General features: G+C 40.4%; 8 protein-coding genes across 9 annotated transcripts; 5 read left to right on the forward strand and 3 right to left on the reverse strand.

Annotated features, from left to right (window-relative positions):
* Positions 1 to 1233: 1233 nt before the first annotated feature.
* Positions 1234 to 4487, forward strand: LOC149400653 (putative protein phosphatase 2C 53). The gene is made up of 5 exons (XM_089610473.1): positions 1234 to 1683; positions 2107 to 2289; positions 3620 to 3790; positions 3902 to 4084; positions 4212 to 4487. The coding sequence occupies exons 1-5, from the start codon at positions 1234 to 1236 to the stop codon at positions 4365 to 4367; spliced, it is 1143 nt and encodes a 380-aa protein (XP_089466599.1). The 3' UTR covers positions 4368 to 4487.
* Positions 4488 to 9734: 5247 nt separating this feature from the next.
* LOC149400654 (Class II aaRS and biotin synthetases superfamily protein) lies at positions 9735 to 14291 on the forward strand. Its single transcript, XM_089611903.1, has 7 exons — positions 9735 to 11186; positions 11347 to 11526; positions 11716 to 11973; positions 12280 to 12414; positions 12600 to 12881; positions 13393 to 13533; positions 13798 to 14291. Exons 1-7 carry the CDS (start codon positions 9825 to 9827, stop codon positions 14098 to 14100), a joined length of 2661 nt encoding a protein of 886 aa, XP_089468029.1. The 5' UTR covers positions 9735 to 9824; the 3' UTR covers positions 14101 to 14291.
* Positions 14292 to 15286: 995 nt separating this feature from the next.
* LOC149400655 (uncharacterized) lies at positions 15287 to 16835 on the forward strand. Its single transcript, XM_089611704.1, has 2 exons — positions 15287 to 16135; positions 16288 to 16835. The coding sequence occupies exons 1-2, from the start codon at positions 15419 to 15421 to the stop codon at positions 16420 to 16422; spliced, it is 852 nt and encodes a 283-aa protein (XP_089467830.1). The 5' UTR covers positions 15287 to 15418; the 3' UTR covers positions 16423 to 16835.
* Positions 16836 to 17135: 300 nt separating this feature from the next.
* CNX7 (co-factor for nitrate, reductase and xanthine dehydrogenase 7) lies at positions 17136 to 18452 on the reverse strand. Of its 2 annotated transcripts, none has more exons than XM_089611705.1 (3): positions 18302 to 18452; positions 18153 to 18211; positions 17136 to 17592 (listed from the first exon to the last, which is right to left on the reverse strand). In XM_089611705.1, exon 3 carries the CDS (start codon positions 17578 to 17580, stop codon positions 17275 to 17277), a length of 306 nt encoding a protein of 101 aa, XP_089467831.1. In that variant the 5' UTR covers positions 17581 to 17592; positions 18153 to 18211; positions 18302 to 18452; the 3' UTR covers positions 17136 to 17274. The 2 variants fall into 2 exon arrangements, with proteins under 2 accessions (XP_089467831.1, XP_089467832.1); XM_089611706.1 differs by having other exon boundaries at positions 18341 to 18449.
* A 5369-nt stretch (positions 18453 to 23821) lies between these two features.
* LOC149400657 (uncharacterized) lies at positions 23822 to 27681 on the forward strand. The gene is made up of 4 exons (XM_089610474.1): positions 23822 to 25247; positions 26035 to 26931; positions 27090 to 27202; positions 27484 to 27681. The coding sequence occupies exons 1-4, from the start codon at positions 23822 to 23824 to the stop codon at positions 27679 to 27681; spliced, it is 2634 nt and encodes an 877-aa protein (XP_089466600.1).
* A 1087-nt stretch (positions 27682 to 28768) lies between these two features.
* LOC149400658 (uncharacterized) lies at positions 28769 to 30432 on the reverse strand. The gene has a single exon (XM_089613196.1). The coding sequence runs from the start codon at positions 30372 to 30374 to the stop codon at positions 28917 to 28919; it is 1458 nt and encodes a 485-aa protein (XP_089469322.1). The 5' UTR covers positions 30375 to 30432; the 3' UTR covers positions 28769 to 28916.
* An 11994-nt stretch (positions 30433 to 42426) lies between these two features.
* On the forward strand, positions 42427 to 44097 carry LOC149400659 (uncharacterized). The gene has a single exon (XM_089610908.1). It carries the CDS (start codon positions 42489 to 42491, stop codon positions 43923 to 43925), a length of 1437 nt encoding a protein of 478 aa, XP_089467034.1. The 5' UTR covers positions 42427 to 42488; the 3' UTR covers positions 43926 to 44097.
* A 22630-nt stretch (positions 44098 to 66727) lies between these two features.
* Positions 66728 to 68646, reverse strand: LOC149400660 (uncharacterized). Its single transcript, XM_089610909.1, has one exon. It carries the CDS (start codon positions 68420 to 68422, stop codon positions 66986 to 66988), a length of 1437 nt encoding a protein of 478 aa, XP_089467035.1. The 5' UTR covers positions 68423 to 68646; the 3' UTR covers positions 66728 to 66985.
* Positions 68647 to 70540: the final 1894 nt, after the last annotated feature.

Genomic DNA, 70540 nt, shown 5'->3' on the forward strand with positions numbered 1-70540 from the left:
ACACCAATCCTTAATATATATTATAAATGTTTCCATTTAAATATATGAAATTATATGTATATATATTTATATATGAAATTAATATTTATAAGATCTATTACTGTAAGAGGAGGAGGCCCTCCCCGATTTTAAAATAATATATTGTCGAGCATTAGGCGTGGATGCTAAATATGTACAAAGAAAAGACGCCCGAATCATTAGTTATAATATTTTAGACTTGGTGATAACTGAAAAAGGGAGAGAAGAGAGATTAAGGAAGTAAGAGAATTCTTGTATGTTAAAAATCATTATAAAAAAAATAATGATGAATAAATTATTAAATTTAAATGGATCAAATATTAATTATTTTGCTGAACAAGAAATTTGAAATGAACATTTTTTTTATAATTTCTCTAGCTGTCAGTCTACTGGCAAATGATATAAATTATATGCCAATGTTAAAAGGAATAAAGAAAAAAAAAAATCTTCATGAACCAGAAAGATTAAGTTGGTACATAAATATATATATATATATATATATATATATATATATATATATATATATTAAGTTGCTATAGGCCACTATTTTTCCTTAAAAAATGCCATTATTTCATACAACAACTCCTTTTCATTTGGTTGTAATCAATTCACCCGGAAACGGTAAAGCGTCGATCTAGATAACACCCGGTTTGGGTCATGAACCAAGTCAAACTAAAACTTGCCCATATTTTGAGCAAGTAAAACTGACCACCTAATAATAATAAAAAATTTAATGAATTCACATTTATTCTTGGATGCCATTTATACTTAACCGTCCAACTTTTGCAATTTCCTGACCACTTCCTTGGTTTGAAATATTCAAAAACCAGATAATCTCTCATGAGACGCACATTGTTGTTTAAAACCATAACGTAAGCAAAAGAGTCTATTATTTTCCTACGCCGCTATTTAGATACAGTCTTCCCATTAATTATATATTATTTCGCATCAATATCCCTGTCATTCACATATACCATTTCTCTTGCCGTCCTTTTAAATTTAATGCATTTCATTATTTTCCTACACGAAATACCATATAAAAGTCACGCACACACACATAACTGAAATAATTCTCCGCACACACACAAACAAACAAACAAAAAAATTGTATTTTGTTTCTACTTAAATAGATTCTCTTCAGAAAGGACTACACACCCCTTCCACATCTATTTAATTATCCAATGCCATAATATATATCACATTAATATTATTAGCATGGCTTTGAGTTTCGCCTTCAATTCTTCTTCGTCAGTCCCTTCGAACCTATCACCGATCGGTCGGTTCTTTGAGCGACCATGCGGAACCGTAGGATCAACAACGACCGATCGCGATCGAACGGACGATAATACGATTGACAGTGACGACGATTCTCATCAGCGGGTAGTGTCGAAAGTACTTTGCGAAGCTGATCATAATAAAGAGTCGTCCAATAAAGATGATAAGATCAAGGGTTTGGCGAAGATGAGAAGTAAGAGGCCGGCGAGGCTAGTTGTGCCGGAGATATTGGGCGACGAGTTCTGCGAGAAGAGTCGGAAGGTGGAGATATCAGAGGAGTTCGAGATTCGAGGCCGGGGATTTTCTATGGCTTCGAAGAAAGGAAGAAGGAGAGAGTTCATGGAGGATAATTATGGAGTCTTGCTTGACATCATGGGAGATCCCAAACAAGTACGTACAAAAAGCATTATATATTTATATAGATGAACTGAGCTTGAAGAAAATATTATTATCACTGATCATTTTGTATGCGAAGAGCTAGCTGGGTTCATTTTATGCTTCTGGTAGAATTATTATAAACTTCATGCAAAAAATATGGAACGTTTTTGTTTTTGTTTTTGTTTTCATTTTTATTTTATTTTAATAGCATTTCAGTTGTTCTACTATACATACGTTTTTGTTACTTTAGGCTTACAAATTACAACTATTGTTCACGTCAGTATAAAGGATATATTGATCAAGAGTATAGTTAGTGTTAGGGTTTGTAAGAAATAAATTTTGATTTTATTCATAATCTTGATCTAGAAAGTTAATTACATCATGCAAAAAAAAAAATTCAAAACTAAATAAATAACTTCTTGGATGTTTTTGCAGGCATTTTTTACGGTAATCGACGGTCACGGAGGACATGCCGCGGCTGATTATGTTGCCGAAAATTTAGGGAAGAACATAGCGAAGAAATTCGAGGACGCTACGGAGGAAAATGGTTTTTCTTGTGAAGTGGAAGAAGCTGTTCGCGAGGGATATTTGAATACAGATAAGGGGTTTCTAAGTCAGGTAATAATCGTATAATTAAATTTTTCGGAAAATAACACATTTATACCTGTGTTTTAGTGAAATATCGAGTTTAACCCTCGGTTTTCAAAAATGTCGAGTTCATACCCTCTGTTTAACTAAAATGACGAAATTATACCATCTGTTTAACTAAAATGACGAAATTATACCCTGAAATGAATAACAGCGTCACAAATCTCCTTTTCATTGATATTAACTCTTATATAAGAAAAACCGAATCAAATCTAAATCAATACCCTAACTTCCAAATTCTCAATTTTGAAATAAAAATAGCCTTAAATTGAAATTAAATAATAAAACTCATACCTTCTAGGAGATGACTTCATTCCGTGTTCGAATTGCAACTCTAAATCCTTGATTCTCTATTCGAATATGCGATTTTGATGGTTATCAACTATCGATGTTTACCCATTTGCCTCTTTCTGTGTTCTTCACGATTAAGAGATTGTTGTTTATTTTTTAGTTTTTAAATAAATTACATATATGGCGCGAATGAATAAAGATAATTGGTGTTTATATATAAATATTATAGTCAACGTCAATGAAAAATCAATAAAAAGAATATTTGTGACACTGTTGTCTATTTCAGGGTATAATTTCGTCATTTTAGTTAAACAGAAGGTATAATTTCGTCATTTTAGTTAAACAGAGGGTATGAACTCGACATTTTTGAAAACCGAGGGTTAAACTCGACATTTCACTAAAACACATGTATACATGTGTTATTTTCCCTTAAATTAACTGATCTTTTTATTTTGTTTCGAAATATTTTATGATTAAATAATATATATAAATATAAGGTTTGACTTGGTCTCTCTTAGATTTAGATTCCTACAACATGCATGTTATTGCTCTCTTGGACAAGTTCAAGTCATGATGTAACCAATGGATGATGTGATCTCGTTATTAATTCAATAGTACTCCTTGAAATTCCCGTTGACTTTTTGTTCATTATTGGTTTTTATTATATAGTATCTTTAATTGCTTTTTACTTACCGACGTAAAATTCATTCTTGACTACTTTGTCAACTTCCTTTAAAAATACTCTTATCTAATTTAGTGAACGGTGGTCTGTTTGTTTATTTATTTGTTAAGCAATACAAACAATGTTTTCTTTAAAGACAATTTAGTGAAGAATGCATTGGATTAATTATTGGAGTTGAAATCTGAAATCAATCAAATCAATTTAGCTATAAATGATAATTATATCATAAAATCATGCCTTGCCTTTGTTAAATTTATAACCTAAAACAAACTGTTTTAAATGTTATAAAAAAGATTAACCTAAAACGACCCTTCTCACTATTTGCAGGGTGTAAATAGTGGAGCTTGCGTGGCTAGTGTGATCGTGAAATCGGGGAGTTTATGCGTCGCAAACGTAGGAGATTGTAGGGTTGTTATTTGTAGAAACGGTGTAGCTCATTCGCTAACCAACGATCACCGTCTCACTAGAGAGGACGAGCGCTTTCGAATTGAAAATTCGGTGAGTACATTAATACTAATTTTGTTTCCATTGTTTTGTGTTATTGAAAAGATCAAGATCATAATTAGTATTTATTGGGTTATAATATATTCATATGTGTGAATTATGTAGGGTGGTTTTGTGCATTGTAACACAAATGGAGTTTGGAGAGTCCAAGGATCACTTGCAGTGTCAAGAGCAATGGGAGATCAACACCTTAAGCAATGGGTGATTTCCGAACCAGAAATCAAAACCCTTCCATTAACTCCGGACTGCAAATTCTTGATAATCGCTTCCGATGGACTTTGGGACAAGGTATGCATGTAATATATATTCATTTAATTAACTTAGTTATAATATAAGCTTGTGATTTGCTTTCACTGACACGATATTTAATTAATTTTTGGTATTACTTAAAATTAATTATTAATTAATTTTACAGGTATCTGAACAAGAAGCAGTGGACGTGGTTGCGAGAGAAATAGAAAGAAATTCAGAGGTGAGTAAGGCTTGTAAAAAGCTTGTGGAAATATCTTCAAGCAGAGGGAATACGGATGACATTACCGTTATGGTCGTGAACCTTGAAAGCTTTTCATGATAGTGACTGGAGGACGTAATTTTAATTTTTCATTGTTTCAGATTTTATTAGTTACTGTGATGCGGGAACAATTTTGTAGGAATTAGATCATCAGCAAAATGCCTTTGCTTTAAGGCTCAATAACTGTAAAATATTATATTCGAAGTTCAATTTCTGGGTTGTACAGTTGCTGCTCCATAAATTCCAATTATTTTAGAAGTCATGTACTTTTTTTTTTTTGTAATCAACATACGATTATAATTTGAAATATTTATTTATTTATTATATTGCATCTTCACTTCATTTTAATTCTTAATTTATTGTCATTTGCTATTTTTTAATTACTATGACTAAATGAAAGGTTTTTTCCTATTATCCCTTAGCAAAAAAATTTCCCCCCATTTTTATGCCACATGAACAATTGTGTTTGATGACAAATATGTCATGAAAAAACTGTATTTAATGATAATTATAGTCAAAATGAAATACGGGTTACAAATGGATATAATTGTTAAAAAAACTTCCATTTAGTCATATGTTTGGAATAATCAATTTTTTAGTCAATTATACTTATGTTTGAAATATTTATAACAATTATTCGATGAGAACTTAGGTGGTTTAATTTTATGGAGCTGCTAATTGTCGCCGTGGAAATTCAGAATATACCGTTACCGATCTATAGAAATATCAATTAGTGACATAAATTTCAGAAAATAATAAAGTTAAAATAGCTATGTGTGTATATAAAGATAAGTTAACGCAAATTGATGGAGATTTTCCGGATCCCGGTTGCACTTTGCCGTGAAATGGAGTCGATTATGGCACGGTTTTGGTGGGGAGGAGATCATTCACAACGCAAATTGCATTGGAGATCGTGGGAGAAGCTGTGCAGGCCGAATGAGCAAGGTGGGCTTGGTTTCAAAGATCTCCGGACTTTTAATAAAGCGATGTTGGCGAAACAGGCTTAGCGGATCCTATCTCGCCCTTTCTCTCTTGCGGCCCGGGTTTTGAAAGCTAAGTATTTCCCTAATGTTCCTTTTCTGGAAGCTAAGGTTTCTAACTCAGCCTCCCATTTGTGGCGGTCACTAGTGTGGGGCCGGGAAATCATCGAAGAGGGGCATCGGTGGATGGTTGGGGAAGGTCACACGATCCAGATCTTCAAGGATAAGTGGGTTCCGCTGCCCCCGAAGTTCAGACCAATCACGATACCGACGACTTTAAACGAGGATATGACAGTTAACTCACTCATCGGCGGAGAGGGATCTGCTTGGGATGACTTAACGATGATATGACAGTTAACTCGCCCTCCTCCACCTACACGCTACTTTGGAACAAGATTTGGAAGCTTCGGACCCTGCCGAAGGTGAGGGTTTTTATGTGGAGGGCCTTAAATGAGTGATTTCCGACTTATGAAGCGCTACAGCGACGGGGGGTTAATTGTCCGAATATCTGCCTATTGTGTGGGAAGGAGGAGACGGTGGCGCATGTGTTGATTGAGTGTAGACAGACAAGAAAGGGTTGGAAAGATTCGGTCTTTCGAGACCATATTCCGTCGCGCGACGGGGCAAGCTTCCGGGACTACGTGGAGCCGATCCTGAATGCAACTACGGGCGAAGATGGCGCGATATTCAGCACGATCTGCTTTTTACTGGGGAACTCTCGCAACAATCTCGTCCATGGGTCGGAGAGCCCTCAGCCGGCGAACGTCCACACTGCAGCCAGCGAGTGGCTCATGGCTTTCAACGAAGCTCATGATCGATGCAGACAAAAGGAAGGAAGAGCGGGCGAGGAAATGAGATGGCGAGATGGCTTCCACCGAGAGCGGGCGAGGAAAGGAGATGGCGAGATGGCTTCCACGGCGAGCTGAAACTCAATAGTGACGCCGCCATTCCTAGTTCGGGGGCAGGGACTGGGTTCGGAGGGGTTGTACAGGGCAACGATGGAAGGGTTGTGGCGGCTTTCAGCAGGAAGGTCTCCAATGTTTACGACCCTCAGGTGGCAGAACTGATAGCCTTGAGGGAAGGCCTATCCTTTGCCCGAAGCCGCGGGCTCCGGATCAGTGTGGCGGAAAGCGACAGCCAACTCGCTATCAAGGCTGTCAGCAACGATGGCCTCTGTCATGCGGTTGCTGAAGCGGTGGTGGCGGAGATTCACCGGCTCATTCCCGAAGTCGGTGTCACAGCGTGCTCCTTCACTCCCCGGGATGGAAATAAAGTAGCTCATGTTTTGGCTACTAAATCCTTTTATTTTCAATCAAATGTTGAATGGTTGAACGAGTTCCCTTCTTGTATTAACGGTGTTGTCGAGGCTGATTTAGTCCCGGCTTATTAATGAGAATGTCACTCCAGTTTAAAAAAATAAAAATAAATAAAGATAATTTAACGCATCAATATATACACAAAAAATACCGATGTTTCAAATATCACATCCGCATCAATATATACACAAAAAATACCAATGTTTCAAATATCACATCCGCATCAATATATACAAAAAAAAATACCGATGTTTCAAATATCACATGAATATGTAAAAAAAAAAAAAAAAAAAAAAATTCCCAACCCTTTTAATGAACTAAAAATTACAATAAGAATGAAGGTCTAGAATGTCATCACCTATAAGAGACCTTCCTAGAGCTCGTTGACAACATTTCTGTAGTAGGTTGATTGAATCTTTTGAGTTTGATTTAAGCTCACATTTAGCCAAAGCCTAGTAGCCAAAAGGACCTAAATATAACATTGAACCAGCTGTATAGGCCATTCCTTGAGCTCATTGGAAAGATGTTCGAACTTGACCTCTATTTTCATTTTTTACTAAAAATATTTTTTTTCGAAAAATTTCTAGATTGTTTCTTTCAACCCACTCACCACCTTCCTTCGAAATAGGGTTTGCTTTTGTAGAAATCTAATTACGGTAAAGTTTCTATATGAATGATTTCACCTTAGGGCAGTGTGTAGGTTCACCAAAGACACTTCCATTAGGCCGTAGTCTTCGAACTATCCAACGAGCGTGCAAACTCATTTTCTGCTCGGGAGACATAGTATTAAGAGAAATTACCTCAACTACCACCATTTGATAAGTTTTTTTTTTCAATTTTTCACCAAAAGTTTAATTTGGTCAAAAATACTAGTAAGCGACTTGTACAAATACAATTTTACCTTCAACATGATGTTCACAATTGACATTTATTGTTCACATCTGTGAGTTTTGGGTTATCTGTTTGTTGAGATAGATATCAACAATCGACATCTATTGTTGACATATATATCAACAATTGACATAAACTGTTGACATCAATTGTTGAAGGTAAAATTGTATTTGTACAAGTGATTTAGTAGTATTTTTGGTCAAATTAAGTTTTTGGTGGAAAATTGAATTTTTTTTTTCATCAAATAAGTAGTTGAGATAATTTCTCTAGTATTAATAGCCATTTTTCACACTACATTCTCCGTTAGTGTCAAATATGAACATTGAGAGAATTTAACGAGCTACATACATATGAGATCGTCAAAATCGCGGTAGCATCTTCTTCCACAAAAAAAGCCTTCACTAATTGCTCATATTCCATTCCCCATTCGATATTCCACTTAGCAACCCTCATTTCGATATTTCACTTAGCAACCCTCATTCTTTTAGACAAAAGAATGAGCGTTTATTGCAATTTGAAGTTTTTAGCTTTAGGGATCCCCTTGTTTTGTATAATATATACTTGATTTTCTCAACCTACGAGCGCCTGTCTCTTGACAGTAAGTAAAAAAGTCTAAAAATGCATTGATACTTTGGGGGGAATTCTAAGTGGTCATAAAAATATATTTCAATGTCATTTATAGGGTTCCATGGTTAATAAACTCTTTTTCCATCCATCCAAATGTGAGATCCATATAATCCAATTTTTTATTAGAGGTAATGATGGCAAAAATACATCATTTTGATCTAAAATGATACTTATATATACTTATTCTTTTTTACGCCGACAATAATATCTAATGTTACGTCTTAGTTGCATCGTAAGTACTTCATTCATTAAATTAAATGGAAAAACTCGTTGCAACTTCTGATTTAATAAAAAATTAATATATATTTTTTTTTAAAATTAGTTCAACATTAGATATATAGTTTTATAATACAAAAAACTAACCATTTTTATTAGGGCAGTATATCGAAATAGCCAAAATGAAACTATAAAATTTGTTTTTAGCCTATGTTTCACAATTTTTAGGAAAATAGCCAACAGGTTTACGTGGCAATAATTAAAGTTTAATTTGTCCTTATTTATTAACAAATTCGTAATTTTCTCTCTCCTACTTTTTTCCTACATTTTTTTTACATAAAAACTTCAAAAAACCATATCTATCTCATATGAACTCGAAATTGAGTGATTCCAAATCCTACGGATTCGTGACGTCGAGATCTTCAAAAATAGATCCATTGCGTTTGATGAAAAATCATGTTTAATACCATAGATGTAAAAAAATCATGTTACTACCTTAAATATGGAAATAACTGGAAATTTTTGAAATTATCACAAAAATAAAGGGAAACGTAACTATGATGCATTAAACATAATTTATCATCAAACACAATGGGTCTATTTTTGAACATCTCGACGCCACGAATTTGTAGGATCTGAAATCACTCAATTTCGAGTTCGTATGAGAAAGATACGAATTTTTGAAGTTTTGATGCAAAAAAAAAATATTTGAAAAAAAATAAGAGAGAGAAAGTGACGAATTTGTTTATAAATAAGGGCAAATCAGACCTTAATTATTGCCACATAAGTCATTTGGCTATATCCCTAAAAATTGTCAAACATAGGCTAGATCCAAAATCACATGTTTAAAGTGGCCTAGTTACTTACAAATCTCTTTTTATTATAGAAAACATTAATTTTTAATGTTCTATCTCAAATTTATTTTCAAATCAATTTCTTATTTAAGTATTAAATTATATGTAAATTTGATGTATATAGTCAGGAGAGAAACATGAAAGAAACAGCATACAAAAAGATTTTTTTTTTGTTGCAACTAGCCAATTTCCTACCTTCTTTTAAGATTATAGCTAAAATTTTATTTCATTAAGAAAATAGCTCATCAGACCGAAGTAAAATAAATTAATTACAACAGTTAATTGAATTTATTTCGGCTTGATGAACTATTTTTTGTTAAAATAAAATTTTGGTTATTTGTTGAAAAGAGACGAACTATTAGGCTACTCGTATAATTGTCCAATAAAAAAAAATCAACATTTTTTAGAAAAGGAATTTTTTTTTTTTTTACAAAATCTTATTTTAGTAATTTCCTCTCCCCATCAATTCGGTAAACGACGTGTCGTTTTTAAGTAGAGATGCATAAAACTGTCCTTTTTCTTATCAAACACAATTCTATTAGTGTCCATCAGACAATAAACCCTAAATCAGAGTTTTGGTAAGTTGAAGACGAAGCAGCTAGCTCATTTCTCAGCCTCCTCCGAGCTCCGTCAATGGCGGAGACAGCCGAACTTACCGTTGTAACCCTAGGAGGCAAAGGATCTTCCCTCTCCTCCTCCTCCGTCTACCGCATTGCCAACGGCCTTGCTCACCTCCGCATCGACTCGTCCGCGCTCTCCAGACTCTCCGGCGATTCCGTTACCTCGTCTCCGACGAAGCCCTACCGCTTCGCCAAATCGTTCTCTGTCGAGGAGTACAAGGCGTTTCTCCTCGTCCTCCTCAACAAGCTCCTCCTCGCCGCCGCCGTGCGCTCGGCCGTCGTTCTCCGGATCGCCGAAAGCTTGAACGCGAATTCCGATGAACTCGATGTCGATTTGACAGAGGATGAGACCGCCGCGATTGAAGCTTTGAGGCTGACGTCACTTCTGTATGGAACGCTCGCGATTTTGGACCACAAGTCGGCGGCGATGTCGGCGGTGAGCGACGCGGTTGCGGCGATATCCTGCGAGGCGTCGAAGTCCGACGTAACAGCGTTTAATTTGATGGATTCCGGCGATGGTCACACAGCAAAGGACGAGGTTGGCGTCGCCGGAGACATGAAGGTGATGCTGAACGGGTCGAAGTTGGTCGGGAAGGTTCAGAGCGAAGCCGTGTCAAAAATCCCCAAAATCCACGGTTGCTTGAGAGAGCAGTCCAAGTTGATTCATTCCAAGGCTCGAGTAGAGCTTAATTCCGCAGTGAAATTTGGAAAGGGCTGCGGCGGCGGGCCCGGGAGTTCGGGCGCGGCCGGGATGGTTCGGACCGCTTTGCTTCCTTTGGGCGCGGCGACATGGGACGTGGGTAGTTCTAGCTTTTCTCGTGCCAAGATGAATCTGGGCTTGATCGCGAGCGATGGCGTGAGAGCGAGTTTGGTGGGTTTGTTCGAGGAGAAATGCCCGAGCGAAGAGGGGTTGAGAAGCGAGTTCAAGGGAGTCTCGGAGTTGGTGTTCGAAGGGGAAGAGAATTACGATAAGTTGGCTCATCGAGTGAATGTTTTGTCGGGGCTCGTGTGGAAGGTGTTGGCTTGGGAAGCTATAACCGCGTACCTTGCTCTCGAAGGCGCCGATTTGAAGGGAAAGAGCAAGGGTGGTGAAGGGGAGGTCAACGGGGCCGAGAGTGTGAAAAGCCAAAAGAAGGGCGAGAAGAAGAAGAAGGTGGTTTTGGGAAAAGGAACAGGTGTTGTAGTTGAGTTGATCAAGAGCAGGTTGGAGAGCCTGGGTGGTGATTCGGATGGCTCCTCTGGGTTCTTGGAGAGATGGTTTGAGAGTGTATCATTGCTTTTAGACCCGACCGATATCGGGTTCGGTGACTTGCTGGACAAGCTTAAGGAGATTGTGGAAAGTAATGAGAGTAGACGACTTCCCAAGCTTCCAAAGGTTAGAACAAAGGGAAAAAAAAATCGTGCATTTTCTTTTTCAAATTTCTATACACAATCCACTAGATAGATGTAGCTTTTTTATCCTCTTGAGTTTATTACATGAACTTTTCAACCTGTGGATTATGGGGTGATGTTCTGAACTTACTGTTGCATCTCAGGGTACTCGTGATTTCGCAAAGGAACAAATGGCAATTAGAAAGAAGGCGTTTTCTATTATAGAGGATGTTTTTGAGAGGCACGGTGCTACTGCGCTTGATACCCCAGCTTTCGAGCTAAGAGAGACTCTCATGGGAAAATACGGGGAAGATTCAAAGTTAGTCTATGACCTCGCTGATCAGGTATTATTTTTGTATCTAAATTCTATCTTGTTTGTCTCGAGCTCCACATTGTTTTGTATATTATGTTTGCTTGCAATGTTATTCATCAGTATTGAACTCAATATATAATTTCTGCTTGCTTAAATTGGCCAACTTGAATTCAAGATTCATCTAATACAGAGGGAGTGGATTTTTTTAATTGGTTAACAGGGTGGAGAGATTTGCTCTTTGCGGTATGATTTGACCGTTCCATTTGCTAGGTTTGTGGCAATGAATGGTATATCATCCTTCAAAAGGTACCAAATTGCGAAGGTCTACAGAAGAGACAACCCATCTAAAGGAAGATATCGTGAATTTTATCAGTGTGATTTCGATATCGCTGGCCAATATGAAAGAATGGGACCAGATTTCGAGATTATTAAGATCCTAACAGAATTGCTTGATGAACTGAACATTGGAGACTATGAGGTACATGATTGTAGATTTGACACAGTCGCTCATCTTTTTTCATTTGATTGAGATTTTTTTTTTAATATCAACTGGTTCAATGAATTGTGCATCAATATATGTTTTTAACATCACGTTTTTTTTCCCTGTTAGACCATATATTTTAATGGCAACAATTTGTGTGCTTTAGTTGAATTCTGTTATTCCGAATTTTTTTCATCCAAGGCAGTGTGACCGTGTTTATACTTAAATTGTTTTCAAAATCATGACTCATTGTCTTGTTAAAGCTCATGACATGGGTTTAATTGATATTTCAATGGCTGACAGATAAAATTGAATCATCGGAAATTGTTGGATGGAATGCTGGAAATATGTGGAGTGCCCTCAGAAAAGTTTAGAACTATTTGTTCAAGTATCGACAAGTTGGACAAGCAACCTTTTGATCAGATTAAAAAAGAAATGGTAAGAGCTTTCTAGTACTGCTTTAGCTAACTCACATACTTTCCTTGTATGATTCTGAAGCAATTCCTTCTCTTTATCACGCTACCTGTTAGGTAACACATGTTCACGTCCTTTTTAATTGATTCCAAGTCATTAAACAAATTTAAGTTCTATGTAGCTTTCGTTTGATGTTTAATGTTTGATAGGTAGAGGAGAAGGGCTTGAGTGTGGAAACGGCCGACCAAATCGGCACTTTTGTGAAAGAGAGAGGAGCTCCTTTGGAACTTTTGAGCAAACTTAAAGAGGAGGGAAGCAAATTCTTGGAGAACAGCTCTTCCATTGATGCCTTGAATGATCTTGAGATTCTATTCAAGGCCTTGGAAAAGTCAAAGTGTACCCACAGAGTGACTTTTGACCTGAGCCTTGCCAGAGGTCTGGATTACTACACCGGAGTGATTTACGAAGCTGTTTTTAAAGGAGGTGCACAGGTGAGTATTCAGGCTTCGGTTAATAAATTTCAAAGTATTGAGAAAAAATTATGTCTTGTGTACTTCGTGTTAAGGATCCCACATCGAAAAAATTAAGGGATTTAGAAAGGTTTATAAGGTCACAAGTTATTCATCTCATTGCCAATTGGTTTTGAAATGGATATCCATGATACTAAACACAGTATCGGACTCCACAAAGCTCAAACGAGCACCGGTATACAAATAATGTAACGTGTTAAGATGAGTGAGCTAAAAAGCCACAGTTTTGAGGGAACATCCCCTATCGAAAAGATGAAGAGATTTAAAAAGGTTGTCGTGTTACTCGTCTTATTGCCGGTTGTTTTTTAGATGTAACCCTATGACAATCAACAATTTGAACCCTATCGTGAGATTTAAAAAGGTTGTCGCGTTACTCGTCTTATTGCAGGTTGTTTTTTAGATGTAACCCTATGATAATCAACAATTTGAACCCTATCGTGCTTAGCAATTTGATCGTTTTGCAATCATACAGGTCGGCTCAATCGCTGCTGGTGGGCGTTACGACAATCTTATAGGCATGTTTGGAACAAAGCAGGTTCCGGCGGTTGGTGTTAGCCTTGGAATCGAGCGAGTATTTAATATAATGGAGCAACTTCAAAAGGACCAAAGCCAGGTGATCTATCATACATTAGGAGCTATATATATTATAATTAAAAGTAGTTGGCCTATAAACAAGATTTATTATGAAAGAAGAAAGGCGCTGGATAGCCAACCTTTTGAAAGTTAGGCAACTACCTCTGAATTCCATCTATCATATTTTGATTATTTTCTAATAAAAATGAGTGAAGTTCTTATCTCACTGTCTGCAACATTGCTCTAATGTTGTTTTGTCCCTTCTCTAATAAAAAACTTCCATGTTTGGTCTGAATTTCGACAGACGACGAGAGCAACAAAGACGGAAGTGTTAGTGAGCATTTTAGGTGATGACCTAATTCAGGCTGCGGAGATTGTGAGCGAGCTTTGGGGTGCCAAAGTGAAAGCCGAGTTTTTGGTCAATAAAAGGTTAAACAAGCACTTTGACCGTGCCAAAGAGTCTAAGATTCCTTGGATGGTGATCGTGGGCGAACGTGAACTCAAGGAGGGAACGGTGAGGCTCAAGGACTTTGAATCTAGCAATGAAGATGTCGTTGTCCCAAGAACTAGACTTGTCGAGGAACTCAAATCGCGGTTATGCCCTTGAATTTGATTTTTTTTTTTTGTCATCAAACCTAATTAATATAATTTTTTCTACTCTGAAGATTTTCTAATTTTACATTTTTTTATTTTATTTTTATTAACGATATACATGCTTTTTTGTGGGGAATATGTTCTGTTTTCCTTTTGGGGGCATAAATGTGACATCAAATGTGATTGTTGGAGTTTGACTTGGAATGTGCGAATACATTTATGATTGTATAGCATAAATAACAGGTGTATGTGATAGCTAATGAAAAGGAGCATAATTGATTATAATACATATAGCAATAAAAATCAGGATTATAAGAAAGAAAAAAAATGGGTAGGATGCGTTTCATATTTATTTACCAAAATTACAATATAAATAAAAGTGATATAAAAGATGAATAATTAAATTAATTTTTAATACTGGGGTTATATGTAATGGTTCATTTGAGTATAATAGGATAATGTTTATACATTTACATAATATACACGCACGCGGGTGTACTTTTTTTCTTCTTTATAAATTGAAGGCGATGGTTAGGCGTTTTGAAAAAGTGTCATCAAGACAAGAGCCTTCTGTAGCGTTTCAAAGTTTGCAAGGCAATGTAATAATTAATATTTAATACAATAGTGATGTTTTTGATCGGAATAAAATAGTGATGTGCTAATAACTTTTTCGAGTTTTCTGTTCATGATTATTAGCTTATTTTAACTTTTATGTAACGTCATACATCTACTAGGAGCTATACAAGCAATAGAAATTAAATCAATTATGCAAAATTTCAACTTTGTTTAAAAAAAAATAAAACTTTAAATGATCACAACCCACGTATATAAAATGAAGACTGACTATATAAGTATATAAATAAAAGATTACCTCCTCTGGTTTGGTCACAACTCACGTATAGTTATCAAAACCTTTGGTTTATCCTCACTGAGCATTGCTTTGTTGTCCTCTCCGAAACCCAATCCAAGTTTCACTCTGTCCAGAAAATGATGTCTCATTCTTCACCCACGTCACTCACTCGCCTCTTCAATGCCTTTACTGACATTGGCTGTCCTTTCTTCTACACTCACACCACTTGTATCTTTAGCCTCAATTCAACCAATATTATATTATTACTATACTATCCTTCTCACTTTTTGGCGCACCAAAAATTTCCCAACCTTTCTCTTAAATACACTCTGGTCCCATCAGAATAGAGAGAGTTAAATTAACCGTCTTTTTTGGTTGTACAAAAAATAAAACTACCTCTTTTCTTTTCTTTCAGACTTCACTTGTTCCATTTCCATACCATATCTAAGGGTTAGGGTTTCGTTCGACCTTTCGTGTGGCCATGGAAGGAGAGAGCGGCGAGTTCAACGACTGGGAGGTTCTCCACGGCTCCGACGCCGGCGTCCTGATCAACCCGTCCGATTCGACCGAGAAGAGCTTCGACGGAATCGACGGCGAGTCCGAGGGGATGATCAGGTCCGATTACTTCTCTCTCGACAATCAGGGAAGAGTCGCCGCCGAGGAGGTTGAGTCGGACTCGGCCGAGTCGGACAACCCGAGCTGGATCGATCCGGCGGTTCCAGAGGCTCGAATGATGAACCCGGCCGAGTTCTGGTCCGACTCGGCCAGCGATCGCTCCGATGAGCGTAAGTCCGGAGACTTTGATCCGAAGAGAGAGGTTAGCTCTTTGGAGAGCACTACGGAGAAGGTTCAAATGGAAGAATCGGAGGAAAATAAGGCTCTGAACGACGAAGATTTGCTTGAATTCTGGTCTGACACCGGCGGAGACAATTCGGTCTCTGAAGAAGGAACGCAATTGGCTGCGACAGAAGCCGAGAGATCGCCGGCGAAGATAAGCGGTCCGGAGGGCGAGAGGAAGGCTGTGGCGTGGTGGAAGGTTCCGATAGAGATTTTGAAGTTCTGCGCGTTTAGGGTTAGCCCTGTTTGGACCTTATCGGTCGCCGCAGCGATGCTGGGTGCGGTCATGTTGGGGAGGAGATTGTCCAGGATGAAGCGCAAGACTCAGTCCTTGCAGCTCAAGGTCACCATGGATGACAAGGTCAGTTCAGAACACTCTGTTGTTTCTTTTGCTTATGTTTAAAATTTGAACGGTTAGCCTTAAGGTTTTAGTTGAGCAAAGCTACAATCTTTAGGGTGTGTTAGGATCGTGAATTCATGATTGTGTCATGTTTGTTGAATGGTGTATCGCAGAAGGTATCGCAGTTCATGACCCGAGCGGCGCGGCTCAATGAAGCCTTTTCGGTGGTGAAACGAGTCCCTGTTGTCCGGCCGTCACTTCCCGCCCCTGGGAGTATCGCACCGTGGCCCGTTATGAGTCTGCGATGAGTCCAACGCTTTCAATTCTTGTCTCTGCCGAGCTCAGATGAAAACTAAAAAGAATGTCCCTGTCTGTGGTTTTATGTCTCTCCTTTGTGATCAAAACATATGTATTTCCTTTACTTTCAAAGTTCTTAAGAAGCTCTACAGTCTGTGTATAAAATTGCAACAAAAGGAAAAACTAATAATCTCCCTTGTTGTACTGGTTTCTGGTTTTTTATTTTTATTTTTATTTCTTCTCCCTTGTGGTCAAGCTTGTAGTTCTGGAGCAGTACATGTCGTACTGCGTATGGGAATGGAAGGTTTCCATGTTTATATAGTGTATGTATGTACGTATGTTATGTCAGGTTTGTCAACCCAGTCACATCTTTTCTTTGGAATGAAAAAGAAGCATTCATTGAATGTGATATTATTTGAGACGATTTTCTGGCTTATTAGAGTTGGTATGATTAGAATTTTATACTCATTCTCAATTTCTTCTCATCATTCATGAGTGCTTTGTGTACGAATATGTGACTCACAACTAAAACTGTTTTTTTGGGACACAAGTATTCGAACGCAGTTTTGAGAATTTCTATGACCAATTGAGAAGTCATAGAAGACACTCAATCTCGTTTTTCCAACACAAAGCAACCACTCTAGGTGTGACCAAAGAATAATCAGCCCAAAGGGTGTCAAAGAAAAGAGTGAATATTCCAACCATAACTTGAACTCAAAGGAAAGAAAAAGAAGAGTAGACGACAAATAACATTACATTTATTTTTTACAACTTGAGATTACCATAATCTCGTTGATAGCTTATTGTTTGTACAACAAAGTAGAGGAAAATTGATAACTGAAACCTTAGGCTCAAACATAAATTCAACCACCACTGATGGGAGGTATAATGGCGAGCTCGTCTTTGTCCTTGACAATGGCAGACTCGGCTGCGTATTCCTCGTTCAGAGCTACAACCATGCAACTGCTAATCTCTTTCAAGCCAGGAAACTCGACTATTAGCTTGGCCAAGCAGTCTTGCGCGGTGCTACCGGCCGAGACCTCCATTCCCATATCTGTCAAGCCGGTGATATCTCGAGCTCTCGCGAAGAATAACACCTTAATCTTTACACCACTCGCTTTCTCATTTTCCTTGTCCAAAACACCGCTCGTAATTTCTGTTTTTTCCATCGAATCCACAGGCTAACAAGAAACACAACAGATCAGGATCCTAGCGATTCCCATTTAAATCCAGAGTTGAATTAAGGTTTTAACTAAATAGATCAGGACTTTGGGTCCTTTTCCAAGAATCGATTATATTGAGGTTCAAATTGGCAGGAAATATTGGTGAAAAAATAAGCATGTTCTGAATTGACAAACACATTAACAGTTAACATACGAAGAAATAAAAATTACTAGATGAGAACTCAGATAAAAATTCGATGGTCCTTTTCGATTATCTTTGCCTTTTCTCTCTCGTGTGCTATTGATTCATAATCATAGTAAAGCGTAAACTACATGAATTCCCCTAAATCCTTAGACGTGTTCAATCCATGGCCAAGTCAAGCGTCAATCTACATAAACAGAGGAATAGAAACAACTCATTCTAATTCTAATGGATCTGTAAATAAGAAAACAGAATACCAACTGCCATATGGTAAAGAAATACTCAACCTTGATATCATACATTTCAATTGGCAAAAGAAATAAATCAATACATGCAATAAAAAAGCAGCAAATAGTGTTGTATCCTAAAAACTAACCAAGAACACAGGAGCCAAGGAGAGCCACACAGTTTTCTTCTTGAACTTTTGGCGATCACCTGGAAGGCAAACATCAGAACGATTAATCTTTTTTATTTCCTTGTACAAGCAATTGAAATACAAAACATAATAGCCTCATAGATCTATACAAGCGTTCAGTATTTGGAGTCGCGGAGAAGTAGATATACAGTCAAGATGAGAAAATGGAAAAGCTCCTAGGACGAGAGAGAAAAGGAAGTGGACCGATTGAAGGAAGTGAAAACAGAGGCTAAGAGAGAGGTGTGTTTCATTTTTTTTTCTTCTAACTCTAGTTGTTTTATCTTTTAGAAATAGATAGAGGAAATGGCGGTAAAAAAAAAAAAAAACCAATTTTACGAGTTTGTAACATTTAAGTACTTAGTTTTTAAAAGTTATGGGAAAAATACTTAAGATCAAGAATTTGTTCATCCGTTAGTTTCCGAATCGATAAATTGGATGAAATGACACGTGTCACTGTCTCAAAATTAAAAAATATTTTTTTTAATTATCTTTAATTTTTTTTTAAAATTGCTCTATATATATTTATGGTGAGACTTTATCATACATATTAGAATAAAACTACAACAACAATTATTAATGTATAATATAATAAACATTTAAGACTTTGAAGAATTAATGACAGTGAAATGCAAGTAATGACAAAATAAGATTTTTTGTTTTTGTTTTTTTACATGAAGCTGGACTGATATATTTACGGATTGTATATTTAAGTGCATATCATGTAAAAAAAACAAAAAACACATCTTATTTTGTCATTACTTGTGTTTGAATGTCATTAATCTTCTAAGTCTTAAATGTTTATTATATTAGACGTATTAAATATATATATATATATATATATATATATATATATATATTAATTAGACGTTAATAGTTGTTGCTGCAGTTTTATTTTAATATGTATGATAAAGTCCTACCATAAATAAAGAGAGCGATTTTTTTAATTTAAACATATTTTTTTTTTATTTTGAGATGGTGACAAATGTCATTTCATCCAATTTAACGGTTCGGCAACTAACAAAGAAATAAATTCTTGACCTTAGGTATTTTTCCCACAGCTTTTAAAGAATGAGTACTTAAGTGTTACAACCCGTAAATATTAGGTCTTTTTGCCGCCATTTCCTCGTAGACATAATTCTAATTCATTTTGGCTTTTATTTTTCATTTTATTTATTATAAACCTGATTTAAGATATTTTTATCCTAATTTCAGGCCCGGCCTACCTTGTAGGCAACTAAAGCCTTTGCTTTTGCTTTAGGCCTCGTTTTGAAAAAGACCCACCCAAAAAATTATCCCTCAATTCTGCCTATATGATTCACTAATATTTTAGGGGTCACATATTTTAATGAGCTAAAAATATAACAGCTGTTGTAGTGGTGTATGATAACAAAAAAAAAAAAAAAAACTTTGGAATGCTTATCTTTTCTCCAGACACCATCACCATCACCATCACCATCACCATCACACTAAAGGACATGAAACAAATCTGAATATTTTTTTTCATAGAAATGAAGAAAGTTTTTTTTTTTTTTTGTTGAAGAAGACAACAAATGAAAAAACTCGGGTTTTATCTATGTAACTTGTTTTTTCCCCCTTAAATGTGTTGTTTGTTGCTTTCTATATTTAAATTAGTTGGTGTCCGTGTCTTTTTTTTTTTTTATTTAAAGAATTGTATTGTGTTGTCTATATTTCTTAGTTTTTTTTTTTTTGTTTAATTATGTCTAATAAAAAATATCAACCGATATATCATAAAAAAGAAAAAGCTTGATTCAATCTAAAAAAGAATAAGAAGTTGAAATGGACAAAAGCAAATTTATTTTGTCATTATTATCATATGATAAATTTATTTTGTGGGTTTGAAAAAAAGCCTTCCTCTTGATTTTGTTAAGCAGGCCCTGCCTAATTTACGAGTATGTTTGTATTTAATTGACCTACAACATTTAGGATGTGACACTGACACGTGAATGAGTAAATTTGTTACAACCTAAAAATTGGAGTTAAACGTTTGTTAAAAAAATGCACTTTATTACACATGCAAAAGTTCACGAGGAATTCATGTAATTAATCCTTTAAGTAAATGAGATCAGAAAATGATTTTATTCGAAAGAGATATAGATGAGAATTTGGGTTACATGGAGTGAGAAAAATCGTAAGGGGAGAGACAAAGATGCGACTCAGGACGCCGCATGGGATTAGGTATCGACCTGGAGGAGCTTAGCCCCTTCTCTCCAATTCATTGTAGGTCTTTCAACTCTTCTTTTTCATTCATCCTCCATGGTAGCTATGGCCGCACCATCGTCGACGTTGCCGGTGATAGATAGAACGACGGCCCTCTCTTATGTCGCCGGGTTCATTGGGGCTATGGAGCTCTCCGGTGAACGTTGAGTCTTCTCCGGTGAACGCCGGATCTCATTTCGCCCTCTGTCTCTGTGCTTTCCTCGAGACTGAGCCCAAGAGGAGGCATCCTCTGTTGTGGATTTTTTTTTTCTGGTTGGCGAGGCGGAGTGGTGTCTTGGCCCATCAACCTCGGCCACAATCGTTTCCCCGATGATTAGGCTTCGTTTGGCTCTTCGCCTCAATGGTGGTTCCTGACGCTGACGATCCTTGGTCCTGGTTGAACCCTAAAATGCGACGGTGTGGTTTTGCGGCTCCCAAGTTGCCGACTCTAAACGCACCTCAGAGGTAGATGTCGCACTCTACGTGGGTGACCTGGTTCTGACCGTTGCTCCTGCCGATCCCGTATTTATTTATGCTCATAATGTGAGTTCCTTTGCCATTGTTGGATTTTGGGTGATTAAAGTTTTGTTGTTCTTTTATACTGTTTTTTTTTACCCTGTTCGGTTGTTTTTGTTGCTTCTTCTTGTTGTTGTTGTTAGCTTAGATCTGCTCATTTATGTTTTTGTTGTTGTTGTTGTTGTTAGCTTAGATCTGCTCATTTATGTTTTTGTTGTTGTTATTGTTAGCTTGGATCTGCTCATTTATGTTTTTGTTGTCGTTGCCAATTCTCTATTTTTTTTTTTTTTTTTTTAGATTCTAGCTAAAGTTTATTTTTTATTAATAAAATAGCTCACTAGGATGAAATGAATTAAATGAACTAAATTAGTTAATTTAATTTAAGTCGGTCTGGTGCGTTATTTTCTTAATAAAATAAAACTTTCACTATTTTTAAAATGAGAGAGAAGTATTAGGTTACTGGTTTAATTACCCCGAAGTCAAATGATACGAAATAGTCCTTTTTACTAATTGATTAGAAAAGTAACTCAAATTTAAGAGTTAAATAATGTCTAAATTTATTTTGACACTATCAATGAAAATATCGACTTATGTATATAAACAATTGATAAATGTTAAATATTTTATTAAAAATGTGAAAATAAAGAAAAAAAAATTGTTGACACATGCACTTTGAGAAAATGAGTCTTTAGAAACAATAAAAGTCGATTTTATAAGCTCAAAAAGTCATTTAGAAGCGACAAAAATAGCTTCTAAAAGTTTGATTCTAACGACTATAAACGACAAGTCGCTTCTAACCTATAATCTGAATCCGAATTAGAAGCGACTAATCTCTTATAAATGTCTTTCTCTCATATAGCATGTGTCATTTTAGAAGTGACAAGTTGTTTTTAAAGTCTTTCCTGCCCTATGTCAATAGACTTTTTAAAGCGACTTGTCACTTCTAAAGATTTATTCTCACAATAAATTTAAAAGAAACATATCGGTTTTAATTTTTTATTATTATTAATACTAATTTTTATGTATATAATTTATATTATTTAGAAATTTAATTTTAAATAAAAGAATAAAATAAAGTTTCATTTATTTACTAAATTGAAACAGATATACACAACGTCTTAATAAAATAACTAACAAAATAAGTTATAAGTACAAGAATATACATGCTACTATAAGTACAAACTTGATAGTAAAGTAAAGTCTAAGATCGATCAAAAAAGAACTTGCATGTTATTTTGCTTCTAGATCTTGTTGGAAGGAAGTTTTGGGTCGGTGGAGAAAGTGTTTAGATATTTTGGGTGTTTAGGAAAAAAGTTTAGAAATTTGGAGGCTTGGGTATAAAGTAGAGAGGGGAGAATTTCTTTGTAGAAAAGAGAACTTTTTATTTTTTGGCTTGACCAAAAGTGTAGGATTACATCCCTATTTATACTAGTCTATGGAAATATCTAGATACAACCTTTTCTAGAGAATTCTTCTTATTAATGACTATCCTAGATATTACAATATTATTCTAGAATTTATTCTCTCTAAGGTATCTAGGCATATCAAGAATATTCTAGATAATATGACCACTTAACTAGGGCCAAAATACTAAATTACAACTAGAAATAATTAGGCCCAAATACTATAACCTAAAATCAAGTTTAATTATTCAACAGATCCGGGCTCTCTTCTGGTTCCTCTTGCGCAGGTGCTACTTGAACGATCTCTTTGGTATGAGGTCGATGTTAACATAGTTGTATCGGGTTGTGATCATGTCTCGGGTGTGTGCTGGAAAGTAACATTTCCGACTTTACCAACCCAAACTTGTGACACCCTCTCGGAAATTATTGGAGACAACATAATACTCCAAGATTTGTCGCTTGAAAGGCATCGACGAGATTCCTCACCATATGTTGCAACTCGATGATCTCGAAATGCTGGGTCATGTGATGATGCTTACCAACCTCGAAGTCACGAGATCGAGGGGCAACCAAATCTCCTAAAGATCAAAGGGCCTATCCCAATAGTTGAATCACATAGCTTCCTGAAACAATTCTCATCGCTTCGGCTAGCCTCTCAAGTAATGAAGTGGAAAACTATTTTTTGAATAATAATATCAAAACATAAGATTTACGGTCCCCTACGACTGTACATCGTTGAAGATGTCTCTATCCGTAGGGGCTCAATGTGACTAATGATCTCGACAACCAATCCATTTATTGTCTCTCCACTTATCAAAAATTTATCGACCTCTCCACTTGCCATTCTAGACAGTACCTTCACCTCCTATTAAATATCCTACCTCGTTGGCTTTGCCTTTTTATTGATAATATGTTCTTATTAGTGGCGTCATTTTTATCTTCCTCCATTGTGTGTGGAGAAGAGAGAGTGGGTGTTGAAGGAGATGATATGAGTGGTGTAGGAGATCAACACGCATGGAAATCCGAATGAGAGTTGACGCAAATAAACAGTGTTAGGATTTTTAGATTTATGTATTTTTTTAGAGAATTTGCTAAAAGTTGGGGTTCTTTTTTTTCTTTCCTCTTCTTATTCTATAAATCACATACAGTTAATAATCGGTGATAAATTATATTAAATTTTGGGTTTTTAGGTTTCAGCAATAACATTATTGGGATTGAGTTTTGTTTTAGGTCGTTTTGTTAGTTTGTGGTCATTTTGTTATTGTCGTTTTATTAGTTCGATGACTATATATAGTTTGTAAACATTCCTTTTTTAATTAATGAGAAAATTCCTTTTTCAAACTTCTTCTTCCCGATTTCTCTCTGCAAATCTTCGTCGAAGCTCAATCGTGAAATGGTATCAGAGCAATTCGCTCCGCTCATCTCCATCTTCGTCTGAAAGCAGTTTTTCGGTCTCTTTTCCTCCTTTTTCTCATCATCGTCTTCGCATCCTCAATGGCGACTCAAGATTCTGAAATGGAATCTCCGGCGACGGGAATCACATCACGGCGATCGATCAACGAAGAAACCCTAGATCCTTTCTTCTTGCATCACACAGATACCACTGGTCAAATCCTTGTCACTACTGCTCTCACAGGAGACAACTATCCGACTTGGAAGAGATCAATGAAGATCGTGCTGTCTGTGAAGAACAAATTCGGATTCGTCGATGGATCTATCACCATGCCAAGCAGCTCCGAGCCAAATCGCCTCAGTTCTTGGAAGAGAAACAATGATATAATCATTGTGTGGATGCTTAATTCCGTGTCCAAGGAAATCGCTTCTAGCGTGATCTACAATGACTCAGCCGCGGCTATCTGGAAAGATCTTGAGGAACGATTCCAACAGAGTAACGGACCAAGAATCTTCGAGCTAAGGAGAGCGATCATGAATCTCGCACAAGATCAGATGACCGTTGGCATGTACTTCACCAAATTGAAAAGCCTGTGGGAAGAGCTTGCCGATTTCAGACCTGATTGTCCTTGTTCTTGTGAAGGAGCAAATGATTTGGTCAATTTCGTGCAAGATGAGTATGTAATGAAGTTCTTAATGGGGCTGAACGAGTCTTTCAGTAATGTCCGCGGTCAGGTACTTCTGATGGATCCAATGCCTTCAATCAACAAGGTTTTTGCCATGGCCACACAACAAGAGAAACAAAGATCTCTCAGCAACGATGTTCTTGGAAGCCAAGATCTGTCAAACTCGACAGTGGCAATTAAAGATGATCAGAAACGCTTCAACAACAAGAAAGAACGCCCTATCTGCACTCACTACAAGCTTGTTGGTCACACGGTGAACAAATGCTACAAACTACATGGGTTTCCACCGGAAGGACCAAGAAGCATCACTGAAGTCAATCCAGGAACCACACCTAATGCTATGGCAAATCTCACGACTGATCAAATCCACCAGTTGATCAGCGCTCTCTCCAACCAGCTCACCTCTCCGAGTGCACCAGAGTGTTCTAACAACATCAACATGACAACTATGTCTACAGGTTCATACTGTTATACCAACAGTACAGGTTCTTCTAAGCACTCTTATAAATCCTGGATTTTAGATTCAGGAGCTTCTAGACATATTTGTGCTTATAAATCTTTCTTTCATAACCTTAAACCTCTGTATAATTCCACGGTGACCCTTCCTAACCACACTGTGATTCCTGTACATAGCTATGGTGATGTGTCTATTAGGAATTTAGTGCTCAAAGATGTGTTGTTTTTACCTGGTTTCAAGTTTAATTTGGTATCAGTCAGTGCTTTGACACGAGACTCCTTAGTCACCTTAACCTTTTCTGATTATGATTTCATCATTCAGGATATCAAGTTGATGAAGATGATTGGCAATGGTGAGACTGTTGATGGTCTGTATGTGCTGGAAAGTGAGAAACAAAACTTCATCAACCATGTCACTGCTTACACCTCGCATAACAGATTGGGACATCTCTCCTTCAAAAGACTCGACATTCTAAGAGACAAGTTACATTTTACTTCAGCAAATAAAAATGTACCATGTTACATTTGTCCTTTAGCTAAGCAGAGACGTCTTCCCTTTATTTCTCATAACCATTTAGCAAGTAAAACGTTTGATCTCATACACTGCGATGTATGGGGTCCATACTCTGTTACTTCTCATGCAGGTTTCAAGTTTTTCTTGACCTTAGTGGATGATTGTAGCCGGTTTACTTGGGTTTATCTAATGAGAAATAAATCAGATGTTCATGACATTATACCTCGCTTTTGTGGCATGATTTCTAATCAATTCTCCACTACTATTAAACATTTTCGATCCGACAATGCCAAAGAGTTAATATTTTCTGATTTTTTTTTCTAAGACAGGTATTGTTCATCAATTTTCCTGTGTAGAGACTCCACAGCAAAATTCAGTGGTTGAACGCAAGCATCAACATCTCTTGAATGTGGCTAGATCACTCTATTTCCAATCTCAGGTTCCCATTATTTATTGGTCTGAGTGTATTCTTTCTTCTGTTTATTTAATTAATCGAACTCCAAGTCCTCTTCTTTCACAAAAATGTCCTTATGAGATTTTATATGCTAAGGATGTTGATTATGATTTTTTAAGAGTCTTTGGCTGCCTTGTTTTTGCCTCTACCTTAAAGTCTCATAGAACTAAGTTTGCACCTCGTGCTCGAAAATGTGTGTTTATAGGATATCCTCCTAACATTAAGGGATATAAGTTGCTTGATTTGATTACTAGGGAAGTGTTTATCTCTCGGGATGTTGTGTTCCACGAACACATTTTTCCTTTCCATGATCATCAGACTAACAATACCCAAGCTGATCCTTTCCCGGATCTAGTTTTACCCGTTCCTATGAGTTTTACAGATTCCATAGATCAGACTGCACACTCAGGCCAGCCAAGGGACAATGAAGATATACACAGCTCAGGATCTGAGCCTGTTCTTCAGCCTGCCGATTCCCCTGAACTAATCACTGCAGTTAGACGATCTACAAGACCACGAGCACCACCAACCCATCTGAAAGATTTTCATTGCAACCAAGCAGATGTACAAAATCCATCTCCTCATCTTCTTACTAATGTTCTCTCTTATGATAATTTGTCTAGAAAATATAGATCATACATTCTTTCTATATCTGATCACTTTGAGCCTCAATTATATCATCAAGCTTGTAAATTTCCACATTGGAGACAAGCTATGAATGAAGAACTCAAAGCTATGGAAGACAACAAGACTTGGTCTATTGTCAATTTGCCTTCTGATAAGAAAGCCATAGGGTGCAGATGGATTTATACAAATAAATTCAATGCCGATGGTACTCTTTCTAGGCACAAATCCAGACTTGTTGCGAAAGGGTATAATCAAAGAGAAGGCATTGATTTTTTGGATACTTTTTCTCCTGTTGCTAAACTTGTTACTGTTAAAGTTGTTTTAGCTTTAGCTTCTTCTCAAAATTGGTGTTTAGCTCAACTAGACATCAATAATGCTTTTCTTAATGGTGATCTTTTTGAGGAAGTGTATATGGAGGTGCCTTTAGGTTATTCTGTTCAGGGGGAGCAGCGACATATTAGTCCTAAACCTGTTTGTAAATTGCATAAATCCATTTATGGAATATTACCTTCACTCAGTCCATTGTTGCTCATGGCTTTGTTCAATCAAAATCTGATTATTCTCTCTTCACTAAGGGTGTTTCTGACAGTTTTGTTGCTATCTTGTTATATGTTGATGATATAATTGTTGCAGGTCCAAATCCTTCGATCATTGATGAGGTTAAAGCTTACTTGCACACCAAGTTTAAGCTGAAGGATCTTGGTCCATTAAAATTTTTTCTTGGGATTGAGATTGCTCGATCAAAGGTTGGCATTGTAATGAGTCAGAGACATTATGCTTTACAAATTCTTGAGGACTATGGGTTCTTGGATTCCAAACCTGTCACTACTCCCATGAATCCAAGACACACTTTGAATTCTGACTCTGGGATTTTACTTGATGATATTAAGCATTATAGAAGTTTGATAAGACGCTTATTATATCTGACTATTTCTCGTCCGGATATCACCTATGCTGTGCATTCTTTAAGTCAATTTTTACAAGCACCTCGTGATACTCACTTACGGGCTGTTCATCATTTACTTAGGTATATAAAAGGGTCACCGGGGCTTGGATTATTCTATCCAGCAAATTCTTCAACTCAGCTGCAAGGCTTCTCAGACGCAGACTGGGCTACGTGTTCAGATACTCGGAGATCACTCACTGGTTTTTGTGTCTTCTTGGGAGGAGCATTGGTGGCTTGGAAGTCGAAGAAACAGAGTACAGTCTCACGCTCCTCAGCTGAGTCTGAGTATCGAGCAATGGCAGCTGCAACTTCTGAGATGATATGGTTGCAGCAGCTACTCCGAGATCTCAAAATCTCTTGTCGCAGTTCACCTGTTCTGTTCTGTGACAACCAGGCAGCGATGCACATTGCTTCCAATCCTTCGTTCCATGAACGAACAAAGTACATCGAGATTGATTTGTACTTTGTCCGAGATCACTTACAACGAGGTGATTTGAAGCTCCTGCCTGTGCGCACTAACCATCAGCTAGCAGATGCTTTTACCAAGCCTCTCCCAGCTTCGACGCTAACTTCTATTATCTTCAAGTTGTCCGTCAAGAATCTCTACCTTCCAACTTGAGGGGGAGTATTGGGATTGAGTTTTGTTTTAGGTCGTTTTGTTAGTTTGTGGTCGTTTTGTTATTGTCGTTTTATTAGTTTGATGACTATATATAGTTTGTAAACATTCCTTTTTTAATTAATGAGAAAATTCCTTTTTCAAACTTCTTCTTCCCGATTTCTCTCTGCAAATCTTCGTCGAAGCTCAATCGTGAAAAGCATTCGATTTTCTAGTTTTTTCTTTCTAAATTGCGTATAGGTAATAACCGGTAATAATTGTTGTGGGTTTCTTATGTTTCAGTAAAAACGTTTGGGTTTCTATTAAAAAAAAAAAAAAAACTCGTATAGTTAGCAATTGATGATAATTGTTAAATAGTTTATAGGGTTATGGGATTTGGCAATAACATTTGAGCTTCTAGTTCTTTTTTCCTAGATCGCGTACAGTTAATAATTGGTAAATATTGTTGATAAATTGTGTTCAATAATTTTATTTATATTTTTAAAACTAAAATCAGTTGAATAACCTTTTTGTCTCTTTTTGATCCGTTAATAATTTGAGTGATCAACTATTAATTATTAACTGAACATTCAATGTATGTTAATGTTTTAAGAAGAATATTTAGCTACAAATCCCTTAATTCTAATTAGATTCTAACTTCTTATTCTAATCTTATTTATGCTCTTACATCTCAAATGTCTTTTTCCCCCCTCTGATTTATTACTCCTTGTTATTATAATGAAAGAGCCAGCAGTATAAAACTTCTTATCAAACATAAACGGCAAAGATAGGCAGTTCAATAAATACTGGCAGTTTATAAACAGATGATGCAAACAAGCTTACATACTCATTAAACACACAAAACTCAACCACAAATTGCATTTCATTATTAGATTTCTCTGTCTTAATCGATAGCAGATCAGGCCTTCTTACACGCCGGCAACGGAGCGCCGCAGAGACAGGCGTTCATCAGAAATGCGCTCGCCGGGAACTTCGTCCGTGGGAGCGGACCGCAGAGACGGTTCGAGCTCACGTTCAGAGTCTTCAGCGCCGCCACACCCGCCGGAACTCTCCCGGTCAGAGAGTTTCCGGACAAGTCCAAGTCCCTGAGCGTCTTGGGGAACTTCATACGCCCGAAGTCGAAGCTGAGCTTGTTTCCCTTGGCCCGGAACGACACCAGAAACTCCGTGCTGTTCAGGAGCCTCACGGGACTCCCGGTGATCTCGTTCTCGGACAGGTCGATGAAGTCGTAGAAGAACGTCTCCGCGGGCTTCCAGTCGTCGAGCCTCATCCTGATCCCGCACCGCGCCAGCTTCAGCGAGAAGATGATCGGCGACGAGGTCACCCACTTGGGGATGGTGTTCAAGTGAAATCGGTTATACGACAAGTCGAGAGACTCGATCCCCTTGACGTTTAGGGCCGGGAAGGGGTCGACGAGCTTGTTGCGCGAGAGATCGAGGTTGAATATCTTCGTGAGGTTGGAGAAGCTCTTCGGCACCGTCCCGGTCAGCATGTTCCCGGAGAGGTCCAGCGTGTCGAGGGTCTTGAAGTTCCCGAGGAAAGCTGGGATGGTCCCGGTCAGAGCGTTGTGGCCCAGCTCCAGAAATATCAGCCGCGGGGCCAGGGAAGATAGCGAGGCCGGGATGCTTCCGGAGAGCTTGTTGTGGGAGAGAGTCAGGGACAGAAGCTGAGGGAGCGACCCCAGGAAGTCGGGGATCGGACCGCTGAGCTGGTTCCGCTCGAGGTTCATGAAACTGAGGCTTGTCAGGCTTTTTATCGCGGCGGGGATCGGGCCGGTCAGGAGGTTGTTTCCAAGCTTGAGCTGGCCGAGGTTGGTGAGCTTCGATATGGAGCTCGGGATCGGGCCGGTGAAGCGGTTTCCGGTGAGGCTGAGAGCGCCCAGCTTGGCTAAATCTCCGAGATTGGCCGGCAAAGGACCGGACAGCCCGGAGTGCTCGATGTAGACGAATTGGAGAGCGGGTAGTCGGAACAAGACTCCCGGGAAAGGACCGGAGAGGTTTCGCAGGTTGAACAAGTAGATCCCGTCGAGGTTGCTGACTTTCGAGAGCGCCGGCGAGATCGTGCCGGACAGGAAGGCCTTGGGGTGTCTCAGACTGTCGGAGAGCCACACCGTGATGATCCGTTTCCCGCCCAGACAGCTGACTCCGTCCCACGCGCAGCAGTCCGTGCCGGCCTTCCACGTGGCAAGCATTCCCGATGGGTCGGCGGTGATGCCAGCCTTGAAGCCGAGTAGGCCGGCCTGGTCGTCAGGGTGACACGTGGCGGCGCCGGCGGGCTCAAGGCACGCCAGCAGAGCAAGTGCCGCCGCGGCGGAGACCAGGAGGAGATTCTGGTGGTGACGCTGCTGATTCTTCATTTTTGTTGTTGTGAGTTCTGATTGTCAGTGAGTGTTGTTGTAGACTTGTAGATGAGTTGATGGGACTGATTTATAGTGGATCGTTAGTGAAGATAATGATCATAATCATTATGTTGGGATTATGATCGAAAACAGCAAACAGTCCACCTGGCAGTTGTCTTTTTCTGACTTTGACCCGATGTGTTTAGTTTAATAAGCGTGTGTGCGCTACAATTTTGACTCGGGCGTTGAATATCCCGATATACAAGTAGACACAGCAACTGGGAAGGTTATTGCTTTTCGAGCAAAAACAAAACTTGGAAGGTTATTTATAAATTAACTATTTTTATTAATTATAATATGGCCACATAGTGTTGTGTAACTTGTGTTGGGCATTGGGTTGACCAGATTTAGGCTTGTCTTTATTCTAAATTTTTGGCAAAGTCTTTGTGACTAGAATATATATATATTTACACGTGATTTCTTTAATCAAACAATCACGAATCTAAGAAATTATATTTAATTTATTATTTTGAGATCTAAATTTTATGTTAAGTTAAATAATATATGTTATGTCGTTATTTTCACATGGTATAAATAATACCCCGAGAGCAAAAAAATGACACATCAAGCCCATACACAAGGCTCAAACCCACAAGCAATCCATCCGTCAAGCTCCGAGTCAACACTCATAAATGTCTTTCAAAAGAGACTCTCAAATAATATTTTCAAGCTACACTTCTTGACAAATCTTCAAGACAAAGCCACAAAAATGACCACTCGATCGGCCAAAGAAAATGATCACCCGACCGGCCAAAAAAGAAGACCATCCGGTCATCTTCACTCGGCCAAGACCACCCGGTCATCTTCACTTGGCCAATATCACCCGGTCCTCTTTACCCGGCCAACACTACCCGGCCATCTTCACTCGGCCAAAATCACCAGGTCGTTTTCACTCGGCTAAGATCACCCGGTCGTCTTCACTCAGCCAAGATCACCCGATCGTCTTCACTCGGCTAAGACCACCCGGTCGTCTTCACTCGGCCTCACTCGTTCACAACACAAGGTAAGTTTTTCTCAACTTGTCAAAACTCTACAAAAATCACACTACAACTCTTTCTCTCTCTAGAAAACATAGAGACAAGTACAAATCGTTCACCAAGAACACAATACAACACGACTAATGTTGAGCGTCGGAGCACGCGCCGAGGGAAAACCCTCCACGTCCCTCTAGATTCACATTTTCTTGTGGTTAGGTGAAGGTGCAAGGATTCGAAGACCCGACGAAGAACACGAAGAACATGGAAGATCCAAAGACCCGAATACTCGAAAATCCGAAGACTCGGACACTCGAAGATCCGAAGAACACAATGAACGCGAGGAACACAAACATGTGAAAGATTCAAAGGGTTGAAGACTCAAATAAGCAAAGACTCAAGAACTCAACGAAGAACGCGAAGAATACGATGAACGCGGAAGATCCAAAAACCCGAGACCCGGAGATCCAAATATCCAAATAACACGAACGCGACGAGAAGATAAGAACTTCACCAAACCCAACCTACATGCGGTCATAGGGTCCGACCCTAGATCGAACCACGGACGATTCTTAGTGCTAATCCAAAAACGCGATTAACAATATACAATATTAATCACATAATAGAAATTATGACACTGGAATAAATAATAAGAACAAGGAACTGATATGAAATGAATTGGAAAAAAGATAAGGAGATGAATAGAATAACTGAATTTTTTTGGTGAGTCGACTCTATTACAATACTATTGAATACGAGGTGATAGAGAAATGCTATAGAGAGAGAAGAGAATGAAGATGAAATTGAGAACGATTTTCTTCATTAACCAGTCCTGTGTTAATCAACAGAGACTTCTAAAGATTATAATATTCAGATCCAGATCCTAACTAATTTCCGACTTTAGTTATAATTGACTCTAACTACCTAACTTCAGTCTAGTTAACTTTAACTGTCTTTCCTTCCATTGCACGTAAGCCTACGCTCTTTAGCTCGTTCCTTGCTATGCACGCTTGCATTGCTCCTCACACTCATGCCAGTGTGGCAGTCTTGAGTGTTGCTGATGTCGCTATCTCAGTGGTCTTGTGTCACTCTCCTAACACAAGGAAATTGTATTTATACAAATTTATTGAACAACCTAATGGCGAATTTGAAGGCTCAACGTTCATCTCGTATTAATGGTTTTATCTTGTAACGATTTTATTGATGGTAGCCGTTACTTTGGAGCTCGTGATTCATACTAGATCCTTGTGTTGACAAATCAACACACATTAACCCCATCAGCGATTTTTTCATAGCTGCAAGATAGGATTCGCTTCTTACCATTAGAGTACTGCAAAAAATAAATAACAACTGCCATCATGCTATTTGTCTCTGATTGGCTCCTTTAATTATGCCTTAAATTGTTCCTAGAATATTCCCTATCTCTTAGGGTTTACATCAGAGTCTTTTGTGTGTATAAAAGCATCTACAATTCACGTCATTAATTAAGCCGAATATAATACAAAGAAAGTTTAATATCCTTTCTTGACCTCGAACTAAAATAGGCTCGGCCCAGTTGACTTACCTTGTTGATCAACGTCTTCTTATTAAATCGGACCATTTTTTAATCCCAAATTCATATCCTATTAGACGTGGACAAAGTTCTACACCAACAAATATTCATTTCTATACTTTGATCTTGCTCTACATAAACTGTTAGCAATATTATAGTGATATTGACGTAAATAAAAGACAAATTGCATGCATGAAAAGTACATGTAAAATAAATTACAAAAACCCGGTTACACCTTTATACTAAGAACCGGAAAAACAAAATAGGTCGAAAAGTCGAGGCCCGTTGGACGGTCTCCTTGAAGCTTTTTATCGCTCTCCCACAGGTGCTGGAATTCGTGAGCGAAAGCCTCCCAGGATACAACGACTTCAGAGGCAAGTTGAGCACCAACCACTTGACTCCCTCGGCGAACTAGAACCTGCGAGAATACTATCACCAAGACAAAGAAAATTTTCTGGGAATGAGAGAGAATCGGGAACAGTGGGGAATATCTGGAATTTTTGAGGTACCCTGAATGAGAGCTTCGGACCCTTTATATAGGCCAAGGCATCCGAATTTGAACCACCCAGCAAAACGCCCAGCCTTAAAGGAGTTTAATGCCCCTAATGAGGCCATTAACACGCGGTTACATGCCAACGTTAATCCTCCAACGTTCACTCCTAATGAGGTCATTAACGCACGACGTTAATCCTCCAACAGCCTTCATGGCGCATTGATGCATGGCCATAACGCACGGTTTCATGTTTAATTCTCAACCATAACGCGCAACATGAGGAATTAAATCATTAAGAAGTGAAATTTGTAGTAAAAAGAAACCGAGACAATTCCCGAAACCCGAGCCCGGCCCGGCTCGGCTCGGCGGCGGCGCGTGTGTGTGTGCGCGCGAGGGGTTAAGAGATAACCCACCCACACTCTCCTCTCTTGCACTTGCTTGACCACTAAAGAGAGAGGATAGTATATAAACACTACCACAACACACATCCCCAACCAATGTGGGACTCTTGGTTTTCACTTCCACAACACAACAACAATTGTGTTTCTTTAGCCTACTTTGTGCATCAATTTCTCATTCATCTTAGGTCCGATTTTGGCAAACAAATATTCGATTTTATAGCCCTCGTTACGAGGAATCCGTATCACTTGGAATTATTCAATTCCGATGAGTGGAACCCACTCAACTTGTTGCCACAAATCAGCCATCCACATGATAATAAATAAAATTTATTAACCACATTCCAACATAAACTTCTAGAATCCCGTCATGTTTAGTTTTAAAATAAACAAAATTTCCATATAGTGAAACATCTTTGTCTCTGTCCACAAACTCAACGACTATGGTCACTGTCTCACCCTAGATCGCCCAACCAAATACATACCTATTGTTTACCTTCCTAACAGTATTGGTCTCCCCCAACTCTAGATCAAATGCGTTTATCATCTTTACCAACACCGCTCCGTGCTCTCTAGCATGAGTTCCAGTCCTCATGCTGAAACTCCTCGATAGTCTTGGCTAATTACGCTCACCCATCTGATATGGATTTGTGTCATACCACTACAATAAATTGTTAATTTGCAACGGACAAGTATTAATAATGAGAAAATAACATTAAATGGCTTGTTGTATGCTTTTTACCGGCTGTACGTCGTCGCTAATTATTTGGGATACATAACTTTTATAGTGGTTATTAGCCGCTAAAACTTTTACGATCAACAAAAGTACAAGAAAAATTTAGGAGGTCAGATGAAATTTGTTTCTTGTTTAATATGAGCGGTAATTAATCGCTGCTTATAGTTAGGTCAAATTATATTAAAAGCTTTCTTCTCTTCATTTGAAAAAACTAACCTCTCTTCATGTTGGTAGGTCATTTTCATGGTTCCCCGTGTCTCAATTTTAGAGGTCGGACAATTCTTAAGATGTTATTATTCATATTAGCCCCGACCCGTCGATTCTAGTGGTGTGATGATATTGGTTATTATACCTTGGAAAATTCCTTCCAAACTTGCTCTTAAACATGGCAAGTTATAATTACTCTATTATAACACTACTACAAAAACAGGCTTTTGAAGCGACTCTTTCCACTTTTAAATTTCAAAAAGTCGCTTTTAAATGACTTTTATAAGCAACTTTCTAAAAGACCGATTCTAAACGTAATTAGTCGCTTCTAAACATTAGAAGCGACATTTTTAGAAGTGACTTTCTGCTTCTAATGTCACTTCTAAGTTAAATCATGTCGCGCCAAAAGAAATGACGGGAAGCATTTAGAAGCGACATTAGAAGCGGAAAGTTGCTTTGGTGTTGCTTTTATTTTTTTAACTTAAAATATATTTTAGGATTCAATTAAAACTGAAAATGAAATAAAATGAATAACGAAACCACAAACTACAAAAAATCACAAACTGAAAAGAAAAAAAAAAAATATATATATATATATATATATATATATATATATATATAGCCTTATAATAATTTTAATAATTAAAACTTTGAGATAAATACATAATGCTAAAATCATAAACCGAAACAAAAGAATATCAGTTACATAATGTGATTTTTGAGTCAGGTTAAATATAGAAACCTGTCGGAGAACACCAACGTGGCCGCACCGGCGGACGAGGCTGAGAGTGCGCTTGAGATTCTTGGCGACATCAGCGGCGATTCGACCAGCCCGTCTTCGACAGCTTTCACAGCTTCTTCTGGCCCATCATCAGAAAGGTCACTGAAGTCTACCGTCCTCTAGTGCGGAGCCGACTCTCTCTCTGGCGACCAGTCCAGCGTGGTCACGAAGCTGAAATACACACACTGAAACACATAGTTACACACACATGATTACAAACACACATACACACCCCCCCAAACACATAGTTACACACACAGTTACAAATACACATACTCACACCTAAACAAGTAGAGTTACACACATAAAGTTATCATACACACGCCCAAACAAATAGTTACACACAAAGATATGCACACACACAATCAATTCATTGTTAAATATCAAAAATCCTAAACAGAATACAAAACTAGAAACCTCAAAAACTCAATCATAGGCACACACACCTTTGGTTGAACGGGGCTGTTGAGCGAGGTGCAGGCTGTTGGCGACCTCGCGGGACTGTCGGGAGAGGCGCAGGGCCGTTGGGCTAGGCGATCGACGCGGATGAGGCGGGAGAGAGATCTAAGAGTTAGAGTGGAGAACGAGAGCGAGGGACGAAGAGTTTACCGGGTTGTCGAGGTGGGGGTTTCAAGGCTCTCGAGGCAAGGTTGCTTCTGACCGAAGATTGTGACGGGGACGAAGAGCTTGAGGCGAGGGCCAGCGAGGGATGGGGCAGCAAGGCACGGCTCGAACGACGGCGGGGCTGAGGGAACTCACCAGTGGTGGTCGGAGAGAAAGGACGACGTGGTGGTAGGTTTTGGTGGTGGTGGTGGTCGGAGCGAAGAAAAGATAGGAGGCTCGGTGGTGTAGTAGTGGTGTGGTGGAGGCTCGGTGGTGCAGGTGGGGTATGGTGGTTGTGTGGTGGCGTGGATAAGTGCGGCGGAGCTTCACCGGAGGCGTGGTGGTCGAAGCTTCAGAGAAGAGAGAGGGTGAGAGAGGTTTCAAGAAAAAAGAGAGAAATAGAGAAGGAAAGAATCTCGCCGGAGGCGTAGATGACGGCGAGAGGCGGCAGAGGGAGCGAAACCGGTCAGAGATGGAGAGAAGAGATGAATTTGGTGTTTTGGGCGAATTTGGTATTTTTGGGCGAAGAAGACTTAGTCGCCTATTTAAAGTCTGACCTAAAAATTAGAAGCGACTAGTCACTTCTAATTTTTATGTCACTCTCAACGGCGTCGTTTTAGTTTAAAAGTGAAAATTTTGACGAGGAAAACAAGGCGCCAAAAAATTTGGGGGCGTGGAAGCGACAAGTCACTTCTAATTGCCGAGAAAATATAAGAAACGACTTTTGTCGCTTCTAATCTCATAATTTGGACTTTTTCAACACAGAATGCTTAGATTTTCATTGACTAAGCTAATCGCTTCTAATTGCAAAATGTCGCTTCTAAAAGTCATCTTTGCAGTAGTGTAATTAGAAGCCCTCAAAACATAAATGAAGACCATATTTTTTATTTTTTTCATACAGATTATAATACTATTTCTCTATTCAATTCTCCATCTCACATTCATTCATAATAATCGTTAAAAGATAAATTCGAAGACGATGAGCAAAGTGAGTCAAACTTCGAGACTTTTATGCGCAAGTAATAGGTCAATTTGGATAAATAAATAAAAACTAAAAGCATAAGATTATTCTGTTGGGCTCTATGTGAAGCTTGGATATTATTATCATCCAACTTTTCCTATCTCGTAATTGGATTCTGCTTTGGGTACGAAACGACATACATGTAAGCGACTTTCAGTTGTTGCTATGAGTAGAAAAATAGCACGCATTCTTTATATCTTTAGAATGATACATTTCTATATCCGTTTCATATTTTTCCCTAAATAAATACCCACATTTACATATGCATATGATTTAACACTAAAAGGACAATATTGATTCGGCCACAAACACTAAATGAGGAATAGAAGTCTAACTTATTTCGCTAAAAAAAAAAAGTGGGACAACTGTGTTCAAATCTTCTCTCTGTAAGGTGTCCTTTGTGCCATAAAATTTGGAATGTTGAGAAAATATGGAATTGATAGACAAATAAATCCATCGCTGTGACTCCTCTCTCGTGTTAGATAGTTCTTGAAATAGAAGCATAAGCCATAGGTATATAAACGCCATATTGTTGATAGGTTATTCGCATGGTTTCAATACGTTGGACAAGTGTGAAAAATGGTGCCCTTCATGAGATTGAGTTGTGTTTTTTTATCGAGCATAGATGATCGTACGTGGGATCGGGTTGACGTCGTTAATCCTTACTCAAAATTGCAAATATTTTATGCTACTGATGAGATTGTAAACTATTATTAAAGTGAGGAACGCAACAAAATCTATGGGTAATTTTTTATATATAAAAAAAAGATTTCGCTAATTATTTTAATATGTAGATTAAGCAAAAGACTTTGATTTATTCAACATAATGCTTTTTAAATATTATATCTATATACTTTCTTGTAATTTATAATGGAGTTGATTTTCTCTTAAAAAAAAAAATAATGGAGTTGATTTTGAGATAAAAATAAAAAATAAAAAAAAATAAATTAGCTGTATTCATTCAGATAACACATGAAAAAATTGAATTACCTTTGACCTAAAATCTATCTGCAGTTCCCGGTCTTGGCTTGATTCCTAAGTGCCCAAATTGTGTGTCTGTGATTAACCTAGTCTTGGTTCCTAATCGAGAAATCCTTTTGTGACTCGAAACTTGATAAAGACTATCTTCAATCGATGTAACTAAGATGAAAAAAAATAAAAAATTACACGGCATATCATACGTGATCATGTGCAACGAATTTTAAGCCAAGTGATATTGCGTGCTGTATGCGATATTTGACTGGAGATGTATAGTCGGACAATAAAGATATATATATAACGCATTCAATAACGCTTTATAGTGGGAGCTACCATTTCATTTCTGAGAGCGGAAAAAAAATATCTCGTCCACAAGAGTAACAAAAGTTAATAATCAAGACAAGCCTAAATCTGGTCAAGCTACAACCCTATGTGGCTGTGTGACCATTAGTTTAATTCGCTAATTAATTAATTAACAATTATTTAGCAAAATAGCCAACTCAAACCTTAGAAATTGCTAAATAGCCAAGGTTTTGTAAATAATAAGTAAATAGCCAGTTGTATTTAATTGCACGTCAAAGTTTACGAAAATGCCCATATTGTTTCCCGCCCAATCGTCATTACTGCTGAATATAAAAAAAAAATCAAAGGAAATCAGGATTTTCGAGAATCAAGGTCATTAAACACATTTATTTGAAAACCGCTCACCTTCATTGCATTTCTCTCGGTCATAAAAAAAAGCTCTCCCAAATTTTTTCCAAAAACGCTACTCTCTTCCCCGACGAAAATCTTTTCTTCTTCCCCGACGAGAAATCTGGCTGCTGAATCTAAATCTGGTATGCATGTGTAGAGGTTCTTGCTTTTTTAACTCGTATTTACTATTTTTCGTCAAAGATTTACACAAAAATAAAAGAGAAAACATGGTTTTTTGGATCGGTTATTGAATAACATGAATTTTTTCTTGTTCTTCTTCCTCTGGGAATAAGGGTCAATAGTTAATGTTCGTGTATTGCTTATTTTAATCCTAATTTTTTGCCTTAAACCCTAGGAATTTGCATACAAGATTTGGGGGTTCGATTTTAAATGGCTAGATGTGTAAATCTTGTCGTGTATGGTTATACCGAATATACATACAGGTACGCATATATAGATTAGTATTTACTTTATTTTGAAAGAGATTTACCCAAAAAAAAAAAATTGTTGATTCGATTATTGAATACCCACAAATTTGTGTAAATCGGACCCATTTTTCAAGTTTTATCATTTTGTGAAGCGACCATTTTTGTACGTTGACTACATTATATTTACATGAGATTTACAATGTTATTTACATCTATTTACATGATTCTAGCAAATAGTCTGGAAATGAGTTGTTTACAAATATTTACACAATCTTCATTTTCTTGTGTACACAGAATGATAATATGGCGAGGAAAGTCGGTCAGAGAAAATACCGATCAAAATTAGGGGACACCTAAGTAGATGTAGAGACATATTAATTAACAAATTTTGTGCCACTTATATACATCCTTGTCGCGACATGTGAGTCACCACTTATATATCGCCAATTCGCCATACCCAACGATGCACGACTCAATATTGTGTGTGTATATATATCAAATAATTGCCTCCGTACCAATCTTAAACACTGTTAATTTGGTTTTAAATAATTTTTCGTTAATTTCTCGTAAATAGCTATCTTGTTTACGTGGCAGCTTATTAATTAAATTAGTTTTACATATTTGCCCTTATTTAATTCGGCCGTTATTTTTAATTATGCCGTTTTTTTTTAAATTTTGAATCAAATATTGAAACCGAATAGGGAAGTTTTCAAATTTGAAATTTGAATTTTCCAGCAGATTTTTGAAAGTTTCCAGCGCATTTTTATTGTTGATTTGTATTCTAATTTCGGTAAATAACATTAAATTACAATTTGAGAATATTTTCATTTATTGGAAATCTGTTACTTATTTTGACTAGATCTTTCTTGATCCAATTTTACATTCAAAATTTATTCTTTCTTAACGTGTTTTTTAATTCTAGAATTTTAGAATGTCCATAATTTGTTATTTGTTTTCATAATTTTAGAACGTCCAAAATATTTGCAGAATTTTTTTTCAGTTTATTTACACGAATACTGTAAATCATCTTTGTATTTACACTGCATTTTACGATGAAACAATTGGTATTAACTGTAAATCAACGTCGTATTTACAATACTGGATAAGAATTCACCAGAACCAAAATCTCAGCAAATTCACAATCACTGAAACAAATCTCATACACTCAAAACCACCAGCAATTCCGATGAAAAAGAAGAAGAAGAGAGGAAAAAAAATGAAGGATCATCATAATACAAGAAATCTTGTAATCCCTCCACCAATCCCATCCGATAGGCACAACCCATTTTCCGTCACCATCGACGAGCGTCGACCGATGTTGCAGAGGGTGGGCGAGTGTCGGAGCCGATGATACAGAGGGTGGAGCGTCGAATGATGTTGCAGAGCATTGATTTTTGTTTTTATCGATTTTGTAGAGATAAAGAGAGAGTATAGATATCTGCATTAATGGAGTTTAAAAGCTCACTCAATTTGTGGGGGTAGTTGTGACCGATTTTTTTTTTCAATTTGAATTAATGAAAGTAGTTATGGCCGAATATTTTGGTTTAAATTTTTCAATATTTGGTGTGTAAATGAGCGGGAATTATGTGTGAACATTTTGATATTTTATTAGGCCGTAAATAGGTTGTTGTGGCTATTATTATGAAATTGACAAAACGCTGGCCAAATTCAAAATTTCTATAACCGTGTGGTTATATAGCTATATATATATGAATAAATGACATTTTTATCCCCTGAATTACAACACGTGTGACAATGCGCCCCTCGTAATATAAAATTGATCAATTTGCCCCTTAATATCATGTTTTGTGTCATTACACTCCTTCTGTCTATATTGAGATTAAAACGTCTGTTAAATAGTCACGTGTTCATCGCGTGATAATTAAAATAAGATAATTTATCCAAATACCCCTGCTTTCTATATAGATATTAAATACATAAAAAAAATAAATGAAAATCCTAGTTAATAAATTCTCTCCTCTAAACATATATTCTCTCTCTCTCCGGATGAATCCTCCCTCTCTCTCTCCAAAAACATTACACATATACAATGATCCATCTTCTGCAACTCAAAATTTACATGCCAGATAAAACAAATCCAAACACAGTCAATGAGAATATATATCATGAAAATGTAAATGCCATTGCAATCAGATCTATACCATTTGGCAACTTTTACTGATGTAAATGCTAATCAAATTTTTTTGTTTGAGTCCTATTTGTTGTTCTTTGTTTTGGTTATCAGATGAAGTTTGTTCAGTACAATAATTACACAGCTGAATATGGTAAATAACAGTTAATTCTTTGAGGCAAAATTCATTAATATTAGTGTTCATCGGTGAAATTCTTCGGTGTTTGAAACCAAGCGAATTCGGGTCGACCTCGCCGCAGCACTCAAACCTGACGCCGTCGCCGGAAATGGATTTCCAACCAAACCCTAAACCCTAATTTGAAGGAGATGAAGTCACCACAGCATTGACTCAGCCGTCGAAGTTGTTGTCATTGTGGCATCCGCCAGCGAGCCGCCCACTTTGGAAATGGGTTTGATTTTTCATCCGACGCAAGGGAGCTCGTCGAAGCCAAAGGACTCGACGAGGGCGTTGAAATCGGCGGCGGAGTTCACCAAAAAGCCCATAAAGAGCACCGCCTCTACATACAGTAGATAGAGAACAGAGAGGCGGAGATACCAATGCCGATACCCAGATTTCACCGGAGCTCTGCCCCTAACCTTACCTTATGGCTCATCCAAATCTGGTCCGACTCTAGAGAATTGTTTTCAATATTTAATTTATTTTTATTTACATAAATTTGTGAATTTACAAAAATAACCTTCATTTAAGTATCATTTGATGCACACGTTATCATTTAACTGACGGCAAAAGAGAAAACGTAGACGGAAGGACTGTATCGACACAAAACATGATATTGAGGGGCAAAGATCAAGTGTTTATATCATGAGGGGTACGTTGTTACAAGGACTGTAATTCAGGGGGTAAAATTGTCATTTATTATATATATATATATATTATATACATACATTGGGTCAAAGTCAAAACAGAACACCGCCAGGTCACAATTTTCTGTTGTTCAATCATTATTATAATCCTGATATTATCTTTATATCTTCACTATAAAACAACACCCTCCATTCATCCGCAACACTAACTCACTTACTATCCAAAACTCACAAAAAGACAAAAACTGAAAAATGAAGAATCTCCTCCTGGTCTCAGCCTCGGTGTTGCTAGCTCTGCTGGCGTGCCTCGAGCCCGCCGGCGCCGCCACGTGTCACCCTGACGACCAGGCCGGCCTACTCGGCTTCAAGGCTGGCATCACCGCCGACCCATCGGGAATGCTTGCCACGTGGAAGGCCGGCACGGACTGCTGCGCGTGGGACGGAGTCAGCTGTCTGGGCGGGAAACGGATCATCACGGTGTGGCTCTCCGGCAATCTGAGCAACCCCAAGGCCTTCCTGTCCGGCACGATCTCGCCGGCGCTCTCGAAAGTCAGCAACCTCGACGGGATCTACTTGTTCAACCTGCGAAACCTCTCCGGTCCTTTCCCGGGAGTCTTGTTCCGACTACCCGCTCTCCAATTCGTCTACATCGAGCACTCCGGGCTGTCCGGTCCTTTGCCGGCCAATCTCGGAGATTTAGCCAAGCTGGGCGCTCTCAGCCTCACCGGAAACCGCTTCATCGGCCCGATCCCGAGCTCCATATCGAAGCTAACCAACCTCGGCCAGCTCAAGCTCGGAAACAACCGCCTGACCGGCCCGATCCCCGCCGCGATAAAAAGCCTGACAGGCCTCAGTTTACTGAACCTCGAACGGAACCAGCTCAGCGGTCTGATCCCCGACTTCCTGGGGTCGCTCCCTCAGCTTCTGTTCCTGACTCTCTCCCACAACAAGCTCTCCGGAAGCATCCCGGCCTCGCTATCTTCCCTGGCCCCGCGGCTGATATTTCTGGAGCTGGGCCACAACGCTCTGACCGGGACCATCCCGGCTTTCCTCGGGAACTTCAAGACCCTCGACACGCTGGACCTCTCCGGGAACATGCTGACCGGGACGGTGCCGAAGAGCTTCTCCAACCTCACGAAGATATTCAACCTCGATCTCTCGCGCAACAAGCTCGTCGACCCCTTCCCGACCCTGAACGTCAAGGGGATCGAGTCTCTCGACTTGTCGTATAACCGATTTCACTTGAACACCATCCCCAAGTGGGTGACCTCGTCGCCGATCATCTTCTCGCTGAAGCTGGCGCGGTGCGGGATCAGGATGAGGCTCGACGACTGGAAGCCCGCGGAGACGTTCTTCTACGACTTCATCGACCTGTCCGAGAACGAGATCACCGGGAGTCCCGTGAGACTCCTGAACAGCACGGAGTTTCTGGTGTCGTTCCGGGCCAAGGGAAACAAGCTCAGCTTCGACTTCGGGCGTATGAAGTTCCCCAAGACGCTCAGGGACTTGGACTTGTCCAGCAACTCTCTGACCGGGAAAGTTCCAGCGGGTGTGGCGGCGCTGAAGACTCTGAACGTGAGCTCAAACCGTCTCTGCGGTCCTCTCCCGGCAACGAAGTTCCCGGCGAGCGCATTTCTGAAGAACGCCTGTCTCTGCGGCGCTCCGTTGCCGCCGTGTAAGAAGGCCTGATTTGCTATCCGAAGAGATATCTAACTTTGGGAAATAGGCATTATATGTGTTTAGTGATTACTATGTAAGCTTTGATTGCATTATCTGTTTAGATAAATGGGCAGTACTTAAATGAAATGCCTAATCTTTGTCTGTTGTCTTTTTATACGATGTGTTGTCTTTTACTGCTTCATTTGTCGTGGCTATGCGTCGACAATATTAAGGGGAATTGACATTAATAATATAATCTTAATGTCACTTACCAGATATAGCTTAAAACTCAAAAATTGACAAAACTAGTACTACAAGTAAGTGAGAGAATTTATTTTTTCCTCAACTACCTCTCAAGATACATTAATGAAGACCAACTCATTTCCCTTGCGTTTTTATTCTTCAGAACCCAACCTTTAACCTTGTGAAAAAACCGTGTGAAAAAAAACACTCTCTTTGCTTGTGGATCGCCGGAAGTTTCTTAACGAGGGTCACTGGAGTGCTGGTCGCCGGAATCTTGCTCACCGAAATCCAAATGATGCTTTTTTTTTTTCCCTGCAAATCCAAGGTTTGAATCCTAAACCCATTTTGTAATAATCCTAAACCCATTTTTTCCTTCAAATCCAAATGCCAGTTTGTTTATGCAAATCCAAGGTCCTTCTTCTTCTTTTGCTGAGGAGGTTTCTTGCAAATCCTAGATCCAAAACTTCTTCAAACATATTTTGGTAAGTTCTTCCTATTTTTAACATATAGTAACATGTTCAATTGTTTTGATTCATGTTGAAATAAGTTCCATTGTGTTTTGTTAGGCAAAAATGGCGTTTTTTTGTTGTTTTCCGATTTTTCCAGGGTGTCATGAAATGGATTCACTTCGTGACACTAGTGTCATGAATTTGATTCACTTCGTGACACATGTATCACGAACTGGATGTTTTTCGATGTTAATAACCATTTTTTAATACTCATATCTAATATGACCGAACGTATACAGCTATGGAGGAAATATGTTTATATGCTAAGCATAACGGGAAGTGGATAAAACAAGGCATATATCAAGAGTGTGGTACTGTTACGGTAAAGGATAACTTTCGAATTTTGCCATTTGTAAAGTTACGTTTAATAAATGAGCTTTCGTGTGTCGCAAATAAGTTCTTGAATGAACTATGGACGTTGAAGTTTATCAAGTTAATTTAAATTATTTTAAGGTAATGCAAAATCTCGGAATAAATAAAGGATTTATCGAGTTCGTTTCGAATAATAAATTATTTTCCGAGGAAATATTCCGGAATTTAATTTATGAAAATAAATTCTCAAGGACGAGAATTATTTCCGAGAAACCTTGAATGTATTTAAATTAATCGAGAATGAACGAGAAAATTCTCGGTCTAATTATTTAATTAAAATCCGATCGGTCACGGATTTAATTAAATAACTTAGTCACAACGAGTATAGTTGTAATGGAAAATTGAGGACCCATTTGAAAGAATTGTTTTTAGGAAGGCCACCAACCACAGACGACAATGAAAGTTTGCAATGTTATTTGTACTTGAGGAAGAACGAACCGAACCAGTCATTGGTTTGTTTTGTAATTCGACACGTTTTATCCTTGAATGTCTAGAACTTCCTTAGTATGTATTACATTTTGAATGTTTTGAACTTTATTGGTATTGAATTTATTGTTAAGAATTGTTTATAAAACAACCTCATGTGTCACGAAGTGATCTCAGTCCGTGACACACGTGTCACGAAGTGATATCAGTCCGTGACACATGTGTCACGAAGTGGACTTATTTATGTAAAAGTTTTGTGTGGCTGTGGTATGAGTGCTTGTGATTATATATATATATATATATATATATATATGTGTGTGTGTGTGTGTGTGTGTGTGTGTGTGTGTGTGTGTGTGTGTGTGTTGGTGAATCGGGCTCGCATCAGACACGAACAATCGCTCTGATGCGACTCGTTTGAGATGATTCCACCATATAACCATATTAATGCGGAAAAATAATTAATTACGCTGATCATAAGCTAATTAAATTATGGTTATAATTAACAAGATTTAGTTATGTTTAATTAATTTAATTCACGAGAGCATATAAGTCAAGCAACCGATATAAGAGTAAACGAGTACTTACATTGATTTTCGGTTCAGCTACAGAACGCTCCAATCCAATCGCGTACTCCTTGCGTCGTCTTGATGAAGGACTCGAGGATGACACCTTAGTCTTCCGAAACGTAATCTCCGTGACGAATAAGAAAGATGAGTGGGCACAGTCTTTATCTCACTAGATCACGAAACTATGTGTTTCGAGATCTCTCTCTCTTATTTTGCTAAGAATGGAAACGAATTTCCGAGGGGAGGGAGAGGCAGATGCACGGCCAAGAGAGGCTAGTGATGCACGAAATTTTCACTCAAAATTCCTTAACTATGCTCACTAACTACTAATTTTATAGGAATCTTTGGCCACATGAGCAACCACCGGTTGGTTCATGCATGAGTCAACCCAACATTTCAGTGAAAGAAATCTAGCTCATACGCACTAGCGTAACTAGTACACGCAGAGATCAACCCTCCCACCTATCGTCAGAGACACAACCTTGGTATTGGAATCAGAAAAGCCCTTCCGAATGGAACTGACCACCATGTTTAGAAAACCGCCGGTCACGAGGGGATCTTTCATCCTCACGGTGTTGTGTCAATGTTGGAGACCTACGACTCAATATACTTTCAGGATTTTAATTTTCCTAGCATTAACTTTAATCTAGGTGATCCACTCGAGTTAACTAAGTCATATTAAAAACTCGAGTGTTTCTAAGCTACCCTTAAAAACAGATGTTTCGATATAACTTAGTGATTAGGAATTCGTGACATCTAGTCTTGATTATCCTAAAAGTATTCCATCACGGAAAAGCTCCCAGTAGAGAAGGTGAGACACTAGGTCTTCTTAAGTACCTCTCAGCTTAGCCTCTTATCGGCTTGGTGACAAAGCTCTCCGATCCGTTCAACTCATTCATTAATTAACTATCCTAATCCAATTAGACAATTTTAATGAATGAAAGCCCATGACAACCATTAACATACGATACATGATCTAAGTTATAGCATACAAGCATGGCATAGTAATTAAATAAACAAGCAAGAGAATGCAAGAATGGTTTGATTCGGATTGATCGTTTCCTATTTGATTCTATAAAGTAAAATCAAGATGAGCCCAATCATATTGGCCCATGGATTCAATTGGGCCCATTCTTATGTCCCTTAGAAAAAGTAAATCAATATCAAATTATTTAATTTTTCTAATTTTTATCGAAAAAATTAATTAAGTAAGGGCTCATTCCAATGTCCCATTAAAATAAATCGATATCATAATCATTTATTTTGTAATGTTTTAAATAAAAAATCATTAGGGCTCAGCCCATACAATTAATTAAATAAAACATTTAAAAACTTAAAAAAAAATTTTTCGGTAAATTTTTTTTTTTAATGAGTGGGCCCGTGGGCCCACTAGGGTTTCCGGGCTGAGGCCCGGACGAATCCTCTAATCTTGACCTAGGTCAAGATTAGACTTGAGGCTGCACCGGACCGCCGCCGCCACGAGGGCGCGGCCCGGCACAAAAAAGGACGGCCGAAACTTGTCACAAAATTTTGTGACAAGTTTTCTTGTGGTGTAGTCGTGGAGGGTTTCTTCGTCTGTCATGCTTCTTCGTTGTGTGTCCGTCTCTCGCCGATCGTCGTGATCAAGAACGTCGCACCATCGGATTACAACAATAATAATAATAATTACATAAATCCTATACCCTTTGAATTTCGGGTTTACAAAAAAAAATCTAGAAAAGCGAGAATCAAATATTCTACGATCAAGCCACGAATCACAATTCACATATAATATATTGAATTGCATGAAATTCACATCCACATATAATTTCATTCAAACCGTATTTAAATTAATTACAAGAACAAATCGATTAATTAATCATAACATCTAGCTCTGATACCACTTGTTGGTGAATCGGGCTCGCATCAGACACGAACAATCGCTCCGATGCGACTCGTTTGAGATGATTCCACCATATAACCATATTAATGCGGAAAATAATTAATTACACTGATCATAAGCTAATTAAATTATGGTTATAATTAACAAGATCTAGTTATGTTTAATTAATTTAATTCACGAGAGCATATAAGTCAAGCAACCGATATAAGAGTAAACGAGTACTTACATTGATTTTCGGTTCAGCTACAGAACGCTCCAATCCAATCGCGCACTCATTGCGTCGTCTTGAAGAAAGACTCGAGGATGACATCTTAGTCTTCCGAAACGTAATCTCCGTGACAAATAAGAAAGATGAGTGGGCATAGTCTTTATCTCACTAGATCACGAAACTATGTGTTTCGAGATCTCTCTCTTATTTTGCTAAGAATGGAAACGAATTTCCGAGGGGAGGGAGAGGCAGATGCACGGCCAAGAGAGGCTAGTGATGCACGAAATTTTCACTCAAAATTCCTTAAAATAATTGCTTATTTTTGCCTTCTCATGAACCCCTATTTATAGTAGTAAAAAGGAGATATTCATGGAATCTTCCAGAATATTTTATTTCCTTTTATTGTGTTCACACTAGTGGATTAAATCTAGGCCATTGGATCTCAACAAGTGAATCCTACTTTTTCTCTCATCCATTAGATCAATATCTATGAGATATTATTCTTTTATTTAAATAGAGAATAATTTATTTAGTGAGATAATAAAGGAGAATATATTATTCTCCTAAATATTCTCCTAAATACTTTCCTTTAAATAAGGAGAAAATATAGGACAATATCTTATATTTTTCTCTCTCCTTTAATTTAAACAACTAAAGAGAAAATATTGGTAAATACCAATTATGTATTTTCGAATTTGATGGCACACAGCCAAGGAGATTTGCGCAAACTCTAGTGCCAAATAACCAAATTCGAATTTTCCATGTGTGCAAGGCCCAATTGCTTAAAACCCAATTAATCATTTATTTACTTGGTCCAACAATAAAACAATAATTAATAATTGTTTATTTACTTGATCAAACAATAAATAAACAATTCTACCATAAATATTTATTTAATTCTACGAATACCCGTTTTCCAGAATTAATGCTGTCAATCACAATTACAACAAGTGAGATTAATAATGATAAACATTATTATACGAAAGTTCTTATCCGCCTTTATCAGAGCCGAATCGGGGACTATGGACCTAGTAATAGGAGCTTAACAAATCCGATGAAAAAGACGAAATAGTCTTTTCTCTTTTGTCCATCGATTCGTCTAATCTTGGTCAAATACTCCACCTTGTAAGCCAAGACTGAACTCTCCTTTATACTAGAATTATATTTACTCATCGTGACGAGTGTCCACTGATATAGTCAGTTCGTGATCAAGATCCTCCAGGTTCAACCCGTGTCAAGAGAAGTCAATTTTTCCGTTATACTTCTCTTGATACATATCAGCCCTAAGCATTGTTGCTTCCCCATCGAAAGATTCTTTCGAACGTTACTTACTTCGAAAGTGCTAACAATCTATCGGTTCTGGAATCAACCCTTAGGTGAGTGAACATTAACCTTCTTTCAGGAAGGCTGGATTCCGTATCTGTAAATCATTTCCCACTCGAATTATGCTCTGAGAAAACTCCCAAGACATAAGCTGTGATTAGCATGAATAGCCTTTTAGCGAATGAGTCAAAGAGCTCAGTAACATAACCCAGTGTCCATGATCACTTCAGGATTTAGATCAAGTCTCACTGTGACCATCATAGTGACCTCGGTTAGTGTGTCGTAACGGTCCTTAAACGACACATCTACAACCAAGACCTGTCCAAGTCGTACACTTACCACAAGTGTAGAATGCTCCCACATAGTGATCAGCCTTCACCTATGTGTTCCACATATATAACTTTAGATATAGCTTTCCAAGCGTATATCAGTCATCGACCATGTTTTAGCACACCGCCCGAACTCAGGTGCCCAGCACGTGACTCAGTTAGATACGGAGGCTATGGAAGATAGTTGTTATTGATTCTAATTGTTTAGAACTCAACCCACTAATCATATAATGCTAATAAAATAATCTTATTATCGAATTTAGTAATCATTATCTACAAGTGGGCAATATTCCCAACAATATATATAACGTATATTTTTTTGTGATTTTTTAGAAAGCAGCTCAATAGTAATTATGCACACGTATATATGTAGTAAAAGTATAACTCTTTTCTTGCATGCTTTGGGCTGAAGGAATGTAATTGTGGTGGAATAATGAAAATTAATTGTATTAGACAGTATTAGATATATCGCTGCTTATGTTAAAGTCTTGGTTAATCTTAGTCGTAGGATCAGAGTCTGTTAGAGTTTGTTAAGTATGGTTAGCAGTAGATGGCTGAGATCAACTCGAGCACCTTGTATTTATATCAAACAGTTGAGAGGTTTATATAATTAATGAGAATCAGTCAGTAATTCTCCCAAACAGTTTCTCTGCTCTCTTCTCTCTCCAACCTCCAGTTTATTCTTCTTGTTATGGTATCAGAGCGAGTTCAAGATTGAAACTCGATTCCACTCAACAATGGCGTCTTCGGCGAACACTCCGTCCTCACCGATCACGCTCGATCCCACGCTGATCAGTCAAATGCAAGCTTACCAGAGTTTTGCTCCTCATATCAATCCTCTGAGTCTCTAGCTCGATCTGAACAATTTTCAGTTCTGGAGCTCTCAAGTCCTCTCAACTGCTCGTGCTCACGGATTAGAAGGCTTTCTTCAAGGCACGGTCGCGATTCCAGCTCAAGTGATCAGATCCACCGGATCTGATGGGATCGTCAGTCAATCACCGAATCCAGAGTATGTTCTATGGCTTCGCCATGATCAATTTCTTCTTAGATGGTTGTTTGCGTCGATCTCTGAAGGAATACTTGGCCACGTCAATCGGTGCCTCACCGCCGCCGATGCTTGGTTAAAACTCGGTCAAATCTTTCAGACGACCTCCAAAGCTAGGGTTCTTCAACTCCGTCTAGCGCTGCAAACAACAAAGAAAGGAAATCTCAGTATTGATGAATATGTTCTCAAGATGAAGACGATCGGAGACAATTTGGCTCTCGCTGGTTCTACAATCAAAGATGATGATCTAGTGCTCTACATCCTAGGAGGATTAGGATCGGAATATGAGTCAGTTGTGGTTAATCTCACAAGCAGATCTGATGACCTAACTCTTCCTGAAGTACAATTTGCACTCCAATCGCACGAAATGCGAATTGAAGCAATCAATGCTAGCAACGCTGGTGATCCACTGTCTGCTCCAATGGCGAACCTGGCAATGCGAGGAGGAAGAAACAACAATGGAGGCCGATCACGTGGACGTGGACGCGGGAGATCAGGAGGGCGAAACTACAGCAACAACAACAACAACAGGCCAATCTGTCAACTTTGCGGTAGAGTTGGACACCTGGTGAACAAATGCTTCCACAGGTTCGACGTGCATTTCTCCGGCAATCCTCCAGCTAGTCAAAACTCGCCTCAGTCAGGAAATGGAGTAGCTCAATAGCAACACCAAGGAGCACAAGCCTACACGACCAGGATTGGTACCTAGACAGTGGAGCCACACATCACCTGACGTCAGATGTGGCTAACATCACCAACAACACTGAATACAAGGGTAAGAACAAACTCGTTGTAGGTAATGGCTCTCATCTTCCTATTTTACATATTGGAGATTCGTCATTAAAAAGTAACAAAGGAAATTTGCTGCTTAGGAATATCCTTCATGTCCCTAATATCACCAAAAACTTGATTAGCATTTCTCAGTTCACCAAGGATAACAACATACTCATTGAATTTTTTCATGACCATTGTCTCATCAAGGACAAGGGCACGAAGGCTGTATTGCTAGCAGCAGCTCTTAGAGACGGATTGTATCAAATGGATCTGTCCAAACTCTCTCAGCGTCTCAAACCAAGATTTCAAGCTTTTATAGCCTCTCTCAATGGCAATCTTTTTTCTGCTCAAGAACCATATAATACCAAAGTCTGTATTCAGTCCAATGTTTGTAGTACTATGTCTAATAATGCCAACACGAATGATGTAAATGTATGGCACAGTAGGCTAGGACACACCTCAAAAGATGTTCTCAGCCATGTTTTCAAGCATGTAAAATGCCCTGTATCTGTTTCACAACTCAAATTATGTTCAGATTGTGCCATTGGCAAAATACATCAATTCAATTTCTCTTCTGTTGAGTCTCAGTCTACACGTGTTTTTGATCTTATTCACTCAGATATTTGGGGCCCAGCCCCTGATACATCTGTAGATGGCTATAGATATTATGTGCACTTCATTGATGACTATACTCAGTTTACCTGGATTTTCCCACTCAAAACCAAGAGTGAAACCAAGACCATTTTTCACAGGTTCAACACATATATAGAGAGACAGTTCAACCAGAAAATCAAAGCTGTACAAACTGACTGGGGGGGTGAATACAGACCACTGTTACCTATCCTACAAAGCCTAGGAATCATTTTTAGACACCCTTGCCCACACACACACCAGCAAAATGGAAAGTCAGAACACAAACACCAACATATAACAGAAATGGGGTTGACACTTTTCTCCACAGCCAAATTACCATACAAATTCTGGTGGGACTCATTTGTCACATCAGTCTACACCATCAATAGACTCCCAACCCGTACCCTCAACCACAAAAGCCCATATGAAGTTCTGTACCAACAAAAACCCGACTACAATTTTTTCAAAGTCTTTGGTTGTGCATGCTACCCATACCTCCGTCCCTATAACCAAAACAAATTCCGGATCAAGTCATCAATGTGTGTTTTTCTTGGCTATAGTCCCTTCCACAAGGGATACAGATGCATGAATGAATCTGGTCGAGTGTTAATTGCATGATCTGTCTTATTTGATGAGAGTGACTTTCCATATCAGAGACTAGCTCAACCAAAAAGAGTAATTGAGTCAGTGTCCAACAACACCAACACAAGTCTATACAAACCACACATCATTAGCCATCAGCTCCCACACATGCCTATACCTGAAAATACAAGCAATCAACACACTGAACATACTAGCGGTCAAAACAGCTTGTCCCCAAGCCTCACTGCATCCCGGACATCAACTGACACACACAGCCCTGACCCCACCCCCATACCACAGTTATAAAGTGTCATTCCTTTACCCAACACAGTCACAGACCAACCACATCCTCAACCAGAAAGACCACCAGACAATAACACTCACTCCATGATTACCCGGTCCAAAGCAGGGATTTCTCGACCAAAACTCTTTAATGTTCAATTGACTCTATGTGATATGGTTGATGAACCTTTATCTGTCAATGATGCTTTGTCTAACCCGGCATGGAAGAATGCTATGAATGCTGAATTTCAGGCTCTTCAAGACAACAAGACGTGGTCACTGGTTCCAGCAGAGCAAGCAACGTCCATTGTCAGCACCAAGTGGCTGTTCAAAGTCAAACAGAACTCTGACGGGTCACTTAACAAGCTAAAAGCAAGACTGGTGGCTAGAGGGTTTGAACAAACCCCGGGCGTGGATTTTTTTAGACTTACAGCCCTGTAATCAAGCCATCAACCTTGAAAGTTATATTCACGCTGACAGTAACGTACAACTGGGATATTCAGCAGATTGACATCAATAACGCATTCTTAAATGGTGTGTTACACGAAGAAGTCTACACATACCAACCGGAGGGCTATGAAGATCTTACTCGCCCCACACATGTCTGCAAACTACACAAGGCGCTCTACGGACTCAAGCAGGCCCCCAGAGCTTGGTATGAACAACTCAACTCAGCTCTACTAAACTGGGGCTTTCACAACTCTGCCTCTGATAGCTCACTGTTCATCTACACAAAGAACAACAAGTGCATCTACATGCTAGTGTACGTAGACGACATTTTAGTGACAGGCAATGACTCACAACTCATAGCCAAAGCAATAACTGATCTAGACAACACTTTCACCTTGAAAAGCTTGGGTGCTATTAGTTACTTCTTAGGCTTTGAGGCTGTGAGAGATGGGACAGGTTTACAACTAACCCAGAAGAAATATCTGCGAGATCTCCTACGCAAAACAAACATGCTTGAGTCGAAGCAGAGTCCAACGCCTATGTGCCCAAGCCACAGACTCTACAAAGAAAATAGTACCACTTTTGAGCATGTGTCCCTGTACAGAAGCACAATAGGGTCAGTACTTAACAATGACCAGACCTGACATCTCATTTGCTGTGAACAAGCTGAGTCAATATCTCCAAGCTCAAACGGTCAAGCACTGGGCAGCGTGCAAACGACTGCTCCGATATCTAGTAGGGACTCCTACCCTTGGTCTCTACTTCACACCTGCTACTCGCCTACAGCTCACTGCGTACGCAGATGCAGACTATGCCAGCAATCTAGATGATCGGAGGTCCACTACAGGTCAATGTGTTTTTCTGGGTGACAGTCTCATCTCATGGTCGTCCAAGAAGCATGATGTGGTGTCTCGGAGCTCAACAGAGTCTGAATATCGAGCTCTGGCCTCGGTTACCACGGAGCTGATCTGGCTCAAGTCCCTGTTTGTTGAACTGGGAATAGCACTCGAACCCGGTCCCAGCATTATTTGGTGTGATAATCTGGGCGCTAGCTCTCTAGCTTCAAATCCGGTGTTCCATTCTCGGATAAAACACATTGAAGTCGATGTGCATTTCATATGTGAAAAGGTCGCCAATAAGCAAGTCGAAGTTCGATACGTTCCAACCACAGAACAAATAGCTGACGTCTTCACTAAACCGCTGAACATTCCCCAGTTTGTGTTTCTGCTGTCCAAACTTAACATGTCTCCACATGCCTAAGTTTGCGGGGGTGTATTATACAGTATTAGATATATCGCTGCTTATGTTAAAGTCTTGGTTAATCTCAGTCGTAGGATCAGAGTCTGTTAGAGTTTGTTAAGTATGGTTAGCAGTAGACGGCTGATTGAAGAAGGGGTTGGAGAAACAGTATATACCAAAGTTCTAAATGTCGTTTTCGTTGCCGTTTTGAGTATTAAGATTAATGGAAAATCGACAAACCGATGGAAAACCGAACGGAAAAAATGTGGAAAACGGTATTCGATTTGCCGTTTTCAAATGCCGTTTTCCATGGAAAATCGAACGGAAAAAATGTGGCAAAATATATTTAAAATATATACATGTAATATATATACATTGTATGTAATACATACATATATTTTTCAATTTTTAAACATATATAAAGTCAATTCTAATGGTTAATGAGAAAATTCTTGAAAAAAAGCCTTCATTTGTGCAACTTATTCATTATTTGAATAAGATTTGTCCCCGTAATTGGCTGAGCTTAAAAATAGTGGAATTTGCTGTTGAAATCACAACAGTAGCACATTATTTCATTTGTATCACAAATTAGTCTAAATTGCATTCGTGTCTTTTTTTTTGCATATTTATCACATATACAATGTCTTAATTACCCTTCTATTTTATATCCAACAAGAATCCATATCCACACCCAAACCCTAATCTATCATCAAATTCCCTCCCAAACCGTAATCTCTCTAGCTCAAGCTCCGACCACCGTGCCGATCGCTGCTTCGACAAGGCCACCGTCGCCGTAGCTTTCGTCGAAGCTCTCGCCGGAATCACAGAACCAGCCTTCCCGCAACCTCGAAGCCGCCGTGCTCCGATCTCTCCCGGTGTTCGTCTTCGCCGGCGGAGATTCGGACCGGGCTCGACGGAGAAACAATCCATGGAGTACATGGTTTCAACCATGACGAAGCCGACAAACTCACCATTGCCGCCTTCGCCGGAGTTCGGGATCGCGGAGATTCTCCGGATCCGGGTGTGGTGCTCCCCGGAGCAGGCGAGGGATTGGATGCCGCCGGCGCCGGGACGGCGAGGAAGCCGATGTGGTGGGAGTTTGTTCCGACGGGGAAGAAGAGGACGAAGGAGTCGAAGTCGGCACCGGGGAAGCGGAGGCAGCAGAGGCGGTTTCCGGCGGGGATTCCGGCGGGGTCGAGGTCGGAGGGGGGCAGAAGCGACGGCGACGAGAGGACGTGGATTTGATGGCCAGAACGGGGCTGAAAACGACCGGAGTTGAGCCGCTCGGGAACGGCTCGTCCGGGCCAGGCTGGCGGCGGCTGAGCCGAGCAAGAGACTCTTCTTTGAAACGCCTGGAGCAACTTCATCACTTTATCCAAACGTCTTTGGATTCGGTTCGTCAGTTCACCCAAACGTGTTGGGCTAACTCTCTCGAAACAGAAAACAAATAATAATGATAGTAAAGTCTCAAGGGGTCGATGGTTAGGCCGGAGGTCCCAAAGAGAGACTCCCCACGTAACTCCTCGAGGTGAGTACATTCCTCGAGTCGAGTTAGAGTCCACGAGTCGATCGAAACTCCTCGTGCCGACTCTTCACACATCTCCTCGGGACGAGCTCATTCCTCGAGTCGAGCCCCGAGTTCGCGAGTCGACCAATACTCCTCGCGCCGACTCTCCGCTCAAATCCTTGCGCAACCTTGCGTGGGGAACTTCAAGTTGCCGTCCATCCCTCCTTATGACGGACGGGCCGACCCAAACTTCCACATCCAACATTACGAGACGTGGATGACAATGCAAGGGCAGCCAGACGCGACCCTATGCCAGGCCTTCAGCCTGACCCTCACAGGGTCGGGCTTTGAGTGGTTCCGAAGCTTGAGGCCTGGAAGCATCCCGTCCTTCCGGGCCTTGCGAGAGGCTTTCCTTGCCCGCTTCGCCACGCTTGTGGCACAAAAGAAGTCAAAGACCCACCTCCTCTCCATTTGGCAAGGGAGAGACGAGACGTTGAGACAATACCTCGCTCGCTTCACCGAGGAGTCTCACAAAGTCGAGGGGTTCGACGACAAGGACGCCATCACGGCGATCACCGAGGGAGTTCGCACGAGCGACTTCCTCAAATCCATCGTTGGGCAAGTCCCGCGAGACATGGCGGAGCTGATGACGATAGCCCGCGCGTATATGGGAATCGAGGACTATCTCGATGGCCGAGACGGCCGGAAGTAAGGAGGGCAAGGTAGTCGCAGCCGCGACGACCAAGACGAAGATCGTCCCGACCCTCGAAGGAAGAGGAACAAGGGGGGCCAGGCCCCTAACGGTCGTTCCCTCCCCAGGCCGAGATCGCCACACGTCGATAGCTTCCGAGCGTTATCGACGTTCACCCCTCTAAACACCTCGCGAGAGCGGATCCTGGCTTTGCATCGCGACGAGCTAGGGAGCCCCGTTCCACTCACAAGGGATCCCGCAAAGCGAGATCGAAGCAAATTCTGTGAGTATCACCGAGACCACGGGCACCTGACGTCTGAGTGTTACCAGCTCAAGCGCCAGATCGAGGCCCTCATTCAGGATGGGAAGTTGAAGGATTACGTCCTTCGAACAATCGGGACGGCCGCGGCGCACGAAGGCCGTCCACGGCAAGAAAGGAAGAGTCCGACGACGGTGACTGTCACGGACCGGGCAGCGAATGAAGAACCGGAGAGCTCACAGCTGCACATCGTGAGCTCAATCATGGGTGGCCCGGAGTTTGGGGACTCGTCCACGCAAAGGAAGAAGTACGTGCGCGAGGTTTCCCAAGGGAAAATTGCGCACTACATCAACCATACGTACGAGGCTCCCCCTCCGGCCCCGTTCGAGTCCATGTTCTTCACCGGCCAAGAGGCGACACGAGTTCTCCACCCGCACAATGACGCAATAGTCGTCTCGGCCCCGGTCGCCAACAATCTCGTCCGAAGAATCCTGATTGATAACGGCAGCTCGGCCGACATCATCTTCAAATCGGCGTTGGACAGGATGAAGCTGACCGGACTGAGACCGACCCCAATCTCGACCCCACTCTTTGGCTTCTCCGGGGAGAAGGTCATGACGGAGGGCACTATCGACCTCCCGGTCACCTTCGAGACCCCAGGGGGGCTCGAGGTCACTCGCGTCGTGTCATTCCTGGTCGTGGACCAGCCCTCGGCATACAACATCATCATCGGTCGCCCGACTCTCAATCATTTGAAGGCCATTACGTCCACCTACCACTTGATGATGAAGTTCCCGACTGACAATGGAATTGCCATAATGTTGGGAGATCAATCGATGGCAAGGATGTGCTATATCCAAGGCGTGGACGGGAAAGGCAAGGGAAAGATGGTGAGCACCATCTTCCAACTCGAAGACAAGGTCGAACCTCGGCTACCCAAAGACCCCCACTCCCGTCTTCTCTACGCCTAATTTATGTCATTTTATTTCCGGTTTTCAGACAATTTCAAATTTTAATAAGGCCAATGGCCTGGGAATGTAATTTTCGACTATTTCGACATGATAATTAGATTACATTTTGCCTCGAAGCCTTTATCTTGTTGCATTATAATTTCTAGTCTCCTCTGCGAGTACACAAGAAACTCGGGGGGCTAGTAGGGATCAATGCTCAATAAAAAACAACTCAACAACAACTTAAAAAAAAATATAATAATAATAAAGTCTCAAGGGGCCGATGGTTAGGCCGGAGGTCCCCAGGAAAGACTTTTCACGTAACTCCTCGAGATGAGTTCATTCCTCGAGTTGAGTTCGAATCCACGAGTCGACCGATATTCCTCGTGTCGATTCTTCACGTAGCTCCTCGTGCAGGCTCTATATGAGTCCTCGAGTTGAGTCCGAGTTCATGAGTTGACTGATACTCCTCGTGCCGACTCTTCGCGTAACTCCTCGAGAGGAATTCATTCCTCGAGTCAAGTTCGAATCCACGAGTCGACCGATGCTCCTCGTGCCGATTCTTCACGTAGCTCCTCGTGCAGGCTCTACATGAGTCCTCGAGTTGAGCCCGAGTCCACGAGTCGACTGATACTCCTCGTGCCGACTCTAACGAATTGTCGGGATTTTGAGCTCGCCAGCTCGTCTGGTCGAGCTCGTCACCTCGCCTGGTCGAGCTCGTCACCTCGCCTGGTCGAGCTCGTCACCTAGTCTGTCGAGCTCGCCACTTCGTCTGATCGAGCTGGAGCGACTTCATCACTTTATCCAAACGTCTTTGGATTCGGTTCGTCAGTTCACCCAAACGTGTTGGGCTAACTCTCTCGAAACAGAAAACAAATAATAATGATAGTAAAGTCTCAAGGGGTCGATGGTTAGGCCGGAGGTCCCAAAGAGAGACTCCCCACGTAACTCCTCGAGGTGAGTACATTCCTCGAGTCGAGTTAGAGTCCACGAGTCGATCGAAACTCCTCGTGCTGACTCTTCACACATCTCCTCGGGACGAGCTCATTCCTCGAGTCGAGCCCCGAGTCCGCGAGTCGACCAATACTCCTCGCGCCGACTCTTCACGAAACTCCTCGTGTAGGCTCTGCGTGAGTCCTCGAGTCGAGTTCGAGTCCACGAGTCGACTGATACTCCTCGTGCCGACTCTTCACATGTCTCCTCGAGATGAGTTCATTCCTCGAGTCGAGCTCCGAGTCCGCGAGTCGACCGATACTCCTCGCGCCGACTCTTCACGAAACTCCTCGTGCAGGCTCTATGTGAGTCCTCGAGTCGAGTTCGAGTCCGCGAGTCGAGTTCGAGTCCGCGAGTCGACAAGCTACTCCTCGTGGCGACTCCACATGTCTCCTCGAGATGCGTTCATTCCTCGAGTCGAGTTCGAATCCACGAGTCGACCGATACTCCTCGTGCCGATTCTTCACGAAACTCCTCGTGCAGGCTCTACGTGAGTCCTCGAGTTGAGTTCGAGTCCACGAGTCGACTGATACTCCTCGTGCCGATTCTTCACATGTCTCCTCGAGATTAGTTCATTCCTCGAGTCGAGCTCCGAGTCCGCGAGTTGACCGATACTCCTCGCGCCGACTCTCCACGAAACTCCTCGTGCAGGCTCTACAAGAGCCCTCGAGTTGAGTCCCAAGTCCACAAGTCAACTAACTACTCCTCGTGCAGGCTCTACATGAGTCCTCGAGTTGAGTCTTGAGTCCGCGCTCGCCGCCCAGCTCGTGAGCCGATAGAAAACGAGTTACAAATGGGTTCAAGGCTTGCGTCCGCTGGGCGTATCTGGTCTAGCCAGCGCCCATGGGAAACCTGGCCACACAAATGTGGCATCGCGCTCGCCGCCCAGCTCGTGAGCCGATAGGCAACGAGTTACAAATGGGTTCAAGGCTTGCGTCTGCTGGGCGTATCTGGTCTAGCCAGCGTCCACGGGAAACCTGGCCACACAAATGTGGCATCGCGCTCGCCGCCCAGCTCGTGAGCCGATAGGCAACGAGTTACAAATGGGTTCAAGGTTTGCGTCTGCTGGGCGTATCTGGTCTAGCCAGCGTCCACAGGAAACCTCGCCACACAAATGTGGCATCGCGCTCGCCGCCCAGCTCGTGAGCCGATAGGCAACGAGTTACAGATGGGTTCAAGGTTTGCGTCCGCTGGGCGTATCTGGTCTAGCCAGCGTCCACGGGAAACCTGGCCACACAAATGTGGCATCGCGCTCGCCGCCCAGCTCGTGAGCCGATTGGCAACGAGTTACAGATGGGTTCAAGGTTTGCGTCCGCTGGGCGTATCTGGTCTAGCCAGCGTCCACGGGAAACCTGACCACACAAATGTGGCATCGCGCTCGCTGCCCAGCTCGTGAGCCGATAGGCAACGAGTTACAAATGGGTTCAAGGCTTGCGTCCGCTGGGCGTATCTGGTCCAGCCAGCGTCTACGGGAAACCTGGCCACGCAAATGTGGCATCATGCTCGCCGCCCAGCTCGTGAGCCGACAGGCAGCGAGTTACAAATGGGTTTCAAAGGCTTGCGTCCGCCAGGGCGTATCTGGTCTAGCCAGCGTCCACGAAAAACCCGATCACGCAAACGTGACACCGAGGCCCCCCGAGGCCCAAGTCGTGCTAATCGATCACGCCTTCACTGGTAGGTCGAGAAAATAAGCCGCGCACAACAAAGACGTGCAAATCGATTATGCCTTCGTCGGTAGGTCGAGAAAATAAGCCACGTGCAACAAAAGCCGTCCCTCGCGACGCACCAAAGCCGTCCCTCGTGACGCACAAAAGCCGTCCCTCATGACGCACAAAGGCCGTCCCTCGCGACGCGCAAAGGCCGTTCCCCGTGACACAAACCCGAGAGCATTCATCCCGCATCCGCATAAAAGCGTAGATTTTGAGTTTCCACTCGACCTACGCTCGACCGGAAACTCGGGGGGCTAATGTTGTCGGCCCGTCTAGGGCCGACGAGAACAAATGCATCTCTTCGACACACATGGCTAGTACGAGGTCTTGGGCGGCGAAACCCTGACTCAACCAGGGGCCGGCCCAAACCAATGGCCAAGTCAAATGCCTTGCCCAGCCATGGGCCGAGTCAATGGCTCACTCGGCCATTGGCCGGGTCAATGGCTCACTCGGCCATTGGGCAGTTCACTCGGCCAATGGCCGAGTGAACCCTCCAGCCACCAAGGCAGTTCACTCGGCCATTGGCCGAGTGAACCTTCCAGCAGTTCACTCGGCCAATGGCCGAGTGAACCTTCCAGCCGCCCAAGCAGTTCACTCGGCCATTGGCCGAGTGAACCTTCCAGCAGTTCACTCGGCCAATGGCCGAGTGAACCCTTCAGTCGGCCTTGCAGTTCACTCGGCTAATGGCCGAGTGAACCTTCCAGCAGTTCACTCGGCCAATGGCCGAGTCAACCTTCATCCAGCCAAGACTCCTCACTCGGCCATTGGCCGACCCAACCCTTCAGCCGGCCAATGGCCGACCCAAGCCTGCTCACTCGGCCAAGGGGTCTTCAAACCACCCCTTGGCTGCCTATAAATACAGGGGCCGCTCCCCTAGTCCAGGTAATCCATTCTTGAGTAGTGAAACGCTGTCGAACTCGTACCTCGCTCGTTTCTCTCAATTCTCGGCCTCTAAGCACCCCTAAAACCTCTATACTCCACCTCAATCCCACTAATGTTGAGCGTCGGAGAGGTAAACAGGGGCACCCCCCCTGTTTCCCCTTTGCAGTTCACAATCTCTTGCTTGCTTTTCAGGTATCGAGACGAGGTGAGCTTCACCCACAGCTAAGGGACGACTTGGGATACCAAGTCCGACACGCTCGAGCCGGAGAGAGACCACTTGGTCCGGCCCTGGGTCTAACCACTCTGAGCTCCTAAATAGTTGTCCAAAAATCAGCGACAACAGTTTCAACCATGACGAAGCCGACAAACTCACCATTGCCGCCTTCGCCGGAGTTCGGGATCGCGGAGATTCTCCGGATCCGGGTGTGGTGCTCCCCGGAGCAGGCGAGGGATTGGATGCCGCCGGCGCCGGGACGGCGAGGAAGCCGATGTGGTGGGAGTTCGTTCCGACGGGGAGGAAGAGGACGAAGGAGTCGAAGTCGGCACCGGGGAAGCGGAGGCAGCAGATACGGTTTCCGGCGGGGATTCCGGCGGGGTCGAGGTCGGAGGGGGCAGAAGCGACGGCGACGAGAGGACGTGGATTTGGTGGCCAGAACGGGGCTGAAAACGACCGGAGTTGAGCCGCTCGGGAACGGCTCGTCCGGGCCAGGCTGGCGGCGGCTGAGCCGAGCAAGAGACTCTTCTTTGAAACGCCAATCTCGAGTCCTTTCTCTGAAAACCAAACCCGCCTAAACCACACACACACACACACACACACACACACACACACACACACACACACACACACACACACACAATCTCAAGGATTAAATATTACAAAGATAATATCTCCATTTCGTATGAATGTCCAATGAAATCACAAAGATTAGCTTTCTTTGAACGAATTTCGAACAAAGTATTGAACAATATAAAGCTGAACTTACTAACCACTCCACAAGAGATCAAATCAAGGAACACAGAGGTGGAGTTGAATCAACGGCGTGGCTCGTATGTTAGAGCTGGGCTCGATCTGAAGTTAGTCGATAGCTTTCTTTCCTCTCTTTTTTTTCTTTACTGTGATGTTTGTTAGGTGAAGTTGAAGAAGAGAAAAGAAGCAGAGAGAGAGAGAGAGAGAGAGACGCGAATGAGGAGAGAGGGAGAGAAAAATGAGGCGGTGTAGTGGTGAGGTAAGGAGAGAGAAATGACCTAGGGTATTTATATGGGCCAATTATTGTTTTTTAATATATATTAAACAATTACGTGTAGACAAAAAGGAGGGAAAATGTGACCGCTCAAATGTTTTGGACTTTTGGGTGCGACCAAGTCGCACCGGAAAGTTCTGATGGACTATTGGGTGTGATAAAGTCGCACCCAAAAGTTTTGACGGACTTTTGGGTGCGACTTTTCGCACCCAAAAGTTAAAAAATCAGCGAAATTTTTTAGATGCTTAATTGACTTTTAGGTGCGACTAGTCGCACCTGAAAGCGTCAATTGGTGCGACTTTTAGGTGCGAAAAATCGCACCCAAAAGTCTTGCGCACCGGAAAACTGAATTTGTAGTAGTGGGTGGGTATATAATTTTAATATAATCAAATAAATAAAAGATCAAAATAACTTTAGATAAATATAACAATGACAAATATACTATGCTAATAATATATATAGTAAATATAATCCGTGAGTTTTTTTAATTATATAATTCTGTCATAGAACCCACTTGACAAAAACTATTAATATAATTTAGGAATAAGAAAACAATTACTTCTTCTAAGCCTTTTGGATATAAGCTTCCAAATATGTTATGTGCTATAATGAAAAAAAATATTCAAAGGAGATTAATTCATAATTTTTTAGCGTAAAAAAGAGAAAAAAATTAAATTTGGATAAAAAGTGTAAAAAAAAAAAATTGAGAGGGGCTTAAGCTTTTGATGGGCCTTAGCTGACTGCGTCCTTGTGGCTGTATATCTCTCGTAACATCATTTTTTTATCATTTAAAATGATAATCCACCTCAAAAGACGACATGAACGCAAAAAAGTCGGGCCGTCAACCCAAGACCTTGGCCCATAAACTCAAAATGAGACTAGTGAAGAAGGAATCCTACCAACAATTAGGAGGGAGATCAGCTTGAGCCACGAGGGCAAGTCATGTCTCAATGATATGTTGATGTTTACGTACGTTCAAAAATATCATTTTTCTTATGGATATGAGAGTACGAGAGTGAATGTGACTAATTTTCGACTTACCAAGATAAGGAATGGGGATGTGAGAGTACGAGTAAAAGTGACTAATTCTCGACTTACCAAGATATGGAATGAGAGTTATGTACTCAATGTTTAGAGTTTGAATTTTGCGAGGAGAATATTTCTCAATAAAAGAATTGAACATGTAGATGTTTTGGAAAGTTTAAGTTCAAGAAAAAAATCCATACGCTAATCTACAACTATTTTACAATTGTGACCTGAATTCATATATTTGATGTGCATCTCATAAGATTACAACATCAGTTCCACTTCCTGCAAATTAAGATATACTTGCCTCTAGATGAGAATAATTACTACAAATTCATATTTAGGTCTTAATCTGCCAAGTATGTACCATATCAGTTTTTCATTAGTAATTGTTTGGCTAGATGTTTTGAAATTATCGGCTGAATTTTCATCTCCAAAATATAAATATAATCCTCAAATAAGAGAGAGCAATTCTTCGTGGTTTTGAGAAGAAACCTAAGTTGAAGATATCTAACCTTACTTTGAGTGGAATTGAGGCGCTCAGTAGTGAACATCACCTCTGATGATCTTCAACATTGATTAGACTGTCCGAGCGTCTATCCAGAGATGGAAGAGAACAATAAGCTCATAAGGGACTGATCATACCTAAGCCAGTTCTGAAACTTTTGATTAGATCGTCGAATTTGTGCCTGAGCTGGATCAATGACCTCTTCAATGACTCGGAGATGAAATTAGAGCAGTTCCTTTGAGAATACCTTTAAATCCATGTGCTCGCATAGTAAGTAGCACTTTTGATCTCTAGAGTACATAAGTGCTGTGGTCGAGCCTAATTAACATAGGATTAGGGTGAGGAGTGAAGTTTGAAGCATGTTGATATATTGACAGGTCACCGCTATTAATTTTTGTTATGATGATTGAGCATATTTCCACTGAAGCTTGCTGAGAAAACTTGATGGATTAAAACAGAGAGTCGCAAAGGCAATCAATCTTTGATATCACGGTGATTTATGAAGAGAATGTTGAAATTCTGATTAGTCATAAAGACAAGATGTCGCACACAATGTGTTCGACAACTTGCTTGAACACATATAATGGATAATCAACAAACAGTGTGATAAATAAAAGACACACAATATGGTTACCCAGTTCGATGCAACATCACCTACGTCTGGGGGCACTCTGTCAGTGGAAAAGATTTCACTATATAGTAGTCAATAGTCAAGCAAGGTCTTACATGATTACACCACAAAATCAAAGCCCTAGAAACTATTACCACGAGTGAATACCTAGATCAGGGACTCCCCCTGAATTTGAGATCCTCCTCAATTCCACTCTTCGAGCAAACGCCTATGCTCGGACGACTTCAGTCTTCAAACGCACGTGAGTCTTCAATCACGTAAACACAGAACCCAAATCACTCAAACACTCAATCTTCTCGAATAGTATTTGATGAATGACACCGCTCTTATCAAAACACAAAGCCTCCCAATCCCCCGGTCTTTCACGTCTACGAGCTCTAAGTATTTTGATAAAGCGTCAAAACTGCTAAGGGGGGAGCGCAAGACTTTTATAGTAGCTGTACAATCCTGGAAGTGTATCTAGGGTTTCCTTACCCATAACCACAAGAATATTGCACAATAAAAGCACCAGCAAGGCAATCTGGCAAAACCGAAAACTTGCCAGAATTACAGTCTGCGCACATGAGGAATGATGCCTTACCAGAAGCTGGAGTATGAAGACCGATATCTTTCCATACAACTTGCTCTAAAAAAATAAAGCCAATTTATAACGTAACAACAAATGTAATAGAGAAGAGAAAATAAGAAGACATTGGAGATTTGATACTAACGATCTCAAATTCAAATGAATTACGTACGTACAAACCGAGTACTTATAATTTACTCTTCTACACAACTCGGTAACATTAACGACAACAATACAACAAAATAAGGCTAATTACAACATATGTAAAGCAACTAAATGACACATTGAAGATTTTTAGTCACTTAAAATAACTGTATTGATTGTGAGAATTGTTCTAAACTGATTGTATGAACGAATCTACACACTAACTCTTTTTTTTTTGGTAAATTATTTTTTGGTCCATTAAGTATTTAGTCATATTTATAGTTTTACATTGTTATATAGTGAACGTTTCGTAAATCTTAAATAAATAGTTACATCCATGTATTTACACGTATAAATTGAGTAAATATCCCCACCTTTTTTTATTTCAATGAAATGGCAAATCAGGAATGACACGTCATCTTTATAACTATTTACTTAAGATTTACGAAATATTGACTATATAACAATCTCAAACGTTTTAATCGACTAATTACCTAATTTTTATTATTTTTTCTATCCAAAGTGACTTGAGGTCTTTCGATTAGCTATAACGAAAGATACTTTCAAGTTTTAACAACTATTTTTTTCTTCTTCAAAGAAATTAAGACAGCGTTTCTCATATTCCATATGGCCATCTTTACATTTGTGATAAAGATAGCTATTATTTGTCTATCCTTTGAAGGAGTCTTATTGCACCGAAGTATAAACAACCACTATTTTACATGAGCAGCCCTAGTCGGTGCCTGCAATTATTTAATGAAAAATTATAAGAATAGTTGTTTTAAATTATTTAAAAATAGTGTTTTTTTTTGTGATATTTTCAATAATAAAATTATAAACGCTAAACAAAATTAAATAGGCCCAGAAAAAAGAATATTTACGATTTGAAAAATTATTTTCGTAATACACGTTATTCTTGCGATAAATATCGTCGACGCATAGCCACGACAAATGAAGCAGTAAAGACACACATCGTATAAAAGACAACCGACAAAGATTAGGCATTTTATTTAAGTACTGCCCATTTATCTAAACAGATAATGCAATCAAAGCTTACACAGTAATCACTAAACACATATAATGCCTATTTCCCAGAGTTAGATATCTCAGTGGATAGCATATCAGGCCTTCTTACACGGCGGCAACGGAGCGCCGCAGAGACAGGCGTTCTTCAGAAAAGCGCTCGCCGGGAACTTCGTCCGTGGGAGCGGACCGCAGAGACGGTTCGAGCTCACGTTCAGAGTCTTCAGCGCCGCCACACCCGCCGGCACTTTCCCGGTCAGAGAGTTTCCGGACAAGTCCAAGTCCCTGAGCGTCTTGGGGAACTTCATACGCCCGAAGTCGAAGCTGAGCTTGTTTCCCTTGGCCCGGAACGACACCAGAAACTCCGTGCTGTTCAGGAGCCTCACGGGACTCCCGATGATCTCGTTCTCGGACAGGTCGATGAAGTGGTAGAAGAACGTCTTCGCGGGCTTCCAGTCGTCGAGCCTCATCCTGATCCCGCACCGCGCCAGCTTCAGCGAGAAGATGATCGGCGACGAGGTCACCCACTTGGGAATCGTGTTCAAGTGAAATCGGTTGTACGACAAGTCGAGAAACTCGATCCCCTTGACGTTCAGGGCCGGGAAGGGGTCGACGAGCTTGTTGCGCGAGAGATCGAGGTTGACTATCTTCGTGAGGTTGGAGAAGCTCTTCGGCACCGTCCCGGTCAGCATGTTCCCGGAGAGGTCCAGCCTGTCGAGGGTCTTGAAGTTCCCGAGGAAAGCCGGGATGGTCCCGGTCAGAGCGTTGTGGCCCAGCTCCAGAAACTTTAGCCGCGGGGCCAGTGAAGATAGCGAGGCCGGGATGCTTCCGGAGAGCTTGTTGTGGGACAGAGTCAGGAACACAAGCTGAGGGAGCGACCCCAGGAAGTCGGGGATCGGACCGCTGAGCTGGTTCTGTTCGAGGTTCAGGTTAATGAGGCCTGTCAGGCTTTTTATCGCGGAGGGGATCGGGCCGGTCAGGCGGTTGTTTCCGAGCTGGAGCTGGCCCAGGTTGGTTAGCTTCGATACGGAGCTCGGGATCGGGCCGGTGAAGCGGTTTCCGGTGAGGCTGAGAGCACCGAGCTTGGCTAAGGCTCCGAGATTGGCCGGCAAAGGACCGGACAGCCCGGAGTGCTCGATGTAGACGAATTGGAGAGCGGGTAGTCGGAACAAGACTCCCGGGAAAGGACCGGAGAGGTTTCGCACATTGAACAAGTAGATCCCATCGAGGTTGCTGACTTTCGAGAGCGCCGGCGAGATCGTGCCGGACAGGAAGGCCTTGGGGTTGCTCAGATCGCCGGAGAGCCACACCGTGTTGATTCGTTTCCCGTCCAGACAGCTGACTCCGTCCCACGCGCAGCAGTCCGTGCCGGCCTTCCACGTGGCAAGCATTCCCGACGGGTCGGCGGTGATGCCAGCCTTGAAGCCGAGTAGGCCGGCCTGGTCGTCAGGGTGACACGTGGCGGCGCCGGCGGGCTCGAGGCACGCCAGCAGAGCTAGCAACACCGAGGCCGAGACAAGGAGGAGATTCTTCATTTTTTTCTGTTTTCGTCTTTTTGTGAGTTTTGGATAGTAAGTGAGTTAGTGTTGCGGATGAGGGTGTTGTTTTATAGTGGTCTGTGAAGATATAAAGATAATATCAGGATTATAATAATGATTGAACAACAGAAAATGGCGACCTGGCGGCGTTCTGTTTTGACTTTTACCCAATGTATGTATATAATATATATTATACACACACTCACAAGGTTTGTAGCTTGACCAGATTTAGGCTTGTCTTGATTATCAGCTTTTGTTACTCTTGCGGACGAGGTATTTTTTTCCCGCTATCAGAAATGAGATGGTAGCTCCCATTATAAAGCGTTATTGAATGCTAGCATATTTACGAGGGTGGTTTATATATATTTATTGTCCGAAGTCTTAAAATATATACATCTCCAGTCAAATATTGCATACAGCACGCAATATCACTTGGCTTAAAATTCGTTGCACATGATCACATATGATATGCCGTGTAATTTTTTTTATTTTTTTTCATCTTAGTTACATCAATTGAAGATAGTCTTTATTAGGTTAATCACGGACACACAATTTGGGCACTTAGGAATCAAGCCAAGACCGGGAACTGCAAGCCAAGACCGGGAACTGTACATAGATTTTAGGTCAAAGGTATTTCAATTTTTTCATGTGTTATCTGAATGAATACAGCTAATTTTATTTATCTCAAAATCAACTCCATTATAAATTACAAGAAAGTATAGATATAATATTTAAAAAGCATTATGTTGAATAAATCAAAGTCTTTTGCTTATCTACATATTAAAATAATTAGCAAAATCTTTTTTTTATATATAAAAAATGACCCATAGATTTTGTTGCGTTCCTCACTTTATTGATGGTTTGTAATCTCATCAGTAGCATAACATATTTGCAATTTTTAGTAAATAAAAGGATTAACTTCGTCAACCCGATCCCACGTACGATCATCTATGCTCAATAATAAACACAACTCAATCTCATGAAGGGCACCATGTTTTACACTCGTCCAACGTATTGAAACCACGCGAATAACCTACCAACAACTTGGCGTTTATATACCTATGTCTTATGCTTCAACGATGGATTTATTTGTCTATCAATTCCATATTTTCTCAACATTCCAGATTTTATGGCACAAAGGACACCTTACAGAGAGAAGATTTGAACATAGTTGTCCCACTTTTTTTTTTTTTTTTTTTTTTTTTTTTTTTTTTTTTTTTTTTTTTTTAGCGAAAGTTCGACTTCTATTCCTCATTTAGTGTTAGTGGCCGAACCAATATTGCCCTTTTAGTGTTAAATCATATGCATATGTAAATGTGGGTATTTATTTAGGGAAAAATATGAAACGGACATAGAAATTTATCATTCTAAAGATATAAAGAATGCGTGCTATTTTTCTACTCATAGCAACAACTGAAAGTCGCTTACACGTATGTCGTTTCGTACCCAAAACAGAATTCAATTACGAGATAGGAAAAGTTGGATGATAATAATATCCAAGCTTCACATTGAGCCCAACAGAATAATCCATATGCTTTTAGTTTTTATTTATTTATCCAAATTGACCTATTACTTACGCATAAAAGTCTCGAAGTTTGACTCACTTTGCTCATCGTCTCGAATTTATCTTTTAAGGATTCTTATGAATGAATGTGAGATGGAGAATTGAATAGAGAAATAGTATTATAATCTGTATGAAAAAAAATTAAAAATATGGTCATCATTTATGTTTTGAGGGCTTCTAATTACACTACTATAAAAATGACTTTTAGAAGTGACATTTTACAATTAGAAATATAAGCATTCTGTGTTGAAAAAGTCCAAATTGTGAGATTGAAAGCGAATATTTTTTCAGCAATTAGAAGTGATTTGTCGCTTCCACGCCCCCAAATTTTTTGGCGCCTTGTTTTCTCTGCCAAAATTTTCACTTTTAAACTAAAACGACGTCGTTAAGAGTGACATAAAAATTAGAAGCGACTAGTCGCTTCTAATTTTTAGGTCTGACTTTAAATATGCGACTAAGTCTTCTTCGCCCAAAAATACCAAATTCGCCCAAAACACCAAATTCATCTCTTCTCTCCATCTCTGACCGGTTTCGCTCCCTCCGCCGCCTCT

This window comes from Urtica dioica, chromosome 4 (genome assembly GCF_054948205.1).
Source record: "Urtica dioica subsp. dioica isolate 48M chromosome 4, U.dioica_male_clone48M_v1_H2, whole genome shotgun sequence".
Lineage (NCBI taxonomy): Eukaryota > Viridiplantae > Streptophyta > Magnoliopsida > Rosales > Urticaceae > Urtica > Urtica dioica.

What these genes read in the sequence shown, in the direction of transcription:
- LOC149400657 (XM_089610474.1), top strand. Translation starts at nt 23,822, where the DNA reads ATGGCGACTCAAGATTCTGAAATGGAATCTCCGGCGACGGGAATCACA. An exon ending in TGGTCTGTATGTGCTGGAAA is followed by an intron (nt 25,248 to 26,034) that starts GTGAGAAACAAA and finishes GTGTGTTTATAG; the next exon opens with GATATCCTCCTAACATTAAG. An exon ending in TATTAGTCCTAAACCTGTTT is followed by an intron (nt 26,932 to 27,089) that starts GTAAATTGCATA and finishes TAATTGTTGCAG; the next exon opens with GTCCAAATCCTTCGATCATT.
- LOC149400654 (XM_089611903.1), top strand. Translation starts at nt 9,825, where the DNA reads ATGGCGGAGACAGCCGAACTTACCGTTGTAACCCTAGGAGGCAAAGGA. An exon ending in TCTATGACCTCGCTGATCAG is followed by an intron (nt 11,527 to 11,715) that starts GTATTATTTTTG and finishes ATTGGTTAACAG; the next exon opens with GGTGGAGAGATTTGCTCTTT. An exon ending in TTCAAAAGGACCAAAGCCAG is followed by an intron (nt 13,534 to 13,797) that starts GTGATCTATCAT and finishes GAATTTCGACAG; the next exon opens with ACGACGAGAGCAACAAAGAC.
- LOC149400655 (XM_089611704.1), top strand. Translation starts at nt 15,419, where the DNA reads ATGGAAGGAGAGAGCGGCGAGTTCAACGACTGGGAGGTTCTCCACGGC. An exon ending in AGGTCACCATGGATGACAAG is followed by an intron (nt 16,136 to 16,287) that starts GTCAGTTCAGAA and finishes GGTGTATCGCAG; the next exon opens with AAGGTATCGCAGTTCATGAC.
- LOC149400653 (XM_089610473.1), top strand. Translation starts at nt 1,234, where the DNA reads ATGGCTTTGAGTTTCGCCTTCAATTCTTCTTCGTCAGTCCCTTCGAAC. An exon ending in ATAAGGGGTTTCTAAGTCAG is followed by an intron (nt 2,290 to 3,619) that starts GTAATAATCGTA and finishes CACTATTTGCAG; the next exon opens with GGTGTAAATAGTGGAGCTTG. An exon ending in CCGATGGACTTTGGGACAAG is followed by an intron (nt 4,085 to 4,211) that starts GTATGCATGTAA and finishes TTAATTTTACAG; the next exon opens with GTATCTGAACAAGAAGCAGT.
- LOC149400660 (XM_089610909.1), bottom strand. Translation starts at nt 68,422, where the DNA reads ATGAAGAATCTCCTCCTTGTCTCGGCCTCGGTGTTGCTAGCTCTGCTG.
- LOC149400658 (XM_089613196.1), bottom strand. Translation starts at nt 30,374, where the DNA reads ATGAAGAATCAGCAGCGTCACCACCAGAATCTCCTCCTGGTCTCCGCC.
- CNX7 (XM_089611705.1), bottom strand. Translation starts at nt 17,580, where the DNA reads ATGGAAAAAACAGAAATTACGAGCGGTGTTTTGGACAAGGAAAATGAG.
- LOC149400659 (XM_089610908.1), top strand. Translation starts at nt 42,489, where the DNA reads ATGAAGAATCTCCTCCTGGTCTCAGCCTCGGTGTTGCTAGCTCTGCTG.